At 44.8% G+C, this 60948-nt stretch overlaps 3 protein-coding genes across 3 annotated transcripts; 2 read left to right on the top strand and 1 right to left on the bottom strand.

Moving 5' to 3' along the window:
* Positions 1-707: 707 nt before the first annotated feature.
* LOC119174918 (transmembrane protein 14C) lies at positions 708-3340 on the bottom strand. Its single transcript, XM_037426050.2, has 4 exons — positions 2981-3340; positions 2798-2899; positions 1607-1694; positions 708-896 (listed from the first exon to the last, which is right to left on the bottom strand). The coding sequence occupies exons 1-4, from the start codon at positions 3054-3056 to the stop codon at positions 812-814; spliced, it is 351 nt and encodes a 116-aa protein (XP_037281947.1). The 5' UTR covers positions 3057-3340; the 3' UTR covers positions 708-811.
* A 447-nt stretch (positions 3341-3787) lies between these two features.
* LOC119174917 (3-oxoacyl-[acyl-carrier-protein] synthase, mitochondrial) lies at positions 3788-6078 on the top strand. The gene is made up of 2 exons (XM_037426049.2): positions 3788-3954; positions 4613-6078. Exons 1-2 carry the CDS (start codon positions 3937-3939, stop codon positions 5957-5959), a joined length of 1365 nt encoding a protein of 454 aa, XP_037281946.2. The 5' UTR covers positions 3788-3936; the 3' UTR covers positions 5960-6078.
* A 2540-nt stretch (positions 6079-8618) lies between these two features.
* Positions 8619-32202, top strand: eIF2Bdelta (eukaryotic translation initiation factor 2B subunit delta). Its single transcript, XM_037426055.2, has 14 exons — positions 8619-8727; positions 9230-9288; positions 9983-11095; positions 11437-11479; positions 13253-13471; positions 15299-15419; positions 17143-17257; positions 19814-19890; positions 23215-23317; positions 26975-27102; positions 29592-29683; positions 29808-29893; positions 30554-30734; positions 31802-32202. The coding sequence occupies exons 2-14, from the start codon at positions 9277-9279 to the stop codon at positions 32002-32004; spliced, it is 2493 nt and encodes an 830-aa protein (XP_037281952.2). The 5' UTR covers positions 8619-8727; positions 9230-9276; the 3' UTR covers positions 32005-32202.
* Positions 32203-60948: the final 28746 nt, after the last annotated feature.

The following is a 60948-nucleotide window of genomic DNA, read 5'->3' as shown; positions in this document are numbered from 1 at the left end:
GTATACAGGACACGTGTGTTTGTAAAGCATGAAAGCTACTTTTGCTGCATTTCCAAGAAAAAGAAGTTATTTTCACCGTATTTACGAGCAGACGCATGGCAGTATGGTAGAATACCAGCTTACCATTCAAGGTTTGATTCCCACTCAGACTCAGAATTTATTATTTATTTATCTGCATCTTTCTTGATTTCTCACTCACAACCAAGGACGCCGACGCCAGAATTTCTGCAAAACGAGCTCTTTAACACTATTGCATTAAAAATGTAAGTGTTAGCAGCTTCCCAACGGCAAGAATTGAAATTTTCGCTCTTGCAGTAATCTGCTCTGCCAGGTACTGTCGGTCAAGTCTTGAGGCCAGTTGCTTGGGCTCGTTAGGTACTTTTGCAGAAGGGGCAAACGTTTAATGGATGCTAAAGGAAACAGACGACCACTTTTGCTGTTTCTTTTTCTAAAGTAAGCATGTGTTACTGATGAAGAGTAACTAAGTTAAATTATGTAGTCTTCGCTTACCAAGGCCTGTGCAATATAAGGTCTCATTTTACAAGTGTTCGTTGTTGGTGACTGACTGATCCCATAACTCAGGTGCAATGCCACTCTGACGAAGCATGACTATATCACTACTATGACCTTTCATGGATGAGAGCCAGAGGGTCAGTAGAGGCAAAACGTATGCAATGCTTTGATTTGTTCAGTGTGATGAACAAGTGTTTCAGAAAGTGTCTGTTTATTTCATACAAAATGCCGGTTATTTCGAAACCCTTAGATTCAATCAACTTTTCATTTAGAGAAAAAAGAAAGTGGGAGAGGGGCATCACTGTTTGGCAGCTGGCATGGGTTGACCGGGTGGACCAGGTGGCGAAAAAGCCCTGCACAGTATTCTGCAGCACATGGCAATGCTGCAACGAAAAGCGCGGAGTGCATGAGTTGCAATGCAAGAGTTTGTGAGTCTCTGCAAACATTCGCCACACTCTCAAAACTGGCTGTTTAATGTGATTAAGAAGAAAGTACAGTATGATCACATGAACATGGTGGATCTGCAGTCTATTCTACCTAGTTTATTTGCAGCAGGCAAACTGCTACACACTATTTGGTAATGACATAACACACTGTTAATGCAAACATGGCACCACCTTGGTTACAATGCATGTACAATTGCTCTCTAGACTGAAACAGTAATGCAGGCATGTTGATCTGTTGCACTGAGATCACAAACCGCAGACTACACTCATAAGATACAATGTTCAAGAGGAAGCTTTATAGCAGAACACTGAAAAAGTTATATTCTTTAAGAGTAGGAGATCAGGCCCATCCCATTGTTAAAGGCTGTGTAAACCTCAACGTTAAAGTGCATTTTAAGTGAACCTACATCTGCCTGTTTCATACAACAAGAAGTGTGCCGAGATCAGTACACACTCACGGGTTGACTCTACAGCAACTCCTTAACAGCAATAGTGAAGTTGACAACACTACCTTCAACTAGTTCTAGAGATAAAAAAAAAGGTATGTAGTTTATACCATTGCATACAAACTTAAGTGCTACAGTTTGACACCTTTATAAGTTTGGCATCCTCTTGTTCACAGATCTGTACGACACCAAGCTACTGACCTCAGAACTGCAATCAGTCCCGCTGGCATAATCTTTGATGTGTGCGCGAACCTGTAGCCCATCAAGCCGGCCAACACTCCGGACACCGCTGTAAAAAGAGTAAAAGATATATTTATATCCATGTTCGAAACGCAGGCTGTAAGCGACTTAAATGTTTTCACTATCAGAAAGATAGTGTAGTCTATTATATAATATGCATTATCATGCAGACTTAATGGCGAAATCTAGTGCTCAAGCCTAGGAGAACCAAAAGTAATCATTGCACACTTGAATTGTAGTTGCAACAGCCTTCGATACACGTGGTGCATAAAAATGCATGCTTCGTGGGAGCTTGGAAGTCTCTCATGACAGGTAGTTTGCGATTTAGTAGAATGCCGTATTGCGTGCAATGAACAGGTATATGCTAGACGAAATTATTGATGCTGTTATGTAGCTTCTTTTTGTTGTAGCATGGTTATACACAGATGTAGCCATTGGAATCGTTTTCTTCGTATTATAATGCGATACTTCAGCACGCAAGTAAAGCCCATACATGCTCCCTCCCCCCAACACACACACCTGCCATTCTTTTCATTTGGTTAATGTTGCGACTTAAAACTTCAGTCCAAAAGCTTTTATTCTCAGACACACAAAGATGCCCTTATAAGAGACGTATCGCTGCACGATTAGCATGTTTCACTTTGCATGTGCAGTATTCAATACACCAAACCATAACTTCGTCAAACAGCTTTACGAATTGAAAAAAAAGGCGATAATCAGGTTAAAAAGTTCAATGCCAATCGTGTCATTCTTTATATAAGAGAACATGCACATAATATAGCACGTTCAACTTCCTACAAAATAAAAGCTGCCGATGTTCACAGCCAGTCGCCATAGGCAGCTCATGTAATGCATTCAAATTGGGTACATAATAGCGCAAACTTGGAAAACCCTGATCAGTGAAAAAAAGGAGAGAGCAGAAAGGTCCGGCGCTAATGTAATGCACGTCTAGCCGCCCTAACGCTGTATACAGCTAGTACAAGCCAAATTTTTGTCGCAATGCAATCACTGCACGTCTGATACAAAGGCTATTCGGTTACCTACCCATATCTTGCGCATCTCAGAGAATAAAAAGCTACGTTTTATTTGTGCGATCGCTAAGATATGCGGTTACCATTGCAAGCTCGCTATCGCGAATACGAAAACACTCACCGAGAGATAAGTAGTAGTTGTGGGGGTCTTGCGATGTCTGGTAAGCGCCAATCAAGGCGAGGCCGCCGAACACCAAGCCCGCCATCAATGATGGTATGCTACCTGCGAAGCAATTGCGATCAAATCAAGCATAAACAAACCAACGTATTTTCCGAAGAGACGCAATTTCCTTGACGGACTCACCAGCTTTCACGTAGCCTATGACACCTCCCAATGCCACGGTGAAGGCGTATCCGAAAGCCCATAAGTCGGTATCCATCGCCGTTCCTTTTGCGATAAACGGCGCGCAAGAATGACTTCTCTACTAATTTTCAAAAGGACCCTAGTCGCGCCGAGACTCGACGCACGCTACGCCCACTCCGCAGGTGTCCCTGCGCGAAAACAGCACTTGGATTGTCTCGGTCAACGTCCCGACTTCCTGTGACTGCATAGACACAAATTAAAGAAAAAAAAACGAAAGCGAGTTTTTGTTTTGCGATTGGTTTGAGAAACGCTCTGCTGTGTCTTTTTTTTTTCTTGTTCACTTCAAGTTTTTCACAGTGTCTGCCATAAGCGTGGATTTAGCACGAGCCTTGTCCTTACAATAAAAGTGTAACTTCTACATAATCTTCTAACACGCAAAAAAAAGGAAAAAAAAAGCGTAAACACGCCACTCGCTTTGCAGTTATCTTATCTGTCGTCAGAAACTGCTATGTTTTGTGATAATTTAACGAGAATTTCGCAGTGGTTACCCAATTGCATAAATTTTTTTGGTTTCAGCATTTGCTGACCATCTAAAAATTTTTGCTGTGAGAAATGCGAATTCGCTGTCCCAAACATTTCTTATGAGGACGTTATGTAGCGCAAAACTACTGGCGTCTACATTACTTGTAAATATGCTCTTTAGTCTAAACCGGGACTCACTCAGAGAGCATACAGTAAACTTACTTTATGTCAGAAAGCATGCGAACTTCAGTGCATGCGAACTTCAGTTTCGGTTTCGATTGTACACTCTGGCAACCTAAAATTTACATTCAGCTCGGCTAGCTCGGCCGGTGGGTTTTCGCGCTGCTCCACACAGCTGTTGATTGCGTCCGGCGAAGGAACTTCCATGCTTTAACAACTTATAGCGCCTTTATCTCGCCACAGAAGCAACCACAATGCCACTGCAAACTACGGCAAGTGATTGGCACCTTATATGCTTTAGAAATATGAGCGCAATGCCTTGGTAGATGATGTAGTTGGTACTCGCTTGCAGTTATACTGTTTTGCCTGAGAGCTAAAATTCAGTGGAGGAAGACTGCTAATTTGGTGCAGCGTTAAAGTGATATGATTTACGTGTGAACTTGATTATTATCATGGGCTTCCAATTGATGGACGCCTGTTATATGCAGTCTTTTGATACCTAGATTCACCGTAGACTTGTGTCGCTCGCTTTCCGGTAAATGTAAACAACGGAATATCACCTCGCACAGGCGCATATCTAACCTTTTTAAAAAAATGACTGGTGTGTCTATTCATTGAGGTAATCCGACGTTCTATTCGTAGAATGAAAGGCGTTGCTGATCACCGTGAGCAATTTATAAAATGCTCAAGATAGCCCAGATATATATTTTGTACCTGAAAACTACATCGTTGGTTGATTGACAAGTTTGCGGCGTAAGCCGCTGTTATTGCACCGTATATAGAGAAGCCTTTGTATGACTTTTTTTATGCTTCGTAAACCTTGCGACAAATACTCCCGAAAAAAAAAAGGGGGGGGGGGGAGGATTGAACGTGCAGTTGGTTGCGATGCGTGCCGTTTGAACACGTGATCTATCGTGCGCGCTGTTCCAGGTATGGCGACAGCTGGGCCGGCCTGTCAGTGACCTGATCGGAAGAAGAGGCACCAGCAGCAGCCGCGACAAACCGAAAAGAGTCGTCGTCACGGGTCTGGGCATGGTCACTCCCCTGGGAGCCGACGCCAAGACATCGTGGAGCCGGCTTACGCAGTCCCACAGCGGCATAGTTCGACTGGGAAAAGAGTACGACGGCATTCCTTCCAGGATTGCGGGCCGCGTTCCGACCAATGCCTCTCAGAGCCCGTCTCCGTTTGACGTTCATAAGTTCGTCTCCAAGTCGGATCTTCGGAGTACCTCGCTGGCAACTGCGTTCGCCCTCTCCGCAACTAAAGAAGCTCTAGACGATGCCCAGTGGCACCCCGATTCGGAAGTTGACTGCAGGGCAACGGGGGTAGCGATCGGCAACTGCATGTGCGACCTGGAATACGTCGTCGACTGCGGAATAGCATTTAGAGAGAAAGGCTACAGTAAAATTAGCCCGTTTTTCATTCCGAGGATCCTCACGAACATGCCGTCCGGGATAGTCAGCATTCAGCACAAGTTGAAAGGGCCCAATCACTCGGTTGCGACGGCATGCACTACAGGTGTACACGCGATTGGCGACGCGTTTAGCTTTATACAGCGGGGCTACGCGGATGTCATGGTCTGCGGCGGCGCGGAGGCTAGCGTAAATCCCATTGGCGTCGCAGCCTTTGCGCGGATGCGAGCTCTAAGCACAGCCGAGGACCCTGCTAAAGCGTCCAGACCTTTCGACAAGAGCAGAGACGGCTTCGTAGTAGCCGAAGGATCTAGCATTCTCGTTTTGGAAAGTCTGGAACACGCGATTGCTCGTGGAGCGAACATCCACGCCGAGATTCTAGGTTACGGACTCTCTGGCGATGCTTTCCACATCACGACAGCCTCCACTGACGGCGAGGGTGCACTCGCCTGCATGGAGTCTGCGCTGCAAAACGCCTGCGTTGGCGTCCAAGATGTTGGTTACGTGAACGCTCATGCCACGTCGACGCCGGTCGGGGATGCCGCTGAAGCTGCAGCGATTCGACGAATATTAGGCGACTATTGTAGCAAAGTTGCTGTGTCGGCGACCAAAGGATCGACGGGGCACCTCTTGGGAGCTGCTGGTGCCACGGAAAGCGCTTTCACGGTACTCGCTGTTCGCGATGGAGTCATTCCACCGACGCTAAACCTTGACTGTCCGGATGTTGGCGCCGATCTCAACTTCGTGGCCCATCAGTCAAGGCCGTGGACTACTGAGAACGCGGCTAGAAGAGTTGCAATCAAGAACTCGTTTGGGTTCGGGGGCACGAATGGTTCGCTTGTTATAGCAGAGTACAGAAAATAGAACTCGTTTTTTTTTTCTTTATATTGAAATTTTACTGCACCAAATGTTCGCAAGATTGCTGCTATCGCAGTGTGTTTTGTGAAGTACACCGAATCATTAAAAACACCTGCGCTGGCAAAGTTGTAGGTGATGTTGAATGACGCCATTCTTGCTGCGACATGGTCAAGATCGTGATGCATACAAGACTGTTTCATTCTTTATTCGTGGGTACCGCATTTACGGAGATAATTAATCAGTTACGTGTATTTTACGTGACTCTGACTTCGCATGCAAGCATCCGTGCAGTACAAAATGACGACGGTAAACAGCCCAATATGGCAACACTTCAAAGCGTTCGTGAAATGTTTCGTACGCCGTCGCCGTGCTTTCACAGTTCATCAACACGAATGTGGTTGTGTCGTCGTTATATGTCGTCGCACTTGACGCCAGAAGCATTTGGTAAAAATGATTTTTGGGTTTTGTGACGGAGGCGAAAATGTGGGCGGGTACACTTGCGTGGTGTTTGATGCGTAGCAGTTACTTGGGGAGCCCGTCCGAAAATTTCGTCGTGCCAAAGTATTTCTTCCCCCTTCCCCAATAGCAAAAAAAAAAAAGATCACGCAGTCCCCGAGATAGAGCAGCGCAATGTCTGCCAACAATGACTTCATAACACATCTATCATGTTATTTGATCTAGGGGGTTTCTGCTTACTCCTTTGCAATAACGCAAACACAAAGTAAAATTAAGGAACTCGCAACGACAAGCACAAGCGGCACTTTTATGTTTTTTATTTATTTAAATGTACTGCAGCCCTAATGCAAGGCTATAGCAGAAGTGTATGAGTTATACAAAACTAATACAAACAGAGCAACAACAATAAAACTGAAATACATTACAGCAGTACATAAGAAAACATCACTGTGGTATTGCAAACACGATCTTTACCTATTTTCTAAATGCACAATAGCGGCATCAATGCAGTTTTGTAATGATAGTGAACGAATACTGCCGGGTAGGGAATTCCAGAGGTCTATAGTACGTAAAAAAACAACAACTAAATTTGAATGTGTTAGTACGAGCAGACGAAGGCTTTATGTTCAAGATGTGGGAGCTGCGGGTGCAAGATTCTTCCATAAATGCGATGTAGTTGCCACCAGAGATGCCAGGAGAGGAGTTGATGACTGTATAAAACAGTTTTAAAGATTCGATGCAATAACGAGAATGTAATGGTACAATGTTCAGTGATTGCAGAGCGTGTGTTGGTGAGAAGTTGTGGCTGTATTTACGGCAGATGAAGCGGATGGCCTTACGTTGAACGTTATCGGGGATTTTTAGGTCACCTTGTTTGTGAGGGTACCAAACGACAGATGCGTATCCTATAATAGGGCGAATCAACGTTTTATACAGAAGTGATTTGGTATCACGGGGGGATTTAGCCAAAGTGCGGCGCAAATAACCTATCTTTATTAGAGCTTTCGCGCTAATATGTTCAATGTGGTTGGTCCAGGAAAGATTTTTTGTCAGAATCACACCCAAATATTTACATTGCGAGACTCTTTTAAGTTGTATGCCATCCAAGTAATAATCAAACGAAAACGGATTCTGTGCATTAATGCACAGAATCCGTTTTGCAACTGCAAGTCATTTATCAATTGATAAATGACTTGACGACTGTGTTAATGCAATTGACATTCATCTGCCATGTTTCACACCAAGAGCTGAAAGAAATGAGCGATTGTGAAAGATGATGATGATCTTCCGCAGAATTAATGAGTTCGTATAGTACGCAACCGGCATAAAGTCTTATTTTAGACTTCCAAGAAAGTGGCATGTGCACGGTGCCTGTCGTTGTGTGTTCCTTTACTTTGTGTGTTGTGTTATTTGCGGCCAAAGCATGTCATTAAGCAAGTACCAACTAGGCCAACAATTGTCATCGTACGCGCTTATTCTATGCCACGGAGGAAGGAAAGGTTCCTCCGTGTTCTATGCCTATCAAAGCAATGCGTGATGCAGCGGATGCCATGACGACATCTATCTCGCACATCACGAAGGAATCTCTTCGCGTCATATATGACGTAAGCGTAACCTGTGTTTCGAATGACATACTGCCATTCTGGTGGTTTTGTGACCTGTCAATCTTGTTGGGCTTGCGCTCATGTGGCTTATGTCATGCTAACAGCGGCTGAACCAAGCGTACGGAACGATGCACCAATACAAAGACGGCAAGATAAGCGCGTGGACGAATAATTCATCGACAGATTGACATATATGAATGCATAGATGATTGAGTGATAGACAGGTCAATATGTACAGCTTTTCAATCGTACTGTAATCATACAATTGAGCTGCTGTGATAAATATAGATAGATAGCTGGCAGGCGTAGACATGTGATTATCTCTATGTGTGCAATAAAAGTGACTTTGCTTCGCCAAGAAATGGTTGAATGTAATAATAAGCGCGTGCAAGCGGCACATGCTCAATGGACTGCGCACCATCGTAAGGAATAGGTCGGGATGAAGAATGCACGTCTTTAGCAGCATGATCAGTTAGTTCTCGCCACGGTGTAAGAATAGTTCTACTATTCACGGTGTAAGAACCACGGTGTAAGAACTACTCTTACACCGTGGTTCTCGCACTAGTAATGCTAGTTTCGCTTCATCAAGTGGATTTGGCCGACGCGCGAGCCGAAGCTGGCCGAAGCAAGCGTGGTTAATAGCCAATAAAAACGATTCTAAATGGCCGCCGTAGCCGATCGCTGCTGTTGCAAGATACTCAAAGAGTAACGTCAGTGAGTTGCCGTATTTTTCCTGCAAGACTTTAAAAAGCTGTATGTTTGAGTTCATAGATGAGAGTAAAGCTTATTACGTTTGCATTCTTTTACTTAGACGCTGCAGTGCCGTCGTTCAGCGTACTAGTTACAGGACAGCGTGGTTGCACATAAGTTAGAACTTCGCATGTGGCACTCATTTCAGTTGTGTATTATTGGCAGTTCTGACAACGTGTTTGTACGGCGTATTCGAAGTAACTTTGGTGAAGTTATGGCTATCTTTAAGTCCACAAATGGATATTCGCTTGCTCTAGACGTTGCTTTAGCGAACTTAATACAGCATAGGCGAACTCGAAAATGCAGTTGACATATGGTCGCCTTGTGATTTTAGAAACCTGTCTTCGTTTCTAGGCTTCCGCGTTTTGTGACACTTTTTTTTTCATGTAAAGCTGGGTTGCGGTTGCTTTGCGTTGTATTGTCTCGCAGTTTGTGTGTCGTTCATGGCATGGTACTTCTTTGACAGTCCAGCTTCATCATCACAAGTCGGGGTTATCTTTCCCCTCAGCAGTCATGGACACATCGGTAAACTAGCGTTCATACGCTTTCGTGTTTGCCATTTGAATGCTCGGCGCATGAAATCACCCATTTATACTTGCTGCGCTGTGTTTCTGTTTGCACTAACAAACTATGCAACCATATAACTGCGGTTTGCGTGTTGGCATGCCTATTAGATGTCGTAAGAACGAATTTACTATTTTGTGTGATAATGTTTTTTTATGATTTCAGCACTTCATTTTTCAATTTTACTTGATCCACTTGTACAGGCACACCCTCTAGAACTTGCCTAAGTATAATATTCTGGTTGACCTATGCCATTTGTGTTGTTGCGTAATATAAAATTTTCAAGTCAGAGGCGTTGAAAATATAACTGTTCAATGACCAGTTCAATAGCGCTTTTGGCCAACAATTGGCTTTAATAATATCATCAACTGTGAAGTAGGCTATACCCCAAATGACTATACCACAAGAAATCTATCGCAACTATGTGTAAGGTAAATTCTGGCATGTCATTGTCTTGTAACTTCTGCATGGTTCATTGCATGATCACAGGTGCAGGTAGACCAATGCCTGTTACCCCAGTGTCTATGAAATGCCCTAAAGTGTTTCAGGCATTCTCCAAACACAGCCCTTGGTTGTACATTATTATTATTCTTTTTGCACGCTCAAATTTCACATGCTTCTCTGTTTCACACAAAAAATCCACCCTTTGCTGCAGCTTTCTGGAACAAAGCAAAAGAAAAAAAAGAAGCCAGCTCGCAAGGAGTCTCACCCAGAGTCAAAAGATAGCTTGCAAGCCAACAAAAGCCAACCTGGCTTACAGCAGGCCAAAGTGCAGCCGATACAGATTACTGTAACCAAAAAGCAGAGCACGGAAGGAAACGAGAACAGTACACATCCAATTGCTAAAGTGGTGCTCAGCAAAGTGCTGCCGCAGCAACCGGCCCACAATCCACCACAAGAAGTGCAGCTTGCTGAGGGATCAGTAGGTCAAAAAAAGAAGAAGAAGAAGAAAAAGAAGAAGCCAAAGCAGCAGCTCGAGCATCAGGCGGTGGAATCGGTGCCAGACAAGCCCGTCGAAACGCACGAATCTGGCTGTTGTAAGCTCAGAAATCTCAAGGAAATCACTTGTTTCGAGCTGATCTGCCCTCACTCTATCAAGCCAGCAGGCAAACCGCTTTCGTCCGAAGGCCCGAATGCAGAAGCGGCAGCATCACCTTCTCCAAAGCCTTCCCAGCCTGCAACCGCCACCAACGTTCTCACCCAGAATCACCTGGACAGCTTGTCCGACGCCATTGTGAAGAGCCTGGCATCGCTGGACAAGAGCTCCATCAGCATCACCTTAGTGAACCCCAAGGACGAGTCCACCGTCGGCGAGAAAATCGTCCGCGCCCTCCAGGAGCCTTCGCCCAGCCCCAATCGTGAGATAGTGGTCGACATATGCGGTACGAGTGTGATTGACTTTGGAAAGAAGGACAGCGGTGTAAGCTGTAGTGTTGTGTCGCAGAACTCTGGTGACAAAATGCCGTCGGGAGAAGGCGTTGGCTCGAAGAAGTCTGGTAAGAAGAACAAGGACAACATTGTCACGGTGAAAGCTGTGAACAATCACGTTGTGATAAGTAGTGACAAGCATCCCCAGAAAGTAGACGAAAAGGCAGCAAAGGTCATTCAGAAACAAGCAGATGTCAAGCTTGGCGGAGTGCCTTTGGCGCAACCAAAAAAAGAGATCGATAGCGCAGCGCCCAGAAACGCCTTAACGAACGACACAGCACAGGGTGGGGCTGGAGAGAAAACGAAAGCGCAGCTCAAGGCAGAAAGAAAAGCAGCTTTTGTAAGTTTTGTGCCTTCAATATTTTCTTCTGATAGAATGGTATTTGAAAGTTATGTGCACTTTGATTACGTATGTGCTTCTTTTATTTGGGTTATTCAGTTTTCACACCTTAATGAGTGTGCATATAAAAACCACTTACTGTTCTGAATGAAACCTATGGGCAAGTGTCATTCCCACTACTGCAGCTTGTGTACATGTGTAAACATATTAACATTCACCGCTTTTTTTTTTAATGTATTGGACCATGGACATTTTTAACCTGCCAGAGTTTATCATGTGAAGCGTCTATGGTATGGCTGAGATCACCTCATTAATGTTTCTTCTTTTTATGTTGCCCCAAGGAAGCTGAAAATGCTGCCCGGCTCGCTGCTCAAAAAAGTGAAGGTGAGTTTTTTATTTATGCGTCGAAATATAAAAGAAAATGATTAGGAGCTTCTGATTAGCGGGATTGAACAGCCTTAGTCTGGACAATTTTTGTTACTGTGTGCTGTTACTGTCGCTTTTTGCGTTGTGCTTTCCATATTTGCATGAGTTCGTGAAGTTCTCTGTATGCGGGTTTGTGTTTGCATGTGTCTTCATGTGCGGGTGCAGCAACGGTTGTTTAGTAATAAGATAAGCTAAATAACCAATCACAGAACACTGTGTGCAGTTCTGAAGGAAAATGTTCCAGATATTGCACAATGTCGAGCACTTGTGTGAATGGCCACTAGAAAGTGCTAGGTGGATGCATTATATGCAGTATAGTTGGCATAGAAAACAAAATACATTAAGAAAATTTTTAAAGAAAACAGTAGAGGACTGTGGAAGAGAGTGGGAAAGCGCCTTCAATAAGGGTTTTTAGCAGAATGAGGTTACTAAAGATTTTGAATCCTATCTCCATATTAAATTAGCACACTTTCTTTACTTTCACATTACATAACTGTGTGCCTCAAGTGCAGAATATACATTTGAAAGCTTAAGATACAGACCCATCTGAATTTATTAGTGGGGAAGTGTGTATATTCAAAATTGAAAAAAAAAAAATATATTGTGTCTGCTATTTGATTACATTCACTTTGAAATTTTACTATTCAAACTATTCGAGCATCCAATGTTTGCTATTTGATCACATTCACTTTGAAATTTTACTATTCAAACTATTTGAACATCCAAAGACGGAAAAGATACAGATAATGTCCAATCGACAGTGACCCCTTCAGATTTTTAGTATGCTTCACCTTACTACATTTTTGTATTGCAGCAAAGCTTCCTTTCAAGTTCTGTTGTAAGTGTATTGACTTAAGAAAATGCTTGTTTCAGTATGGAGATGATAGATGTGGCAGAAGTGGAAGCTCAATTAATGCTGTTTCTATAACTTGAAATTTGGGCAGGATGTTAAAAAAAATCGGACACTGAAAATTTGGAGCATCAAATATTTCAGATGTTCACTGGCAGATTTTGCACTCCAGGCTTGAAGGGAGCACATCCTTGTCTAACACATCATTTGGTCTTCCACAAAAGCTGAAAGAAAAGAAGATGCTGAGGAAATACCATATTTGCCTTTCCCATGTAAAGTGTTGTTGGCAACGATTAGGTTTCACCAAATTATGTTCATAAATGCAATTAGTCCTCTGCATAGCTTAATTTTTGATCAGATGACTATGAAACATCACCCAGCCAGCACTTCATCAGTGTAGCAAAAACAAAACAAAAATATACTTTCAAGGTTTCATGTTGCAAGAATATGCTTCAGAATCGTCTCGAACTTTCGTTCTGCAATTTTGATTTGAAGTATTTAAAATATATCCTAGAAATGTTTGAGAAATATTTGAAACAAATATTTGATTTGAAATCAGACTTCAATATTGTAATTTACTTAACACCCAAAATTTTGCTATTTGCACAGCTCTACTTATAAGGCGTAAAAATTGTTGGGAACAAACAAAATGATGTTGGAGTGATGCTTGATTTGTATGATGGCTGCATTTTCAAAAACAGCAACTGTAACTTATGAGCTGTGCATATGACTTGCATGGTTGATTTACGTAACATCCTTCTTGTTTGAATAAGAGATTACCATTTCAAAAGATGAGTTGCTTGCCACAGGTAGTTTTCTGCGGGTCCCAGAAACATTTCTCTGCAGCGTTTCTCTCATGCGAATGACGTGCGTTCCTTCAGGAAATGCCGTTGGTGAGAAAAGCAAGGCGGAGCTCAAAGCGCAGAGGCGAGCATTGCAAGAAGCCCAGCGGGCAGCAAAGGCGGCCGAAAAACCCAGCAAGGCAGCAGAGCAGGCACCCACGACTGCCAAGCAGGTTGCAGCTGAGGGTGCTTCGCACCACCCAGTTTCCAAGAAAGCAGATGGCGAAGGCAAACAGGAACCAGCACCTCACTCACAGGGTAATTTCTCTTCTCTTGTAGCTCAAATGCCTCAGATGCCTGATCGAATGTAAAAATTGACCCTCAGCATCGGCATCAACATGAGTGATGCAAGAAATTGTCACGTGAGGACGTGAACATATGAGGTCACAGATAACCAATATTTGTACAGCCATTGTGTCACTTTGATGTCGTATAAAAGGACGTCAAATAATAGTGTCATTACATGACTTTGTCAGTCTGACGACGAAGGCAGTGCGAAGCCATATTAGGTGTGGAAAGCTTTTAGAGGAGGGTGGGAGAGGCTAAGATAAGAAGATGGCTATATCGACTGCGAAAAAAAGATGGCTCTTGCCTTCAAGGCGTCTTCGGTAAATGTATAAGCAACATGGGAGTTTTATGGCGGCGATGGTCATGAAATGGCCTAGTCCCTCTGCAGATTTCGGTTTACGAGTATAAATAGATGAATGAATGCTAACCATTCCTTTTGTTACGGGGTTGTGATCTGTGAGCCATCAAGCTCGATTTTTAATTCAGCCTAATGCCTCAATGCTGGAAGCTGTCTGGTGCCATCTAGACAGCATTTTTTTAATATAAATTTTTCCAGTGAGTTTGTTATTGGAGGAGTTAGATGAAATTGAGCTGTCCCACTAACCATCTGCCTAGGAGAGAAACACGCCTGTTTACACAGACGTCCTCTCTGTTTGGCTCAGTTAGCATCAGCTAGGTGGGTACCTTCGCTATATTCCTTCTGGTGCCTAAGCTAAGAGGGCATGTCAATCCTGTGATTAGTCTTGCCTCTTTCCTATTGTAGTTGGGTCTGCAGAGAAGCCCTTTGAACTGCAGCCGTTGGATAGTGAGCTGACCGTATAAAAGTACGGACATAATCCAATGGGGCCGACTGCAGTTTAGCATTTCACATATTAGAATACTTGCATGGGTCTTCATCGGAATAAGTGAGTTGTATTCTTGGCTTGGCTTTCACAAGAGAATGAGAGAGTTAAATAGAGAGGAAAGGCACGGAGGTTAATCAAGCTTGGCTCGGTTGGCTTTCACAAAATTTTCTCTGTGCTCTGTACTGTGATAAAGGTGACAGAGCAGCTTGAAGATCTCTTAGTTATACGATGCTCACGTGGACTGAGGGGGAAACAGAGCAAGAACGGAACGAAGAAAGAACGACCACACAATGTGAGCGCTGACGAACTACTGTGTGCCAGTCATTCTGAAAAATACACCGAAAAATATATAGCTGAAAAAAGAAACAAGACTAAAACCATCACATGCACATAAAGATGAAATGCAAGATGAATCTGCCACAAGCCGAAATGGTCCTAGTGAACAGCTCGAAAACATAATCTCTTTTTCGAGGATGGTGAGGGGGGGCTCACTGACACACATGATTTCTTTCTTCTTAATTTCTTAATGTAGAAGGCTTCGATGCTTTCACGCTCGATCTTGTGACGGTATCGTGAAAGCACCTCGCAATTATGAAAGATGGGGACGCAGCTGAACAAGGAACAATGGGCTCCTAAGATAGAAGTCGGTCTGTCCTATAAAAAGTGCATCTGTATGGCAACAAAATGTCGCAAACAACATTGTTGACGCACTGCACGTACTGCGTCCTGTGCTTTTTGATACATGCATGCTCATTGGGGTTTTCAGCATTTACTTGTTTGCATAGGCGGCCGAGCCTATGGGGAAACGAGAAAACAAGCCTTACGCCTGCTTTGCTCTTTTTGAGCTTATGCTCCAGAGTGTGTGGGCCATAACTAAGCAGGCTTAGTCGACTTTTTACCATTTTATGGTGTCAAAGTATAATGACCCTGCAAAACATATTTCATTTTTCAGAGGCTCCCGCAAAGAAAGCCGTTCGAAAGCCAGCAACCGAAGGCAAGCAGCATGAAGTTTTGCGGCTGTTCTCTCATCTGCATCAAAACCCTGGAACAGTGGACCACCTGAAGCCTTATGGGTATGCTGCCCCTCCTCTCTTATGTAATGTGTTATGTAATGTGTCTTAGCGGTTAAAGAAAACTAGCTGTTACACGATAAAGCTTTCAATTTAGCATTGATGCGACTCTCAAGCATCGAAATGCAGACTATTCAGAATAACTATTCACTTCCACGAAAACGGTTTTGCCTCTCTCTGCACTTTCCTTCGGACTGTTGTGTAAAACAGTGAAGCCTGTCCACCTTTCAGTAGCTTCAGAGCGTACTTTTCTGAAAATACGCTCAAAACCTTATTATGATGAAGTTGCACCTTACGTGAAAATAAGTATATTACAGTTGAACCTCTGTATAACGAATTCCTCTATATATTAAAGTTTTTCTATTTCCCTCCGTTACTCCATAAAAGCGCATGGGTTTGCGTCCTCTATGTAACAAAGTAACAGCTGGATACATTCTTGATAAAGCGAATGTTTGCTTAGATAATCTAGAAAAGTTGCCCCGGTTTTCATCATCAAAGTTTACGGTTGCTACTCGATCGACACACCCCCCCCCCCCCCCCCGCGCGTTTTTTGTGCTCGTTCAAGACAAGTGGTTTTCCTTCTATTTGAGCATTTGGCAGCAGTTACAAAGATCTAACACGAGTGGGGGTATCATATGCACCCTCTAGGCGATAAAGATGAGCCGGCTCATTTGATCGTTGCTTCAACAGCGCTCGCGCGCTTGTACCCGCTTGTAAAATTTATGATGCGTGGGAGTATGTTATCAATTTGGACTTGTTATGGAACATGGTGGCGACGGCAGAAATTTGCCGAGAGTGTCCATATAACTGCTGTTTCAATAACAACTGTTTTTTACCACTAATCAAGTGTTTTGAGTTAGCTCCGCCTTCAGTTCCTTCGCTTTTTGTTTAATTTGTGCATTTATTTTTTGAATTTTCGTACCAAACATGCACATAACGAGCAACTCTTTATGAAGAATTTTTCTGGGACTATGTCAACTTAGTTATATATATAGGTTTTACTGTATATCAGGAAAATTGTTGTAAAGGTATATTTCTGACAATTTATCTATTGCAAGGCTATACTTCATTTACTTTGTTATAACTGATATTTCATTGTTCATGAAATAGAAGTTTTAGTGTAGTTAAGTGATAATTACTGCATTACTTCATGTTTGCTAAACTGGTTGTACTCGATAGTACATCCTGTTCAAGCAATATTTCCAGTAGTGCAAAGATGTTAATGGTCTTAAGTTATCAATAACAGTCTTTAAATAATACTTGAGCAGTTGGCATAGGTGGCTGGTTTTTTGTAGTGCTACAGTAGAATACTTTTAAACAATACCTCGAGGAACAGGGAAACTAGGTTCTATTTAACAATAGTTTGATTAACTGAGAGTGGTGTATAGAAGAGCAGCAAATCACATAAAGCCTCACATAAACTTGGTTGCAATCACATAAACTTGGTTGCAGTTTATACGTTCAGTGAGATACTACTGTCGTAGGTTTTCATGGCTTCACTGCAAAAATTTTTTGTAGCATGGTTAAGCACATGCAGTATATTTGGGTTAAGTTAACGGTTAATTAGTGCTAGGGGTACAAATGTGCTATTGTTTACTGTACTTTAGTAGTGCTTCCAAAACATTGGGGTGCAATGACGGAGCCCCAAGCTGCGGGTTAGAGATGCCGTGGCCGGAGTGTCCCGGGAAGGCATCCTCATATGGCTGCACTTTTCTGTGTTTTTCAGTTTATCCGGTTCTTCCATTCATCCAGCCGTCTTTCGAAGCGGGCTCCAGATTGCGGAGGGCGTTGTCATCGGCTCGAACGCTCGCTGTGTTGCCATGCTGGCAGCATTCAGATCGGTAACTCAACAATCTTTGCCTTGAACTACACATTATGCCATATTGTTTCAAGGAAAACAGAAAGACAGATGAATGTTATGATTGTTTAGTTGCGTCTTTGTCTTATACAGAAAGGCAAGTGAGATGTCAACAGAGGTTGACCAGAAGATTTATGCTTTACTGTAATAGGAGGCAGAGAAAGGTGTAAAAGCAAAGGGCAAGGAGAAAGAGAGGTTAAACACAGAATGAATGCGTGGTTGCTTGGAAAAGAAGAAGGCACTATTTTCTGCAACTTTTGCAGGAGCACGGCTCGGCGCTTTGTAGGGGATGGAAGGAGGGGGATATAAAAGAATATAGGAAATATATAGTTAGATCAAGAAATCAGACAGGAAAGCAACAGAAGAAGGAGATAGGAAAGTTGGGAGCCGATTGGAGAAGTCTGAGGACGGGGAACCACATGACGAGAGCTTCACGGCGCCAGAAGGTCGCCGCGGGCGAACCAGTCGGCAAGAGCTACGCTGGCGTCGGAGATCGCGGGCGGCACTACTGGTCAGCTTGGAATACTCCTGCCCACATGCATATACACCGAAAGAAAGAGACTAACAAAAAGAGGCAAAAGGTGGTGGTTGTAGAAATATAACAGCCTCGTTGTTTCATGTGAAAAAGGTTGCGTCTTGCAGCACTCAAGGATGCAAATTGATAGCAGCTAGCTGAAAATTTGCTGTTTTGACTGTGTTACAAGTGGGGCACAAGTAATTCAAAACGAACTGTGTTGGCGTGCAGGAAAAAAAAAAAAAAAACATAACGTACCTTTAGCTCGCAGAGAAAGAGGAGGCGTTATGTTTAATTTAATTTCTCTCTCTGGCAGTGGAATAAAAATAAAGGCTCGTGAATTCATCAGTAAGCAAGCCTAATCAAAGCTAAAGTGTTGAAGTACATAAGTCCAGTGAAATGGTGTTCAGTGTGTTTCAGTTTATTCAAAAAACAAGTGAAAGACCGTTTATCTCACTGACACTAAAACAGCCTTCTGGCGCCCTGTTTCAGATTGGTATATACTAATGCGATTAAAGTTCTGCCGTCTTCGATAGAACAGCTTTTTAGATGCGAAGCATCTTATACTCGCGCCTTGTAGTGCGCCGTCCGCACCGCTTCTCAAACATTCGACAGCTGACGCGCGCGCATGCGCCGTCGCCCACTCTTCCACCATCTGTGCATCCCTTCCTCCTCTACACACCGCGCGCGCTTCACTCCTCCACCATCTGTGCACCCTTCCTCCTCTACACACCGCGTTCGACATCTACAATTCTCCTGATTCTCCAGTGGACGCGCATGTGGCGTCGCGCTTCGAGAACATTCAACAGCTGACAGTGCATGCGCCGTCGAGCTGTATATATACTCAAGGTCGGCGCTCGCTCGCTCAGTTGCCGCTCGTCGGTTGGTTTGTACGGCGCGTCGACGTCCAAGGTCGCGGTGAAATGAATTCCAACGAATCCACAAACACAATGATCGACGTCCCTTCGACCAGCGCCGCCCTTTCGCATGCGTGTGTACGTGTTCACTCATTTAACACCCCCTCCTACAACCACGTTAACCAATTTAGCCATCGACCCAAGTAAGTCGCAATTTAACACCCCATTTCACAACCACGTTAACCAATTTAGCCATCGACCCAAGTAAGTCGCACTTTAACACCCCGTTAACCAATTATATGCTCCGCATCCTCCTCAGTGTTCCCCCGAGGGAAGCTGCGGGCAATTTTTTGGTCAGAAAGACAGATTTGACTCAACATGCATGTGTGAAACAGCACGAAGCACATTAGTTTAATAACAACATTTCATCCCTAAGGACAGGCTTTCAGAATAAAAATGTTTCATCACATTGATTCTATTTTTAGCATTTAAATGTTTTATTGAAACAAATTATGTTGAGTAGCTCAAGCCTGGCACTTCAAAGCATTGGTAGCTTATCTTTTTTTTTTTTAATTCTGCACTAGTACTGCACAATGACCTGCTTGAGGAGGTATCCTTTGCGCAGTAGACTGCAATAGAAGCTTCCTAATGTTTTTTCTGTAGAATTACATTATTGGGACCATACAGTTTTCTATAAATACACTAGAGGGAACTCTGGTGTTATTGTGAACACACGATGCTTAAGCGAGCACAGATTCGTCTAATCTTAGTACTTGTGGCTCCGTGTGTGTTCGTGTAGCTTGGAGCTGTTTTCTCGCGAAACAAAAATCGGCAAATGTTCAGCGGTTGCGCTTAACCACCTTAACCTTTTAGGCTTACCATTTCAAATCGGGTCACAAAGTCCAAAAGGGTTCATTCTTTCCTTCAAGACAAAACCGAAAGGCAGGAATAAATAAAGCCACAAGTGTGACTCGCTGCTTGCAAGTGCGAAGACAAGGCAAATCCATGTACTGCCCATCATTCCCATGGTCACTGGACAATTGCAGTGCCAGAGTGCTCTCTAGCTTATCTTTATTTTAGGAAACTTTATAATTATCAGCTTTATTAGATGGTGTGATTTAACAAATTTAAAATTGCAGTTTATGTTTTCATTTTCTTTTTATCGCAGCTGATAGAGGACTACACTTGTGATGCCAGCAAAAGGGTGTCCCAGGACCTCAGGGAGAGACTGGACAAAAATATCGAGTAAATAGAAAATTTTCTATTGTCACCAGTTCCTATCTGTGCATGCAACGAGAACTTTGTACACCATAGTTGCTCGGGCCTCTTTTCATGCACTACACGGCACCTGCGATGAAAAGAACAGGTTATGACTGATGGTGCAGTCTAGGGTACGTACCCAAAAGCAGTCAATGTTTAATTCTTTGAACTTGTTATTGACCATTAAAAAAGAAAAATATTGCTAGTTTCAAACTGATGCATGCGTTTCTTACAGCTGATCTCAAGGGCTCAGATTGCAACAGCATCTCAGATAGCCCTGACAGCCTGGTGGTAGGTAGGCTTGTCAGGTACTCGTTTCTCTAGTCGCAGCACAAGCACCTCGGTGCACAAGCACCTCAGTGAATATTCGAGCGCTCGGAATGTTCGAATGAGTATTAACATGTTTGAATTCGCTTCAATTCAAATTTAAGTTATTGGGAATATGTCAAATATTTAAAGGGAACTAATAGGTGGACATTAGTCCACATGTAACCTCCTGGTAAAGATGGTTGCACTGCAGTGGAGGTGTGATATATCACAAATACACCTTTCCAGACAACAGCTCGCACTGTCGCAAAGCTTTACTTCAAAGTGAAATGAACATATTAACCTGACATTGATTCATCATCTTTTTTTCTCAAGTGTAAAAGCTTGTTATACCGACTTATATGCTACAGGTATAATAAATTTCAAGGCTCAACGTATATTACCAATTAACCGCTAGCGTTCTACTGAAATTCAAATACTGCTACTACTCAAAGTTGCTTACATATTGTGCAGGTTAGTTTGGTCAAGACGAGTATGCTCATTTTTTTTATAATATGTGACATAAAGCTTTCCAGTTTGATCCAAAATATTTGAACCAAATCGCTATTTGCATTAAATCAAAAATTTACTATTCGCACAAGCCTAATAACCAGAAACTCGTACTGCGTCTCATAATAGTGACTCCTTGCTGTTCTTAGTGTGCTTCACTGCACTGCGTTGTGCTTGACAGCGCAGCGTCGTTGCTTTTTGGTGAAGCCGACTTTTGGTAGGTATACAGAAGGGAACTGTCGGTGTTCCTATATTTGCAATGCCTGCAAGTGAATCAGCACGCAAGTGTGCTTTCGCAGCTCACTCTTAAGATTAGTCAATGTGGCAATAGTGTCATTTTTTCTATATGTCAAAGCTCCATGAGGCTCTGCGAAGCCCCGCTCTTTACGACCAAACCTGGGCGACCCAGCACGCCCGTGAGGCGGTGTCGAGGCAAGTCCATGACGTCCCCTCATGGGAGGCTTAGGCCCGGCTCCCTAAACCTGCTGGTTTTTCATAATAAAGTTTATTCCTCCTCCTCCTCCTATATGTAGGGTATGTGCCATCTTGGTGGCACATACCCTAAAGAAAACAGCCTGCCCCTTCAGCGAACTTGTTCAGGTAATTTAAAGTGCACTTAACGAGTTAAGCTGGCTGAATTCTACGTGGCCTTCGCATTCAGCTCCTGCAATGCCCTGTTGTGCTGCTGATCCAGATCACAGAGGCCATTTAGAGGCATGTGTTTGAGACTCGCTCCACTAGATGCCGCAATGATCCCAGCTGTTCACAAGAAAACCATGAGCTTTTTACGGCAAAAGCTGTTATGAGATGACAACAAGGGCCATTTTTGACGTCATAGTTGTCTGCCACCACCGGTGGCAGACAACTATGATCCAAAAATGGTGGTAGTCTGCGTGCTGTGGTTGTTTATGTAGTGGTAGTTGTCTGCCACCGGTGGTTGTCTACGTAGTGGTCTGCGGTGGTGGCAGACAACTACTACTACATAGACAACCACAGCACGCAGACAACCACCACCACGTAACCGCTATTGTGCGAGATAAAGAAAATTGCCGAGCCTGCACGAAAAACGCAGCACAGTCACAGCAAAAGCTAGACGAGTGCCATTTGAACCCGTTGCAAACTCTCTTGGGGTTACTAATACAAGTACGCTTGCAAGGTACCCACTACACTCTTAATCGATTTGGTGGCTGATGCTGATGGAGTATTATGCCTAAGCTATTTGTAATGGATTAGAAACTTTCAACGATCCACTCGTTGCGCAATTCATACTATGTGATGCCTGGTTAGACAATTTGCATTCTGTGTCACCTGGTTGTTGTTCTACATTTCTACCTCGCTATATTATGTATGTTAATGCAATTCCTTGCCGACATAATGCTTGTATAGGGTTTATGTAATCTTCAGTTTTGAGCACCGGCATGGCTCTGTGGTAAAATACTGGGCTTTAGGCAAGGACCTAGGTTCGAGCCCCATTCTGTCATGGACATTTCTTTCCCTTTTCATTTTTTTTCCTTATTTTGTGTGGTAATGATTACAGACACTGGCTGCGGTAGTGGACAACTACAGCGCCCTTGTTGTGATCTCATAACAACTTTCATTGTAAAAAACGATAAGAGAAAAACAGAATGGAACGGGGTTTTAACCTGAGACAACCGTGCGGTAGCCCAGTATTCTACCTCAGAGCCATGTCGGTGCTCGAAACTCCTTCGCAAAAAGATGCTGCAGAGGCCTCATACGGGGAAGGAACCATGTGAAAATATGTAATATTGGATGGTGGAAAAGTTAAGTAACAACGAGGTGTCTCATGGTGCAAATTGCAGAACGAGCAGGTCGTTGAATGCTTCCAGCTCATTACTGAGTGTTCATCGGAGTGTTCTCTTTATCGTCATCAGCCACTGCATCAACAACGTGCACCTAATGCCTTGCAAATCATAGCGGATACCTCGCTTTTCCACAGAATGATGAATAATAGCGTAGTAGATGCTTCCCTACTCGACAAAAGTGATGATTTATGGCGTAGGGGCTGCCTTGCAGGCGTACTTGTATTAGTAACCCCAAGAGAGTTTACGTGGGGTTCCACTAATGCCGCTCTTCCAGCTGTTGCTGTAACTGGGCTGCACCTTCCGCACAGGCCTGACTTTTTTCATGAACTCATTTTATTAATTTTCATTAATTGGCTGACAGTTCATCGGCCTCTACCAATTCATGCAAGTAAATTCATGCTTAGATATTGAATGTCTCTACAACTCTTTACTTCAACCATTACCTTATTTTTATATGAGTTTTTATTTATTATCAGGTTTGGGAAAATTAAGTGTGCTCCTTCAAAAACACAATCTCACTGGTTGCTCGCACAAAAAAAAAAGTACACCTCGAACAAGATAGGAAGTGTGCTCGGTAAACCACAATTTGTCCGGAGTGGCAAGCCCAGTGTTGCTATTTCCTTTTTGCACTGTGTTATACGTGTACTCTAAACAAAGTTATTTTACGCAGGTTTCTAAATAAAGCCAGGCCTCTGAGCATGAGCATGCAGAACGCAATGACGTTTCTGAAGGCGCAAATCTCTGAAATTCAAGATGCAGAGCCAGTGGAAAAGGTAAGAAGGTCGGCATTCCTACCACGGTCTTGAAAAATTACAGGATTGTGCTGTTGTAACAGAACATGTCCAGCAAAATCTATATGTATCGTATTTATTCAATTCTAGGCCGACAGTTCTTTTCAAATTTTTTTGCATCAAACTGCAGGGTCGGCTTAGATTCGAGGATTTTGAAAAACTCGCTATTTTTTATGAAGAAAAGTGGTGCACAAGCGCCATCTAGTCGGTATTATAGATGTGATTGCCGTTGGTAGCCTTGTCAACACCTGGTCGCCGCTTTGATCTTTGTGGAGAGTGTAGAGGCGAGCTGTTTGTCATTTCGAGTCTTGCTGCGAGTGGTCTGTGTGTGGCGTAGCTCAATGGCACCAAGCAGGCAATGCCGCTTATAAAAGGAAAGTTGTCTTAGCCGTGGAGTCATCGTCCAACGTTCAAGCCTGGCGGGACATTGGAGTGGATAAAAAAAATATGCGCCACTGGAGCGGCTGCAGCACGGGACAGCCTTGAAATTTTGATTGTGTGCTCTTTTAAGAAGTGCGGCATATTAAACCCGCTTTCGATGGCGATGGCACCTAGGATTACGCACTGTTTGAAGACGGTGACAAAAAAGTCAGCAACAAAAGAAGCAGGGACGACGACTTGCAATGAACACGGCAGGGGACTAGAAGCAGCACGAAAAAAACAACGTGAAAGAAACGCACTCTACAGGACTAGAGGCTGCATGTTTCTCGAGTTATTTGCAACAGGAACCAACTGCTTTGTTTCATCTTCAGGTTTAATAAATGTCTTCTCTTTGTGCTGTCTTCGATGTTTCTCTCAGCCTACATTCGAGATAAGTTTCGGGGGGGGAGGGGGGGGGGGGGCTTCTCAGCCTACATTCGAGATAAGTTTCGGGGGGGGAGGGGGGGGGGGGGGGCTTCAGACTTTTGAGGGTCGACTCAGAATTGGTGTTGGCGTAGATTTGAGGAAATACAATAGTTTGTGTGTTAAATATTCCTAAAATCTTCTTATAGTCTCATATTTGGCCGTAAAACCACAGCAAAACATGCTTTTAATTTGAAATAATTTCAGTTGAAAATCGGTGCAGTGTGTGTGTGTGCGCAAGCATGCGTTCTTCTCTATCTACGTTCAGTCATGCCATTCTAACTTAGTATGGCGAACCAACTAGCCTGCCAACGCACTTTGCCCAGTTGTATTTGAATCTTGTATTGCCTTGCAGGTGCCATTGTTATTGTAGGTGTGACCGCATAGGTCAGGGGCCACAAGTGTAAATAGATGTGACCCCGAAAATGTGCTGTTAACATGCATATTTGTATGCGTCGTTTTCTAATAGCTGATGTTCTCTCGATCGTGGGCTCTTCAGCAATCAGCTGTTTCTGATATGGGAATCTGATCTTTTGCCAATATTATCGAGGGGACTTGTCATTTCGTTCTGCCACGTTCAATGTTGCCCTGATATAAATGCCCGACTGTTGTTATTGCTTGTAGCAATTGAAGTGTTGGACTGCCAAGCATGTGGATGACGGTCCCATTTCTGGCATGGAGGAAGGAAACGATTGTCAGATGCACACACACACACACGTGTGAAGCTTTGCTTGACTCCTTTTTCTTCAATAGGGCACGGGCTCCAGATTTTTTTTTTCCATATAGGTGTACAAGCTTTCGCAGCCTTGTTGACTTTTGCATTATTGACACATGCCAAATTTTAATGTGATATGAACTTGGAACTTGCAGTGTGCAAATAGTAAAGCTTTAAAATATTTTTCCAACAGTGCTCACTATTTGATTTGATTTTCATCAGAATTTTACTGTGCGGACTATTTGAATTTCCGTGATATAACGGTTTAAAGTAACGGGAAATTGCCATGCAGTGTGCTTGGTCATGCGGATTGGGGCGCTGACGTGCAAAGCTGCCCCCACCTCCCCTGCTTTCACTGGTGCTCGGAGTGGTCGACCTTTGTTGGAGGTGCACCATTGCCACTGCATAAAATGCCCATACATTGTACCTAGAATCCAGGGACTGATGCGATTCGTTGCCTGCGATGAGCCACATTGCAGCTTCTTCGCTTTTGTACGTCCCTTAGCACAATGTCCTTGTTTGCGATGTCCTGATTTCTCTCGTAGAACAGCACCGTGAGCAGAATTAGGCCTAGCCATGGCGCCGAGCAGTCTGTTCAGTTGCATTGTCCATGGCCACGGTGCCTGATGTCTCAAAGTATGCCTAGCTCGATTGCAATGAGCCATCTCGCTATGATCTTCATCACGAGGTCCGAAGCACCCTAAGCGGAACTCTCACTTCGAAGACGTGCATCAGTGATGTTCGCGATGAGTGGGGTACGCTAGCGAAATCTGGTCATTGAGGACCTACATGCAGATGCCAAAGTAAAGTGTAATTATACAAGTGATTGTAAAGCTGTGTGCACTTAACGAGTGCGAACACGTTACTAACAGACACTCGTGACCTCACGACGTGCAAGAAGCGTATGATGCTCTCCAACATCGAGGATTAGACCAATGGTGACGCAGGCTGGAGCAATGAGGATGTGGCCAATCGGAGACCTCAAATCGAACTTCATACATTTGCTTTTTGTACGCTTGTTTCTGAATGGAGGACCAAGATGAAGGGGGAAATTCGTAGGCGGAGAAATGCTCCTTCTGTGATGACGTTTATTCGAGCAGAGATAAGCTCAATGTGGCGGCGCCCGAGTGCGCTCTTGCGAAACTTTCTTTTTAGAATATAATTTAGGATATGCTTAAAGGTTCGCTGCTACTCTTTTCTGTAATTTCACTTCACTACAGTAGAGAAATATTAGGAAAATATTCACCTCGATTCACATTCAAACTTTATTATTTGAATTCATTTCACATCCAAATCTTGTTATTTGGACAGTTCTACTGAGAAATATGTGTCAAGCCTTCTGTGTTGCAAATTTAAGGGTACATGCATCAGTCTTCTGTGATTAGTATTCATAATGTAAGTGCGAGGATTTCATTGTCATTTTCTTGGAGATTGAGAATGCAATAGTATTTTTCACACTGCAGTTAAGGTAAAAACTGTGTTTCTGGCATTGAATATTTGTGATTACCCCTTGTGGTATGTGCTACATGCACTGACAAATGGCTTTTGCAGCATCAGTGCATACTGCCACCAATATGTCTTCTTACTGAACTCTCTGCTTGGGCATTGTTCACCCGAGTAATATTTTTGTGAAGATGCTCAGCTTTTACAGAAGAGTCTTACACAAGGCATTTCGTGGTTCGCTCTTGTACTTAGGAACCAGCTGTGCTGTTAGTAGCATTATAATGAATTGAATTGTAAATTGAGTGTACCAATTTGGATACCATACGACATGTAAACAGGGCCAATCTTGAATTTTTATTGCTGGCCTGGATTTTCAGTGTTGAAAAATGTTTTTGCCTTCTTGAGAGTCTCTTTTTTAATTTGACTTCAAACGAAAAAGTAGTCAGTGAAGATAAAAATGTTTTATGAATGTAGCACCGAAAATATGCAGCGTCTTTTTGTTTATGTGCCCCGAATCAGCTTTTGAAGTGATGGCTGGATTAACAAAGAACGTGAAACGATAACATCTACATGCTGACATGGTAATCTGTTTTCTTTCAGTCTATTCGATAACCTCTCTCTGTCTTATTGTTTTTCAGGTAAAAGACAGTCTAGTGGAATGGATTAAGAAATTTGTGTACGAAGAAATTTGTCTGGCGAAGCGTCAGATTACAGTAGAGGCCCAGCAAAAAATCATGAATGAAGACGTTATTTTGACTTATTGCTGGTAAGACTATCTTCTTGCCTTGAAATTTATGAAACATCGGTTTTGTTATTTCTTTTTCAAACTATTGACACAGAAATGCCATTCTTTTGTCAATCGATAATTCATATGGTTTTTTATATAACAGCCAGTAAATAGTTCTATGTGGTGCACTGTTAATTAAGTGGGGTGATGAACTTGGATGCTGCACGTACCTTGCGAGAGCTTCCCAGTGGAAAAGCCAACTGCTGTTCAGTATTTAGTAAATTTGATTATCATCCTATATTGTTGATTACCTGATTCTAATGTTTCCCCAAATCTAATGCACATCTACTTTTTATAAATTTGAAGTAGTGAGCCCATGTGCGATCAAATGCATCGAACATGTAAGATTTGTGTGCCTGCCTTTCGTTTTTGTGAGTATGAAAAAAAAAACGCACAAACTGAGCTTACATTTGTAAATTGTAGGTTTATTTGCACTTATTGTCGATCATCATTTCTTTCACGTGTCTCCGTTGCAGTTCATAGGCCACAATCGGTCATCCATTTCACACTTGAATAATATCAATAATATTGTATTCATAATTTCTGGAATGATCTCACAACACTTGCGAATGAGAGGGTGGTTCAAATTTAGACTAGCCACTTTGTTCTGCATTGCGTGAGGTCACTGGAATTGCTTAAAGTGCACGATGGTCACTCTTGCCATTAGCTTAGCGTCTAGAATAACTTTTGAATGAGCTCTTGCGAAGAAAATGCGTCCACCAGTGTCCCCGAAATGTTTGAGCACTCATTTCGTCTCCCTCTTGTGTTGACAATGGTGAGAGTGTCGGTTCGGCAGGTTCGCTGTAGCCAACATCTTGATGGCCATATTGCATGTGGTCTTAACAAGTTGGTAATTGTCAGATTTATTTTTTTTTAATAGATAACAGAGCCCTATATGATGGGGTAAAAGAATACTATATATCTTTCTGTTCCCAAGAAACTGGTAAAAACTAGTTCAGAATGGCCCTCACATGTTACACTATGACTAATTTTTCGTAGGCATAATAATATTTCCTGGCTTCATTGTAAAGCACAACATTTTCAGGAATATAAATAAAACCACGACTACAAAGTGAGGCAAAAGTTTGCTTTTGATAACTAAGTAATGACATAATTATAATGAGCCCTATATGAATAACTGGGCGGTTCAAACATTAAGTGAATGCTTGAATTTGCTTTGATGCAACTTTCTGATATTTTGCAGTATTCGAAATTAACAAGAGGTACTTTATCGCAAGAGACCCACTTGAGAAGGTAGTGTCATTGCAGCTTGGGTCGTTATGGCACAAGACCACCTTTTCAGGGGAAATTCGCGCTGCTGCGAAACCACACTAGAATGGGCGCACTGCTTACACAACTCAAGTTAATTCTTTTGTAAAATCTGAAAACATTTCATGCAGCTTACATAGCTCATACAGGCCGAGTATGGTGTACTTGAAAACGTAATGTAATTTACAGCCTATACATTGCATTCTACTGCTGTTCAAATCATGCTACTGGTTAAATTTGTTCCCAAAATATTCTATACTAATTGCCATTATGTTTGACTTGATCTTGTATGAGAAAAAAGTATTTGTGCAAGCCTAATGAAAACATAATCTTAGGACTTACAGTATAGGCTGTGTTTATATACACAAATATTTCTCTGTTGGGCAGTGGGAAATTATTGATGATGATGTGTGTATGTTTTTCAGACTATCGCACATGGTAGAATTGCTGAGCGCTGAAACATTTTAAAACTGACGAGCACTGTTTCAAGGAGCTAAATGTGCGTCATCAGCATGGTTGATGGCGTGCTGACACTCCATCGGCAAGCATCCCTGTAGTGTAATAATAAATAAATAAATAAATAAATAAATAAATAAATCACATCTAGGAGCCCACCATCAATGTCGTTGATGTTGGACTCTGCGATGTAGTTGAGCCCATTTGATACTTCCTGTCTTTTTATACTGCTTGAAGTGCTAACTTGGGGGCAAGCATCCCTGTAGTGTATTAATAAATAAATAAATAAATAAATAAATAAATAAATAAATAAATAAATAAATAAATAAATAAAATCGAGACGCCCACCATCGAAATCGTCGATGTTGGACTCTGCAATGTAGTTGGGCCCATTGTATACTTGGGGAACTCTCGCCATTTTAGAGATTGGCTTTTCCACAAAGCTTGGTAGCCTGATGGTTGAGACTGACACATTTTGACGTGCGAGACCTGAATAAATGTGAATAAATGTGGAATATATTCTTGGTACGCTTACAATACTTTCATGCACTTTCTCAAGCTTGTGTTGCCATAGTGTAGTTGCAGTAATGTTTGTTGGTTATATTGTGGGGTAATCTCTTGCTTTTCTGATTTTCGCTAGTCTGTTCCTCGCTGCTGACTATGCTGTGAGCTATTGGGAACATGCTCATCACTGCTTTCACTTTTATCTTTGTGATCATCTGTGATCTCATTTTTAAATGCAGCTCATCATTGGTCAAGAGTGTGCTCAAGGTGGCGCACGAGTCTGGGAAGAACTTCAGAGTCATTGTTGTCGACAGCCGGCCACAATTTCGAGGTCGGTACCGACATTATCTTTAACCCCTGCAAAGTTTATTCATTGCTCGGGTTTCCCTATTTTCTTGTTTTCGAAGTCGTGATCCAGACAGTGCAGTGCCTAAGTACACTTTTCTTTGCTGCAGGTCGAGAAATGTTGGAGTACTTGTCCAGTATTGGAATCAACTGTACTTATGTCCTTATAACTGCTGTATCTTATATAATGAAGGAGGTAAGTTTTACATTTATTGGTTTATTGCTAGCAAAAATATATTGATACTATCGGCAGCTTTAAGAACACGCCTGGTGAAAAGGTTTAAGGACTTCCCTGATTTTTTCTTTCGTAGGCTTAATGTACATTTTTTTCTAAAAATAAACTACCAAGTTTAGTGTGGAGTACTAATCTAGCTTGACCATTTTTTCCGATAAAATGTTTAGAATGCTTGTGGAAGGATTCACACTGATGTCTCAAACTGTCACACTATCTATTTATGTTCAAGAAAGCCACTAATCAATGACCACCACCTCGGGCATATTGCATGACGTAGTTCTTCCTTCATCTGTTCGATGAAAGGCATAGCTGTTGGAATTATCATTTGCTGCCTTGCTTTGGAATCAAAATTGAAGCTGGTATTTCTATCCACTGTGCTTGTTGTGCTTTTTTCTTGTGGCTGTTATATTACTATAGCTTATTACTTCTCACTGACTGGTATCCAGCTGTTACCTTCTGACTTTTTGGTGACTAAGCACTAATAAGGCTTCTGACTTGTGCCTACGGCATGTTTCAGTACCTTACCAATGGCAATAAGGCATACGTGGCCTTCAGCTGAACTGGCAATATGAGGTGTGGTCTTTGTTTATTTTAATCATGTGCTTTTTTGCGTTCTTCCAGGTGACAAAAGTAGTGCTCGGAGCCAGTACTCTTTTGGCCAACGGTTATGTGATGGGTCACATCGGCACCTCCCAAATAGCTTTGGTTGCCAAGTCAAGAAATGTACCTGTGTTAGTGTGCTGCGAAACGTACAAGTTTTCTGACAGGGTCATCACCGATTCTTTTGCGCTCAATGAACTGGGTGAGGAAGAATTTACCCCTACTATATTATCTCAGTTTATGCTGGGTTGCTTGATGAAGCATTGGTGTTGACTGCTTCAGAGACATGAAAGCATTCACTTTGCTATTGGGGCTGTAAAACGACATACCCTGTTTTGACAAACTTGACTCACTTGGTGCTCAGAGCTCATCTGTGTGAAAATGCAATTACAGTGGACTCTCAGTAAACGAAAATCTGTTAAACGGAACTGCTGCTTAAATGGAACAACTGCCCTTTGATATGATTAGTTTCATACTTGAATGCCACGAACCAGTTCAGCTCTCAGTAAATGGAACTCGCGTTAAATGGAACACATTTTCCCGGTCCCTTCATGTTCTGTTTGATGAGAGAGTACTGTATTCTGTTAGCTCAAGAGAAAGCTGGTGCTTGGAAGATTTGGTTGCACTTTTTATGGAGCATTCTTTCTCCGGAAGGATCAGCACTTTTTGGTGAATGCTACATGTATATGAAATATTTAGAATTTAAGGTCCTGAGTGTTATTGGGTCCAGAGATGTGTTCACAGTTCATATGAAGCATACTAATGATTTTGGGTATTTGTGTAGCTACATGATATGAAATATTTAGAATTTAAGGTCCTGAATGTTATTGGGTCTAGAGATGTGTTCACAGTGCGTATGAAGCGTGCTAATGATTTTGGGTATTTGTGTAGGTAGTGATTCTTTAGATGTGGTAAAAACATGCCTCCACTTTTGTAGAGGCATGTTTCGTTTTCATGTTATGAACCATTCTTATGCAAGAGGAATCAACAATCATTTTTTATTCCGGAGGCGCCTGTTGACTTACGAGTCACCAGACAGCCTCACAGTAATTGGGATCACCAAACAAGCTTGGCAGTCTGGTCTGTGGTTGTCATTGTCATGTCCACAGTCATTGTTATCCTCTTCAGTAATTTTTATCAGAAGTTTATTGCTGGTCATATAGCATCAAAAGGTTTACAAAGCGTAGAAAAAAATCCATAACTGTTTACGCTGTGGGGAATTGAGTACCACTTAACTGTGTGTGAGATTTCTTTTTTGTTTCATTGCAGGGCCAACTTCACAGCTTGTGTCAAGTCTGCCTGCTAGCGTCAAGACCGACGGCCTAAAAGACTTGCCATCTCTCAGCTTTCTTAACCTCATGTATGACGTTACAGCACCCCAGTTTGTCGACATGGTAATCACAGAGAAAGGCATACTTCCTTGCACCTCAGTGCCTGTCGTGTTGCGGATGCGGAACGCAGTGTACCAGTAGAGCTCCTTTAGGATTATTCTCGTTTTGAGATATCGCAGTGTTCAAAATGTACGACAGGCTCGTGGAATTCGCTAGCATTAACTCGGGAGCTTTCCATCAGCCTGAGTGTTGAGGTGGGAGGACTTCGTAATTGTGCCGTACGAAGTGACCTTGATTTCTTCCTTTCTTTTGTAATAAAAGATAGTAAATGACAGCAAATAGGATTTGTGTGCCTTGTTAATTTTTCATTTACTTGACTTGAGAGAGAGAGAGAGAAAGAATTAGATAAACAGTAAAACGCAGGGAGAAGTACTTGGTAGAAGTAACCAGTTTTCTACCCGGTTACTTCTACTGGTAACTGGTTCTTAACGTGAGTACCTTTCAGAGGGATGGTGCTGTTTGTGAAGACTGCTTAGAGTGTTGTGTTGCAGCACTCTTCTGTTAGTTGAGAGATATGAGGTTGTGGTAAAAAACATCTGGGATAACTTCTGTCCCCAAGCAATTGTAAAGCATGTTATAGTTGAAAGTAGGCATTCACTATTATGGAGTCAGGGCCTCGTTGACTCTTTGCATTACTACAACCTATTCAAGTATCATTCCTCAGAAAGAAAGGAAAGACTCATTCATATGAAGTATACAGTCGAACCCCTTTATAAGAGACAAATGGGTATAAGACACACCAGTGGGCCTACAGTAAAATACGGGCTGATAAGAAAATGCATATGAGGTACCCCGCTTATAAGAGACCTCTCGCATAAACGACGGAAAGGGTGTACTAACTGTATGGAGAGTAGTTGAATATAGCAGATGCACACCTTTCGACATAAGCTAACAATATCAGGGCTTCACTGCTAAAGTGCGTTTTGGCTCTGTTAATACATGACGCATCCAATATAGTATGCAGCTGTGTAGGTGACAATAGCCACTACAGCGTGGAACATTCACTTCAAGGCTGTGTTTTCATACAAAGTGGGCATATAGTTGTCGCAAAAATTTTGCTACCTATGATCTTTGACTGGGGGTGTGCCTAGTGACTTGCGAGAAAATACGATGTGCCAGTTCATATAGGATGAGTGACAGCAACTATGATTATGCACTATTTATCTTTACTGAAGAGTGAGCACTGACTATGGGGACGAAGAGAGGAACACGACAATAGTGCTCGCGAAACACTCTAGCGCTTGTGTCACATCACACACGTCACACTGTGCTTGTATAAAATATAATGTTTAACCACCTAATATCACATGAAAACTTTTTCATATTCAATCTTTTTTTTCGTGCATTGATGTTAACTTTTTTTTAGTTTCTATGTTTCCTTGGAATTTCATCTACTTGCGTTTGCAGTAATGGAAGTGCTGCTCCAATTGCTACAAACTGCTTCAAAAGAGAAATGCTGCTGCAAAGTGCAATATTTGCTGCTCCAAACCTGCTCCAAAATGGTGTTGGCAAATTAAAAAGAATAAGGTTGAACCATGGGACCATCCCGTGAGCATAAGCGAAACCAAAAGCAAGCTGTATACGCTAACATCCTAGTATGCTACTCAATGGCGTAAATCCATAAATATCTCAAGCGGTGACTCATACCAGGCCACTGTGTCCAATTCGCATTTTTAATACGGGTTGTATTTTTATTTATATAGGAATTAAATCATGCTTTCAAATAAAATCTTTAAAAAATGAGCATGGGGTCCGAGCTCAAGCAATTGCATTGTTCTATTCAAACTCTTTGTTTCACCTGTTTTTGATTTCCATAGTTCTCACAGCTGAGGGGCATTTAACACAGGTACGCAGTAAAGGATAAAAAGCCTTTTAAAAAGTTGATTGCACTATACGTAACTGTTAACTTAATTATATCATGTGCTAATGCTAAATCTCAAAGGGGACACTTGCAAGAGCTGTGCTCCCCAGCCTGAACACAAGAAAAGTTCAGACTACTTCTACCCCCCTATGATATTTGCCAATAATACTACTATACTGCTTGTATAGTAGTAGCCGCATACTTGCATATGACATCTTTAATAATGAATATAAATATTTATTAGATGTTTAAGTGATGTTTTAGATTTCAAGAGTATTAGGAACATGCATCTGCTCCGAAAACACCCTTAGCAACCCTAAGCTATAGCATTTTTTTCTGCTCCGAAGACACTCACGGCTGCTCCAAAGCACCATTTTTTCTGCTCCAGAATCTGCTCCAAAAAGCAAAATGTCGCTTTCATCACTGCATTTGATTCCTGATAACAATATAATTGTTGGAATTTGACATCCCAAAACTGATGCATGATTATAAATGAAGGGAAGAAGTGTACATTTAAGGGCTTGTTTAATTTGTTCGACACAATATCAATAAGTTTCAACAGACAATCATGCTAAGTATAGGGGATGTTGTATGAGGTAATTGTAATGTAACTGTAAACTAATCTTTGTAACAACGCTCCTACAGGACGGATCCCCAAATTTTTTGCGGTGGTAAATTCAGTAAGCAATAAGCTCCTTTAGGGAATGCATTCCATGGCTACTTGATTAAAGTTTTGCAGGGCCCCTTTGAGGTGTTTCCCATTGCCCGATGTTTAACATGTGTAGTGTTCCGACAGTTCTTTTTTTTCGATGTAGCTGTAAAGTTTTCATGCGCCGACATTGCGATGATTGAAAATAGTTCGAGGTGAAGGATAAATCGGTTAACCTGGGTTAAATATAGTTGGGTTCGCCTGTACTAGCGGAGTCACCATGCAGTTAAATGCACTTCCCTGTTCTGTATCATGTCGAAGTTTCAATATTTGCTATAAAAGAAAGGGGGAAATCTGTTGAGGGGGTCGTTCATTTTAAACTGCCATCTCAAGGCAGATAGGTAGCTTCAACAGTTCGGGCATGGGCATTGGCAGAGAGGTACAAAAGGGGCGATTGCCCCCCTGGAAGCCACAGCAGCACTCCCCGCTCTCTCCAAGTAAGACCATCACTGCCGCCTCCCAACCCCGCACCACGCCCCATTAACGTAAGTCCCGATACAAATACAACACAGGTTTGCACCCTCTAGGCAAAATACTGCCGACGCCAACGAGTTCGGACTCACGTGAGTGAGTGAGTGAATGAACTTTATTTGGTCCCGCAAAACGCGGCAAAACGGGCACCTGGCTAATCCCTCGACGGAACCGACAGGTCTAGCCTGCCGTCTCGATCACGACGGGCACGCTGGACGGCCAGGATTTGATCTTCGAAGACGGAACTTCGCAGGATCGTGTCCCACTTTTCCTTGTTGAACGTCGGACCCAGCGACCCGCACTGCCAGAGCTCGTGTGGCAAGGTACAGCAACCTCGCCACCAGCCGCGCAAGAACTATTTGTGTAAGTGTACACGTGACTTGAAGCAGAAACATCATGACGTCATGTCGTCGCCGTAGAATTCGAGTGAAAGGGAAGTTTATGTCTGTCGTTGCATTAGTTTGCTAATCCGGTTGGCCCGTGTCGCCAAGGGGGAGGAGGGGTCGCACGTGCGTATGCCGTGTCGCTGCGCTACTACTGCTGCTGCTACAGAATGGGCAGCGAAGTCGTATGAGACCTGCGTGTCGAGCCATCTCTCGCACGTTACGAGTCATGCGATATTCGAAAGCCATGCAGTCACTGTCCGTGCTTCGTGCTAGAACCGTGAATTTTGTTTAAATCTGCGGTCCTTTTCTCGTCTTCCCTACCTTTCTTAAAGGTATCTCCTCCTCGCCACCTATTTATTATACCCGGTGTTACACGGGTATTTTTAGTCGCGATCAGTGGCGCTACGGATGAACCACGATTCGGATTAGGTGCTGCTGCACGGTCACCTTTCATCGCGATCAAACATGACCACGGTGGGCATGACTAGGATCAAGACTTATCGCCATGCGACGATTTTGCTGTTGTCAGCGCCCCCTGGCCAAGCTTCTTCAAAGCACAAAAAGTTGAGTGTAGTTAAATAAAGACGCATTAAAGCAGCTATATATTTATATAAAGCAAATTTTAAACTGTTATAAATTGGGAAAAATATCTCAAGTATTGCATATTTTAGGATTTGTGTTGACCTCGTGTAGTTACGGGAGAAGCAGACGACAAGTTCAAATCTCGCGCCGTCGGTGCAGTTGGAGCACCTCAAAGCAAATGTATTATGAGTGTCGCCAGCTTTTCGACCACATACGTCGCAGCGTACCTGTGGTTCGAGGTCAAACAAACAGACCTCCACAGTAATATACCGCTGTCAAGAGCTACTGGGATACCTGTGGAGCCAGAAGTGAAACTCGGACGTGTACAACGAAATTGCCGCTTCGCTGTGAGTTGAAGGCTTCGAGCAGATGCCATCAAACATAAAAGTGGAGATAATCTCACGTACCAATACAGGTAAGGGCAGGGAAAACTCCATCGTATGATATAGTAATGAAATTGCTTTTGTATCATCATCATCATCATCAGCGTGACTACGTCCACTGCAGGACAAAGGCCTCTCCCATGTTCCGCCAGTTAACCCGGTCCTGTGCCTGCTGCTGCCAATTTATACCCGCAAACTGCTTTTGTATAGCGACACGCAAAGTTTTGATGTTCGACCGGTTCTTGCACCAATAACATGGCTGATAAAGGGCTCTATAAAAATATCGTACTCTGAGTTTTTGTCAATGACATGTGGATGGATGGATGCTATGAGCGTCCCCTTTATAACGGGGCGGTGACGTGTGTGTCACCAGGCTCGTAAGAAAAACAAAATGAAAAGAAAACCTCCTTTTTATGTTGGCCTATAGTGCCTTATCTACTTCGATAAAATGGATCTTATTATAACAAAGGAAAGTGTGAATTTATGTTCCATATCTCTGCCTCTTCAGGCAGAATGACCTCATTTTCCCACTATTTCTCTAATTTAATTATCTCTACTTCTCTGCCACTAATACTCTAACCGTCTTTTACTTGCTTCTATCGCGGACGTGTTCAGCTTTGCATGTTTTTTTCCTAAAGCCCGAAGCCTCACGTAGGCTTTTACGCACACGTACACCTGCAGGTGGATATCGCCGCATTCAATCAAAACAATGTTCCAACGTTTCCTTAGCTCCCCCACAGCATGCACACTGTTCCTTTTTTTTTTTAAATTGAATTTCGCTTTGTGGCTACGCGTTCTAAGGCAACCCGATATCGACAGTAAAGCGCTTACCCTTGAATTATCATGAAACCTCTCCCGCCTTATTTCGTTCTTGCCCTTTTGGTAGTTACTGAGAGCCCGTTTCTTTTCTATCGCTGTCATCCAATAAATCCTCGCCCCCCTCTCTGACTTTTTGCTCCTTGTTATCATCTCACCCATATGAACCTCCTTGTTCTTTTTCTCCAATTTGTGTCCACGCTCTTCCTACACGAATACCTGAACACTTCCCCTACCCATTTACTGTCCTTAATTTTCCTAAGCATCTCTTCAAATCTCTTTTTGCTCTGAGCTTCCCTTACTTCTAAGCCTGTCCATTCCATATCTCCCTTTACAGTCTCGTTCGTCGTCCTCCCGGGAGCACCCAAGGCGAGGCGTCCCTCAGTCCTCTGATTTACATCCATTCGTGATTGCACCTCTAACTTCATTCACACCACTTAGTTCCCAAATGTAAGCCCCGAAACCATTACGCCTTTCCACAGACGTCTAAGTACTTCGTACCTAATGTATCGCCATAACGCCCTGAGCTTGATTATTGCAGCGTTCCTCTTTTTCTTTGCTGCCGATGTTTTTTCCTGTACCTCCATGTATCTATCTCCCTCATTTACCCATACTCCTATAGGTACTTGTACTCACTTACCCTGGGTATTTCTTGGTCCTGTATTGAGACCGCCTGGTATTTGTGAGCAATGAATACCATCAATGCACATTTCGTTGCTCTAAATTCTAGTCCTAGAGCCTCGCCTTCCCTTTCGCATATATCTACCAGCCGCTGTATATCGTCTTGACTGTTCGCAAATAGGACAGTATCGTCTGCATAAAATAGACCTGGAAGCTTCTGCTCAACCATCGCGCGAGCCTGTTTGTGCGACTGATATTGCAACCTTACAATGTACAGCATGAATAACAGCGGGGACAAAGGACATCCCTGTCTTAGCCTCTTGTTAGTTTGAACGCTGTCATTGCTATTTATTATCAGTAGGAATGCTTTAGGGCACGGAAGCGCCACCTGGTGCATTTTATCCGCTCGAACCGCATTAGCTTGAGGCGTCTTGCAGTAGCCATAAAGTTGATCCCGACCAAGAAAACCGATCCGGATCACCCTGATCGCGATTTAAGTGCCCGTGTGACGCCTGTATTAGTAAAATACGTGGTCACCGGTAAGCGATGAGCCTGTCCGGATTTCGCACATTCGGGCTACCCCATGGAGGAAGGAATACGCTGAGGAGAGGCCGTTACGTCACATTTTGCGAAGCTGGGCGCATGCGCAACTGGCGCCAGCGAATCGGAGGCGAACCGATTTCGGACGCGTCAGGCGGCACCGCCGTCTGATAGATTAGCTGGAAAAGAGAAACTTTTGTGCCTATTATCAGCAAACGTGCTGTGATACTCGCTCGTGGAGTGGCTGTGTGCCATTCGCAGTCTCATTGCGACTCAGATTGGGAATCTACAATAACCCTGCAGCTTTGAACTTCGCGCTTAATCCGCTGAATGACAGAGGGCAACGGCGCGAATCGGCCGGGTAATCGCCACGACAGACTGTTTTCTCCTGCAGATACGGTAAGTTAACAGTGAAATGTTATTTAATTTGTCTTGCTATTTAGCCAGATAAAGCACTTCCGAATCATTCTTTGCCATGTGTGTCACGATACGAGCATTTCCGATGGAGGCGGAAATGTCGTAGGCCCGCGTACTCAGATTTGGGTGCACGTTAAAGAACCCCAGGTGGTCGAAATTTCCGGAGCCCTCTACTAGGGCGTCTCTCATAATCATATGGTGGTTTTGGGACGTTAAACCCCACAAATCAATCATGTCACGATACGAGTGCAGGAGTATATCGTTCGCAGCAGTGTTCGGGTCAGCCGACTGCGACCACAGCGAAAAAAAAAAAAAAAAAACCTTGGCTAGAGATGAGGTTACCGCGTGCAAAATCTCAACAGGAGGCGATAATCCAAACAATAAATTACCTTATGTGTCAGGCACGCCTAGTTATTGACTCGGCAAGATCCGGTGATAACAGACATGTGGGCCACGTACTGCTTTCCGATAATTAATTGTGACCGTCGTACACGAGAACGGCTCGCCGCCGCTTCTCGCATTAACAGCCGTGGACGCTGCCATTGTCGGGTTCGAATTATGGGCTTCCTTCGCTGAAGCACGCAAGCCCAGTGCCGAAGGAAAACACCGAAGCTGGGGCGCCATTCATTTTCGAAGAAGTGGTCACGAGCTTCAAAAACGGCCGCTTTCGACTTCAAGCAATATAAAATAAACTCGCAACCGTGAAGACCAACTCTCACTGTAGGCTTCTGACGCATTGCATCATCTTGAAGTGCTACAGCTGCATAAAAATGCGCATTAAGAACTCCAGCCGGCTATCAACAACGTGGTCATACGAGTGATGATGCAGACGACACGAGACGCTGGCGTGCTCGCCTTGTCCCACAACCCCCCTGCAAAAGCACGTGACTTCCGCCGCAGTTTCCGCTCTGCAGCTCGCATTGCGAGAGCGTCTCCCATGGCCTCTCCTCAGCTTCCCTTCCTCCATGAGGCTACCCCTGTGGCTATCCGCTGTTGTGTACGCTTGCGCAGTCCAAACACACGAAACGAATTTAACGGCGCGCATGAGAGTCACGCGAGACAGAGCAGCAGGGGGCTTGCGACGGCGTGGTACAGCAGGATCGAGAGTTTATTCCCTGATGACGTCACGTGACTAGATTGCTGGCGTCACGAATTGTGCCGAAAATGCGGGAAATGCCAGAAGATATGAACGCGCTCGGTCTTTTTGTAGTTTCAGAGGTTGTCGAGGAGGGACCCTCCAACCAAAACGTGTTGTGCTCACGCTGATAAGCATGCCGCTAAAAACAGTAGTGAAAGGGGAGCGGCGTGCGCATTCAGTCCGCCGTGCTCCGAATAACGGTGCAGACACAAAAATACGGCAGACGCAAGCGAAGAACAAAGGGTGGCACTCGACGGCTGCTCCGTGGTTCACTGGGTGAGCAGGCCACTTGTCATGGACGGGACGTTCCGTGAACGAGCGGCTCGTTCGTCATGCACGAACTCTCCTCTCCTGCGGCCGGACGGAGGCGTTAAAACAAGGGTAGGCGACTCTTCTTGCACCCCCTCCCCATCTCGTTCGGCGTTCCTTCTTATTGCGCCTGTTACAGCATTTCCGTGCAGCGCAGCGTAGATTCCGACAGCCACAGAGAAGGACAGTATGAATTACGCCTGACTGAAGCGGTAGAGCGCGCGGCCGTGGACGTTGGTGCCGTCAGCAGCTAATGCCCCGCGATCTAGAAGCGCACGCGTTTATGCTTGGATTAAAGAACCGAAACCAAGCAGCATGTGGCATGACAATGTTTGGTATCGCTACAGCATCGGTCTCTACATATTCTTCAAAAAAAAAAAAGAAAGAAAACGGCGACAGAGTTGGCGGTTGACCAGCAGCTTCTGGACAAGTGTGATCCAGGCTGCACATGCGCTTCGGTACGACTTTATAATTTATTTTAGGCTGGCGGTAATGCAAGAAATGAGCGGCATGGCTGAAGTATCCCGTCAGATTTTCGAGTTTTACGCCGTTTGTTGAAAAAACGACTGTTGTAACGAAATGATCGAACGCATGCAGACACAGACGCAAGATAACTGGTTTGGTTCACCTGTGTGCACGTCTGCACTCCTAACTTCACTGTGACTACCTCCGACTGGCCCTACTTTCTGTCGTTTGAACCGTTGAAATGATCACATTGAAGTGCACTTTAAAGGACACGCCGTGGTTACTACCGCAGATAGGCTTCCATGTGGCCTGGCACGCAGCTTACGTAATAAATGTATAGTTTTCACCTGCAGCATGGCGACTGCGATCACGTCGACGCAGATTATTCACTGTTGCAGCGGGCGTAGGCAAAACTTTTTGGTGGGGGCGGGGGGGGGGGACCTTTTTGAAATTAGTTGAAGGTAGTATATACAGTAAGTTTACTTGAAATGGTTGTTTTTTTGCTTTTGTTTTTGCTCTGTATGTCATGGCGAACAAAAATTGTGTGTGTGTGTAAGGGGGTGGGGTGCATGGGCCCGATGTGCTGCCCCCTCTACACCACGGGTTGAACCTGATTCTGTTAGCAGGTTACGCAAATACTATACACAAATTCGGTGCAGTACTACCGTACCACCGCTCATTTCTAGCTCGCTGTGCCGCTTCCAGTGAAAGTGCGAGCGACAGGTTTCTCGTTTACAGTGCGTAGGCTAAGAGGCAACTTCAGTTAGGCGCCACAACCACATAGTAATTTTTGAAACGCACGCATAAAAGCACACTCACGAACGTGCATTACGTATATGGTTGAATCCTCCTCCCCGTCCCTAAGAAATGTCTTCCTTCGCCTCTCATTTTCTATCGGCGTCAAATGGAACCCGTACAGCGGCAAGTATTCGCAATGGTGTAGTGCACGCCGTCCAGTTATCACTATGGGCTGGCACGCATATACGCAGTGTTGTCAAACCGGATGCGCGCGCACATCAGTGGAGATGACCGGAGGGGGCGCACTACACTATTTCGATAGCTCGCCGCTGTTCGGGTTTCACTTGTCGCCGATGGTACTGATAACATTTGCGTGACGGACCCGGCTTTACTCATCCTGCTCGTGCTACAATCTGGCGGCTCAGTCAGCGACGTCAACGCAAGCATTTTGTTCTGCGTTGTATGTTTTTTGAAAACCTTTTTTTTTGTCAGTCAAAATCCAAGTAATGAAGCCGTTGAACAGGCACAGACATCTTAACTGAACAGACTTAAAACAAAAAAGAAATTAAAGAATGCTAGACACTATATTCGGAGACATGCAACCATAAAATTAGGGGGGGGGGAAGGAAATAGATGTGGAAAATTTAATTCCGAATGTATACTACGGTGAATGAAGGAAGGAAGGAAATTAGGAGGAAAAGAACGGCAGGGAGGTTAACCAGCCTATAGGCAGCCGGTTTGCTACCCTGCGCATGGGAGGGGGATGGGGGAGATGAAAGATAGAGAGCGGACAGGGAAGAGAGATAAACACAGCAAATTCGGCAGCACACGCGCGCACACTCAGTCATAGTCCAGTCTTGTCTTTCGCGGTGTGTGACATTGCAGTTACAGCCGCTTGTTCAAGTCCGTGTCGCGTAGCTATTTCAACAGAGCTTTTGTCGCCTTCTGTTGCAATGTCTTCTCTCGGGCGCTTGACAGACTAGTGCACACAGACATTTGGCTGCTGTCGATGCGCGCAAAAACGGACGCCAGTGACTGTCTCTGGATGTCATACAACGGACAGTCGCACAGGATGTGGTGAGATTCTGGATGTGCACATCGGACTCCAGCCGCTGCTAGCTCACTTATACACAACAGCATCACAGCTACTGTCACGCCACAATTACAGGTTTCCTGACATCGCGCCACGAATCGCATAATCTGGCCTAAATGAAAGTTGGTACGGTCTCGACTTCTATATCCAAAAGTGCATATGCTATTATGCATCGTTTCTGACTTCCAAGCTTGAGATGCTGACACGAACGTCAAGGGATCGAATCCCACCAACGGCGGCTACGTTTTGCTGGACGTTAAATGCTAGACACCCGTGCCCTTAGATTCAAGCCCACGTTTCAAAACAAGGGGTCGAAATTTCCGGAGTCGTCTACAACGGCATTTTTCATAATCATGTCGTGGTTTGGGGACTTAACACTCCAACTATTATGTCGAGCTTGAAATAAAGACTCGGGGATATAATCGTCACGACGTTTTTGTTTGTGTCATCAAAATAATCATAACACGGGTGTTCAGGGACAAATTTTTATCTCGGCTACAGTTGAAAAAGACACGTTGATTTACAGTGTGCTCAAAATCAATTACGTGAACACCAATATCTCATCATACATCGCTTTTATGAATATAAATTGTGGAAAGATGTAGCCGGTTGTAGACATTCGATACGGTTAAAAGGAAAAGTGTCCCCGTTACATTAGACCGTCTGAACCTCTGTAAGACTGCTTTATACATTCGCGCAAAAGTATAGAAAATACGTAAATGTGGACTATATGCAACGGTGAATGTCCCGACAACTCGAAGCACACTGCACGCAACCGAGCAGGCGGGATATATCCGAAGCGGCGCCATGGACCAACTCCCGAACTTCGCCTCTGCTCGGCCGTGTGTACGTGTTCTGTATACGCACCCATATGCACGCATGGGCGCTAAATCATTCCTTCATCCACGTCGAGGCAGCGATGAACGCGATAAGTAACAAAATATAGAGCGGGCGGAAGATGAAGTTTATTTACACGGTGGCGAGTTACTTTCCGCGAACCGCCAGTGGCGAGCGACGTGTCTGGTGGACTGGCACATCGCAGCCATTTGTAATTTTTATTATGTCTTTCATGGGCTTGTCTACCCCCGTTTTGTCAGCGTCTTTGTGCTATCTTATTTCGTGGCCGCGAACTAGCCTGCCCTTGCACGCTGATGATATGAGCCGTTGTTGCGCATTCTCCTTGTTTTGCTGGATGCATTCTTTTTTATTCTTTATTTTCTCTTTCTCGTCTCGTCCTGGAGACAGGGTGATCAATGTTACTTCCTTCGTATACATCGTTCTTATTCAACGGAAGCTACGAGCGTGCTTGTTATTGCTGCATTTGCACGCAACGATCGTATATATATATATAGCATACAGTGTGCCGAGAAGCTGCAGCACTGGCTGGATATTATGTGGCGCGATCGCGATGAGTTACGGGTCGCGCGAACTGTTGAACTCTCGCTGCCATGCTTGCTTCGTTCTTTATGATGTTACAGGCTGCGCCTGCCTGTAATCACTCTCAACATGCTGATACAAAGTTTCGTGGCAGCCTTCACGGTCGCCGATGAGAAAAAATGTGGTGCGAAGGCGCGAGCTGCTGACTGGTGGTTGTACCGGGCTGTGAAAATTGTTTGTGTATATATATGCTGCCCGCAGGAGATGCCTTGACAAGTATTTCTGGAAATCAATGGCGAAAATTTCCTGTTTGACGTGTCGATCTATAGCTATGGCAAGCAAATGGGATGCGTCCAATCCTGCAAAACGCTGAATCCTATCCACTGCTTTTCTAGCATTACTGAAGGCAGTGTATTCTTTGCAGCATAGGCGTGCACAGGGTTTCCCTTTCGGGTAGGGGGTGGGGGGAGTTTGTCGGAGTGCCCCCTTCCCTATTACGTCAGTGTATGGAGCTGAATTTCTTAGTCAGCTTGGGGTGAGGTCAGCTTGGGGTCATTGTATGGAGCTGAATTCTTTAATCAGCTTGGGGTGAAGTGGAGGGTACACCCTGCGAGCTAGACGATAGTGTTGTAGGATGGCGTTGTATGTCGGTGGTACGGTCTCCACTTCTTCTGCAGCGCTGGCTAACCGCGGGTCAAGCGAGGCGCTGAGGAAGGCCCGGTTGACGTGACCGCGGGCCGCGGCGTGAGCCGCTTCATTTCCCTCGAGCCCCGGCACCCATACCACGCAGGTGTAAGGAAGCGGAGTTCGGCTCTTTCTCAGAATTTTGAGAGCTTCGGTGGAGATTGGGCCTCGCGTGTGATTGCGGACAGTGAATTGGGAATCTGAAAACTACAACCGCGTCCTTACCAGTCGTAGTGGCAAGGGTGATCGCTGCTTTCTCGGCAGACTCGGAGCTCCGCACCCGGACGGTGGTGGATGCCAGCTCTTGTCCGTCGAGCACACTTAAAGTAGAGTGCACTAGAACAAGCTTGTTCTAGCATACTCTACTTAAAGCGTACGCGTTTTTGCCTTGGTATTTAGCCGCGCCGACGTAGCGAGCGTCTGAATCGTGCTGGTGTCTTCTGCGGATGGTGTCGACTCGAGCGATTAGTCTTTTGGTACTCGGGATGCATGTTACGTGGTACTTGGGGTGATGCTGTATGATTCTATCAGGTATGGCGGCATCTTCTCTTTGCGGTCTGCCTCGCAGATGTAGCTCTCGCTGTAGCCCAAGCGCTCAAGGACCAATCTGCCCGTCGAGCTCTTGCAAGGTGTTTTGTATACCCATTCTTAAGAGTCTGGTGGTCGACGCCATTGGAGGTAGCCATATGGCGAGCTTGGTAGCTTTCACGGACTCTAAGGCAGCACTACAGTGTTTGATATTCGCCTTACGCCGGGGACCTCATGAACAACTATAGTGCTAGAAATTAGAGAGCTGCTTCACCACCTCTTCGACGAAGGACACAGAATCACGTTTCAGTGGCTTCCAAGTCACTGCGGCATATTGGGCAACGAACATGCCGATGCAGCTGCTCGATTAGCACACGAAGATGGTGAAGAAGAATGTATACCATTTTCAAGGACTGGTGCTGCAATGACAATCCGAAAAATCGCTAATGCAGAATTAAAATCCCTGTGGAACGCCGAGTGCGTATACGGCACACACGACTGCATAGACTGGGCACGTCTCGTCGACTCCGGCCTCCGTCTGGACTCTCTCGACTCGAGACAACGGTGCATTGCCGACTATGGCTTCACGCCGCGTTCACCAAAGCTTTCGCCTTCCGAATCGGCATGGAAGACAGTGCTGCTTGCGGTCATTGCGGCAGCGATGAAACTATAGAGCACGTTCTCAGTCACTGCCCTCGTTACAGCGTGCAAAGACGGCAACTAGCTGCTGCGTTAGCTCGCCTTGACGACAGACATTTGTCTGAATAACCAGTGCTGAAAAGGCGACATGATTTGTGTGCTCACAGAAAATCAGTGAAGGCCTTACTGAACTTTTTGCGTGGCAGCGGCCTATTGTATAGACTGTAGCACCCCAGCTCTCCCCCCCCCCCCTTTTTTTGCGCGCGTCTATTTCCCTCTTCGCTTTCTGTCCCATCTTTCTTCCCCATTCCCCCTTCCCCCAGTGCAGGGTAGCAAACCGGATGCTCCATTTTCTGGTTAACCTGCCTGCCTTTCCCTCATTTTATTCTCTCTCTCTCTCTCTCTTGCGGATGAGCACAAACAGTGAACCCTAGTAATAAGGTCAGATTAACGCAACTGGAAACAAATACAATTAGTTGAAGCCCCGCCGCGGTGGTCCAGTGGCGAAGGTACTCGGATGCTGACCCGCAGGTCTTGGGATCGAATCCCGGCTGCGGCGGCTGCAATGTCGATGGAGGCAGAAATGCTGTAGGCCCGTGTGCTCAGATTTGAGTGCACGTTAAAGAACCCCAGGTGGTAAAAATTTCCGGAGCCCTCCACTACGGCGTCTCTCATAATTATATCGTGGTTTTGGGACGTTAACCACCACATGTCAATCAATGACAATTAGTTAAAACCAGCGTCTCCTTGCATGAGGTTGCGGCCTTTCTTTCAGTGGTTATTGAAAGTGACTGAGCGGATGTAGTTGACCATATGCTAAATGGAGTGTTAAATTTCAAGATGCTTGATATAGACATTTCGACTCAGCACTTTCATTCTGCATGACATCTAATCTACACGTTGCTCCATGGTCGCCACTATACCCGAATGCATATGCGTGCCTCACTATGGCGAGCCGTCCCGCCTTTTTGACCTTGCGCGACGTTGGCCACCAGCCCGAACGTGTTTACTTCCCTTTAGCAGCTCCGCATTCATCACCGCCGAGCTCATTCCATCAACTCCGTATCGGGGCGCACCTGTTCCGACGCGCGTATACGGCACTGCGGCAGCGGGGATTTTTCCCACATGGGTAACAAACAGGTGCTCGCGTGCATTTGTGTACGTATGTGTATACATCACTCCTTCCTTTTGAGGTAATAACAAGGTGCATTTTATCTTTCACTGTCTGGACTCGCTGGAAGGTCACAGACAACGGGCCACCAAATAGGCGCCTTGTCGGTTGCGAGCTTCGGAGTAAGCTAGTAAGGGAAGGAGGGAAAACATACAAGAATAGTATTAGAAAAATAGGCAGGAAGCGAAAGGACACGCCCAGCTCGTACTTTGCGCTGGCGCGCCGGTTCAACCTACTCGGAAGCAGCGTGGGTAATGGACACAACTGGAAATGAACGCGCTGCTTTATCCCCAGGCTTTGCTTTCACGGACTTGTTTATGTGCTGAACACATTCACGGATTAATTTGAGGCTGTCACTTGCAGGTCGATGTATAGCAGTTAAAGACCGAAGCTAAGGAAAGTTATTTGTCATTCACCTGACGTGTGATGTTGAATTGGTGATATTAGCCGACTTCTAGTGAGCATCAGCAAACATTATCCAACATTAAAAATGCCAACGATGCATGTGGTATAAATCATGTGATGATAGTGTACGAACAAATGCGGTCAGCCAGAACATCCGTCGCCGTCCATCGATTTTTTTAAAATCGAAGTGCAAGGGGTCCACTAAGATATGCTCTCGCACGTGGTATAGTTACTTGTTTTGGCAACTGTAACTTGATGACAAGTTTGGTCTCCAATCGTAGAGTTGATCAATGAACAGTTTTGGACAAGCGTACATAATTTTCCCAGCATTTAACTACGGCAACCAAGAACAGCCTTTTCATAATATATAATACACACACACATACATACTCATTAGGCGTATACTTATCTTTCAGTTTCATTTGGCAAGCATATATGTTTGCCTTCGCGCACTAGAAAAGTTGTTTATAACAATGTCTTGCCTCATGTAGAATTGCTCACACTTAGCTAAATCCAACAATGTGACAGCGCATCGCACCACAGGCACTTCGTGCTCTAGAGCAGGCGCTTCTATAAGGTTCAAAAGTGCAGGTTGCGTGTACGCTACGCATTCGTACCGCTTTTCCGCTGAATCGGAACGTTTTACATAGAATCGTTCTCCTTCACATGTAACCTGTAGATGTTTCTCTTGTATACCTATATTGCAAGCATCACTACACAACTCATATATATATATATATATATATATATATATATATATATATATATATATATATATATATATATATATATATATATATATATATATATATATATATATATATATATATATATTGATTGATTGATCTTAAAGGGACACTAAAGTCAAATAAGAATTGATGTCAGAGTGAAAGAATAATGTATGACAACGTCTAAAACGACAATATTGTCAACAGCAGTGCATAGTTACTGAGAAAATAATGTAAATGCACGAGAACACATGCGCCACAAGTAGGACATTTGCAAAATGCTCCCAATGACGCCAGAATTACCGCATACAAATAACTATTGTAATTTACTAGCTGCACCAAATAAAAAAAATTCCGTGCATCAAAATTTATGCTGCTTGTTCGTTTCGGCTTTTGATTCGTGGAAAAAAAGAACCGCTGGACGCTACTATGGGGAACGGCACGAACAGTTCAAAAGTTCAATTTTCGCCTGGTTAAACTTGACAGGTAGCGCCATCTAGCAGGGCCCAGTTGAACCTTGCACGCCTGCTATCTCGGAGGCCATAACAGGAAATCGTTCACTGGCCGTCGCTGCTGCTGCGGCTCCCGCTACTTTCGCCCTGCATGCTGCCATCGGCGGCCGCGCAGTATAGCCGGACGATGTTGTGCACGGCAAAAATGACGTGAAAGTTTCCACTTGAGGTGGGTGACGTGAAGTGTGCTAACGTGATGCGGATCACTAAAACGTGATTTTATTTCTAGATAAGCACAGAAGTAGCACTACAAGGTTTCTTGATTGCTATTTCCACAATCAACGTCGACTTAATATTTACCTTTAGTGTTCCTTTAACAACTTAACTATAGATCGTAACATGGCGTACACTGCGACACCACCTAATAATACCTCGTTTCTGGACTGGTATACGCTTCTTGTTTTAATCAAAAAGTCACAGCTTTGCCGGAAAGGCGAAGCAATGAACGCGATAGCAACCAATTGAAAGGTCACGCGCAGAATTGAAAGCAGATGGAAACTACCCCCACTGTCCTCACGCACAAACCGTACTCAAAGGTACGGGTGCACGCGAATAAGCGTCTCATTTGTTACTTTGCTGTGTACGAAAAGCGTGCGCTTTTCGCAAACGGAGACTGCAATGATTGCAGTGACCATTGTGTACCAGGTAACTACAGCAGAATCGTTCCAGGTAAAGCCCGAGGCCAGCGAAGGCGTACGACCTTCCCCTCCTCGCCACCGCGAGATAAGGCGCTCCCTCACGCGCCCTTATCTCACTGGGCGAAATATGCGTAGGAGATTAGAGCGGGCGCCGCCGCACGATGTTGCGACGCGCGCTCTTTGAGTCATCTTGCTGGTAATGCTGAAAACACGATTCCCTTCAAGATACCCGTGAGCAGCGGTAAAGGGTAGATATAAGCAGCTTGCCGTTTGAATAGCAAAGGATTCCCTCCGGGGCGGCTCAGTGGTTAATGCCTCGCTTTCACGGCGCAGAGGTCTCACGTTCGATTCCGCGTGGCAGAGTGTTTTTTTTTCTAGTTCTTTCTTGCGTTTTCATATATATATAGATACGTTTACATATACGGTGCATGACCATGCAGAGTTATTCAATCATATGAGTTGCGAAACTGCGTTCCGAAACCTAGACATGCCATTGGCCGACCTAGCGGGAGTGAGCCAATCGTCGTGCCATCTGGGAGCGACAATACAAAACACTGCATTGTCACTTGTGCGTGCGCTTTTTTTTTTTAGGCTGCTCAATGCCGCACGTTGTCGCCTCAATAAATGGCCTTAGCTTGCACAGCGCCCGCCGCGCTGCCAGCTGTTTTCACTCTGCAAAGGCGTAATCAAAGCGTCAAGGTTTATTTCGTCGGAGGTGGTGCTTGAAATTTCGTTCTACCAAGGTTTTAACGCTGCGCCCTGATTATTTCTGTTGCTCCTAGTTTGCTCGTTTGAAAATGTGCGCTTGAGATCGATTGCTCACGGGAAGTTTGACGAATAATTTTAACTGTTCCACTATGCGGTTCACGATGTGTTTCACTAACACGACGGGAGTGATGGCCGCACAAACAAGACACAGATACGGTCTATAGAGTGCAAACCAAAAGCACAACAGTGCCGATCAGTACTTACCGCGAATTGGCCGCTTTGTCTTGCACGCAGCGGTCGAATTCCACTAATCGTGAAATAAATGAGACAACGGCTGGGATACCATATATGCATATGAAAGCCCGATGACAAGAAAGTGGGAACATTGAACATTGCTATTTACTTGCAACTAGCACTGCAAGCGTTCTTTTCTCTTCAGGTGCTATGTTCGTGGAGTCTTCCAAACGACACCGGCGTTTTCTGCTCGGGCAACGTCGTCTGCTGCTCGGGCAACGTCGTCTGCTGCCGTCGACAGACTCACAGGTTGGATCCACCCGGATCAACGCGGCATCCCGCTTGCATCACGCGTTGCCGCTCACTATTTTGCCGAAATGTAAACATCGTGGGCTCGCCACATGAATCTGATAAACTACCGACTTCGCTGCACCGTCCATTACGCTGTGCTGGCTGTGTACCACACGAACACGATAGCCACGTTAGTTCTAGCGCAATGCGGAAAACACGAAAAAGGTCACAACATCAAGAGAACAAGCAGCTCCTCTGTCCTTTATCACGTCTGCGCCGCAGCGACAAAGTAACATGTTCAGCACCATTAGGCACCAACTCACCTAAGAACAAATTCTTGGCGCTGCCATGCTGTTTGGCAGAGTGCGGCGGCGCTCACAATCTTGCTAAACTCAAAAACACAAACTGTTGCGTTTTCTAGTTAGTTTTGTTGTTAAGAGATGGCGCTACAATCTACTTCCTCCATTTCAGTCAATGCCGTGTTCGGATTTACATACATGGAGCCTACGGGGAGTTTCGCAACTCGTATGATTGGCTAACTCTGTGCATGACATCGACGCCGACGCCGGCGGCAAAATCCAGCCGAAAGTGACCATATAATTGCTATCGCGATAAAATCAATAGAGCGTGGAAAACGCTGCTACGCTGTCCCTTTCTTTCGCCAAAGCACTAATTTCGTCAAACCTACCGTGCATGGTCACTCGCACCCGTGGACGAAGACGAACAAACAAGAAAATCGGTGAATGGTATTCTGGAGGCGCTGCGTTAGAGTGCCTCGAGCGTGCAGTGGAGGCGAACGAGCGCATCAAGTCACGTCACACGAGCGCTATCTGGCAGTTACTTTGGAAAACGAAGCGCGCGTGGCGTGCGCCCCCGTCTCGGAGGTGATAAGGTGTAGAACGCAAGGCGACTATAGGTGTCACTGTATACCGTGCCGTCTTTGCAAAGCGTTGGACACATTCGCATTTTCGTACAAGCGTTGCATCGTCAGCGCAGCGTGACAAGCACTATACGGTCCCAAGAATTACTTATGTATGCCTTTTCTAGTAAAAAGGCACACATACAGACTATTGACGTGTTGTTATAGTGCCTCAGATATGCGCAATGATTGCTTTTTAATTGACAATCGCACAAGTATGACCGCCGAATCTTGAGCAATATTGGTCGGCGCTGCGGATAGGGTCGGCAGTTTGGGTTATCTTTTGGTGCCGTTAAAACTTTACAATATCGTTAAGGGTGGACAAACAGACAAATTAACAGACAGACAAAATTTTTCCGTCGAAGGTCCCGAAGAGAGGCTATCGTCTTTAAAAGCGATGCGTTTCGCTTTAGTGCATAGAAAGCAAGACGGCGCTCGATGGGTTTGGCTCGGTCCTCTTTCTGCATTACGCACCTTAGGCGACCCGGCTCACCGCTATCTGCAGAACGACGCGGCACATCTTCCCGCGCCGCCGACGCGATCGCTCCGGTAATGCACATCCGATGTTCCAGATAGTTTCGGGGGTCGCCCAGCTTATCGCACCTTCGTCCGACGCATGCCGAGGTGTCACACGTACGGCACCAAAGCACTCGGTCAAACGTGCCTAAATAGATGTGCGCGTCTATGAGGTGGGTATAGACCTCACATACAGTGTTTAGTTCGTAGTTTCTTTCTTTTTGTTTGCTTTGCTCTCTTCGTCATTCTTTTCACTTCGGTTCTTTCCCTCCAAGCGAACGCACGGACATTACTCTCGATCGTGCTTCGGGAAACCACTTTTCACTAATCGTGTGGAGCTTGAATGGCCACGCCGAAGATGTGCCCTCTTGTACGAATTGTGCGCTGAGGTGTCGTTTTTAGCGCGCCCGTGACCGTATCAGATGTCGACCTCATGCTGTACTCTTCAGGGGGCGTATGTAGGATGTAGTTGGGACCTCCGCGGTGGGACATAAGCCGAGAAAGAAACGAGCATTACAGTCGAGTGGTCGGTTTCCTTCGAAGTCGAAATAATGTGAGATATATATCTCTCTTTAGCATCGCTACCGCTCAAAGTTTTGTACCACCGTTTTGCTTTCATATATGCGCGTACAGGACTGATAACAACCGCCGGCCTACAAGTATCCGCGTGGCATTCCGCGCACACGACTGCATCTGCCGGAGTGGTGTTGGTGTGTATACCTGTCTGAACGTTTGTTTCTGAGTCGGCGCGTACGAACCATCGCCTACAGACGCACCTGAGGAATAGAAAAGCAGAGAAGTGGGCACGATGCCTGAAGCGATTGCGTATTAATGCCCGCGCTGCCGTACAGTGAACTACTGATCGAAGAGTACGTAGACATTTGTATGCGAACGCAGTTTGAAATCCCACTGAGCATCTGTCGAGACGAGTGACAAGTGTTTCAAAATTGTCGGCTGATAAAAAAGCCCCGCAGGAAACTATCGACACCACTTCCCGATACAGTGACTATACCCGAGAAACCGTGTGCAGCTTCTTGACAAGGTGATATTCATGTAGAAAGGCTTGTACTTTGAAACTGAAGTTGTTCGGCATTTCTTATACGGGCGGCTCCGGAATTCGTTATAGATAAAGCAGGTGGCGATCGTATCACCGATGTTTTGATTAAAAAAAGCAAGTGAAGCTAAAGCACAACGTATGGCGTATAGCTTCCATCGTTTTGTTTGTTTGTTTTTGTTTTGTTCGTATAACATGTAGGCATACCATTGCTGAACGTCAGTCGCAATCGTTGGTTTCCTTTGCGTCGTGCGCATATCGATCGAACGTGGTATATATACTCGAAACTGACGTCAATAAGTGGCTGTGCCATGAGCGATAGATCTGGTTGGCGTGTGTAGAATATAGCTCAACGCGACGACAGAGGAAAACCTGTGCCGAGAACCTGTATAAGTTGAAATTCATCGCTCGTGTTGTGTCCTTCTTTACTCTGTCCTCGTCTTTTTTGCGCTGTTTACAGCAGCTATATGAATACGAACTTGCCCAGTTTTCAATACTCTGTGTCGTGAGTTCATTCACTGTGTTACTAGAATTAGCTGATAAAAGTGAGTCAGAATTAGTTTGAGAGAACAAAGCGCCACACGTGACTATCTCCCACCGGTCTATATATACTTCACGTATAATGCATAGATCTCAGTCGGGCTTTATCGAACTTACCAAAGTGTACACCAACAAAAAGGCACCGTTGCAGATCAATGATCTCGACAGTGCACCAGATCGTCAAAACTTCCGGAGCCCAACACTACAGCGTCCTGCATAATCATAGAGTGGTTCGGGCGCTGGGAACCACCACAGTTATGTTATTAATTAGGCTTGGCAGTGTTCATAACGCGCGTAAAAGATGGAAGGGACACATGTATTAAGACTGGCGCTGACGCACCAGTCTTGTTCTTGTTCGCCTTCTCTTGTGGCTCATACCAATTGTCGGGGATTGGCCAAGAGTTGAGTGGTCTTATAAAATTTTATGAAATTGTGGAGTAATGGAGGTTACAGAATCAAACTTCCGAATGTGCCCATTTCGTCTTCGTCTTTCGCGCGCTGTGTAAACGCTGTGAACATGAACCAAATCGCCCGAATCAGGCCATTGTTAAAACAAAAGTTTGTGCGTACACCATGGTGCAAGCAAAGCAATGGAGTTTTTTCTTGTACAGAGTGCGTCGTGAAATCGTCTCGGTACGTTGTGTTTGTCCAATAGGCGATAAATATTGTCTGTGCCACTTAACTTAAGCTTGCATCCGGCGGAAAGGGATATTTTCGCAGCGTTGAATATTATATAAGCCTCTACATAAACATACTACAAAAGCTCACCCCATACTACAAACGTTTCCCGGTTAACTTTTTAGGGGCGAAGCTACTTAGGCCATGGGTCGTTCACTCCTCCGTATATATGTAGTATGTAGCCACCTCTAGTTTATGACTTTCTCAATAGATGGCGTTGAGTGTATAATAATGTAACTAGATGGCGTTAGTGGTTTCCATCAGTTTTCACAGCATATCCACGGAGTGAGTGATGATGAGTGGGGCAAAGCGTCCGTGCATCCGTCCTTCTGTCTGTCCGTGCATACTTCCTCCCGTCCGTCCGTGCTTTCGTCCATCCGGACACACGGACGGATGAACACATGGACAGAGGCACGAACGGACGGACGAAAACACAGACGGACGGACGAATGGATGCATGGACGGACGCTTCGCCCCATTCATCATCATTCACTCCGTGAATATGCTGTGGTTTTTTGGCAGTGTAAGAGGGGAGTGTACGAGGTAAAGTGTACTTTGCACGAAAAGTGGAAGGGAAAACACGTAGAGATGTGAGACAAAGTCGAGGCGCGAGCCAATGGGGCCCTGGACTAGGGGCCGCACCCAACGAGGACTATTCTTTAGGTCTGCATAAATAAAAGATCTCCTGTTTCTCTCGCAGTATTTTCACCCCGGTACCAGTTTTTATTCGGGCCGGACATGATGGTCACAACCAGGTAAGCGTTTCCGACGTATACACTGAACGCTTGCACACCGAAGGCGTTCACTTTTACGTGCACATACGGGAGGTCGAGTCCGCCCGTGTGAGGGCCTCACTCTGCGTTTGTGCGATATCCTTCTCTTCGCAAAGCGGACGCGACGCATTCGCCGCACCTACCGAATGCACGAGGAACTGCCCAACACTTAACTCCCCATCAATCAAGCGCGCCTTTGCCATGGGGAGGAGGGGGAGCTCCACGCGAGCGCGCGTCAGGTGCCGGATTTGCATGGTTACTCCTTCCTGCGCGTGAAAACGACTGGTCGCGTCTCTTCGCGATGGCGGTCCACCCCGCCAGCATAGTTTCTTAATATACACTAGAGGGAACTCTGGCGCTAGTGTCTATGGGAGCTCCAACACACGGCGCTTCAGCGAGCATGGGAATGATGGGTAGTGCACACATTTGTCTAAACTTCGTACTTCTGGCCTGCTTCCGGCTCCGTGTGTGTTCGTGTGGCTTGGAGCTGTTTTTTTTTTATGAAAACATAAATTAGCCAATGTTCACCGTTTGCGCTTCACAACCTTATTCTTTAAGGTTTACCATCTCGAATCAAGTCACTAAGTTCAAAAGGGTTCGTTCTTTCTTTCAAAACAAAACCGTAACCAGCAATAAACGAAGCCGCAAGTACGATTCGCTGCCCGCAAGTACGAAGACTGTATAGGCAAATGTGTGTACTACCCATCATTCCCATGGTCGCTGAACGATCGCAGCGCCAGAGCGCCATCTAGTTAATTTCGAGAAACTATATGCCCGCCAGCGTCCGCCGATTCATGGAGTAGGCCGTACCGTAGCTCGGCTTCGAAAGTCCCGGCCATAGAGTTTCATACAATAATACCTAGAGGGGAATCTGGCGCTAGCGTCCACACGGGCTTGACCTTCAGCCATATATAGTTTCTTAATATACACTAGAGGGAACTCTGGCGCTAGTGTCTATAGGAGCTGCAACGCACGGCGCTTCAGCGAGCATGGGAACGATGGGTAGTACACACATTTGTCTAATGTTCGTACATCTGGCCTTCTTTTGACTCCGTGTGTGTTCGTGTGGCTTGGAGCTGTTTTATCACGAAACAAATATTAGAAAACGTGCAGTGGTTGCGCTTCACCACTTTATTCTTTTAGATTTACATTTTCAAATCGGGTTACGAAGTTCAAAAGGGTTGAAATTTTCTTTCAAAACAACAATGTACGACCCCCCCTCCCCCTTATGTAATGCCTTCGGGCCCTTAAGGTTGAATAAATGAAATGAAAATGAAAACCGAAATACAGCAATAAACAAAGCCGCAAGTACAATTCGCCGCCAGCAAGTACGAAGACTAGGCAAGTGTGTGTACTACCCATCATTCCCATGGTCGCTGAACGATGGCAGCGATAGAGTCCTTTCTAGTTAATTTTATTAAACTCTATGCCTTCATCAGCGCTTGTACCCTCATGGGAATTATGGGAGGTACAAGCTTCGGATACGCTTCGAATGGATTACGTTCTTGAGATTCGCTAAGCTTCTTTTAGAGTGTAAAACAAAGTGATGTGAACTTATGCATAATTGAAACTTGCTTCATTTATTTGTACGCGTTTTATTGCAAAACGTTTTCGTGACCATATGGTAAAAATGACACATAGGCAAATTCAACCACCAGGGTATGCATCGCTCTGCCATTTCGTTCTCGATTTGACATCAAGATTTAATGAATTATATTTTTTTACAAAACTCAAAAACAAACATGCTTGTTTTCATCTAGAAAATATGCATTATCTATTGGTTTTGTTGTGAAGTCGAGTCAGTGGAGAGTGACGGTGCGTCCACCTAGCTTCGTCATCATTTTGCAGCTGACTTAAAACGAGTTTAAGCAAGAGGCGCTCGTGAAAAAACATGAACTCGATGCAACATCCTGCACTGGCATGAGACGCGACATCTATGCGCAGCGGTGAGTGGACGACACTTCGTTTAAAGTGTCGAATGCGACTCGCAAAGCTACAACGTCACAGCAAATCAGGAGATCTAGTGGTCGTCAGCCTTTTCGAACAAAGGCACTGCTTCAGCCTTTTTCACCGCACCCCACTACCCGCGCACTGCGTGAAGAACGAAACTGAAAGTGTACAAAAAAAGTCTATAGACATTTCGCTAGCTAACCCTATCCAATCCGAAGCCTGTACTTCCCATAATTCTCCCATGAAGGTACACGACTGCAGCGGCAGATTTCTCTCGAGGTAATATTGCATGAAACTCTAAGGTCCCGGCATATGCGGGCTTCACAAACTGGTTCTGTGTAGTGAGGTGAAGTTACCTTTGCAGTTGCAGAAACGTTCATCGTGGGGTCTGTCCACTGTAGTCTAAGAATTTGCACGCTCTGCCTGCAGAACCGCGGCGCGTCGTCACTCTCCTATGTTAAATAGCCGTGCAATCTGGTTTCATTTCGAGTCATAAGTGCTTTTGCTCTGCTAATGTAAGTACTAGATATATCGAATACTAAAAAATTTGTCGTTCCTACCGAAAATATGACCTTTGAATGTGATTATGAATCTTACTTTTGAATAGTATTCTGATGTCGCCGCTGCGTGGTTACGCCAAAATTTGTGATGAAGTTGGCCAGGACGTTCAGATTTTCAGCTTAGAACCAACAACATGATTTTTTTTTTGTACGGATGCGCCAGCTCTTTGATACGCGTGCTTGACGGCATGGAAAGGAGCGAATGTTTCATTGGAATGTCTATGCGAATTCTCTCTGGGCGGAAAAATTATGGCTGTGGGGGGAGCTTGTGCCTATTCATAAATCGTAAACGACAAAAGTAGGCGTAGTAGCATAAGAACGATATAGGAGTACAGATAGGTCGGATGAGGGAGCCTCGTTCCTGCATTCAAAAGTTTATAGATCACGGGTTCCACTGAAAAGGCTTATTTTTGCTCTGTTAGTGCACGGCGCTTCTATAACCTAACAGGTTGCTGTATAAGACTCGTAAGAGCTACTGCAGGCGGGAAGACTCATTTGAACGCTATGTTTTTTGACGAAACGGAGAGGCGAGCGAGTTGGTACTGAATCGTTATGGCGTAATAAAAAAAAAAAAAACGAGGACAAGAAAGACAAGAAACGTGGACAAGGATAAGCGCTTGCGGTGGTCACTTTCTTGTCCTCGTCTTTTGTTTTGTACTACTTTTACGTTATAATGACGTTTTCAAACAGAGCGGGATAACATATTTCCCGGAAACTTCGCGTTCCGCAAAATTTTGCAAGCGGGGGTACACGGTGCGACTATCAGTAGCGTATTATTTCCTGCCTGCGCTCCAGCGCCTTGGGACTGTAGTGTTTCTCAAACTGTTAAACTAATAAACCGGAATAAATAACGATGCTCTGGAATCGGCCCCATCGCAGCTGTTACGCGACCCGCCGCGGTGGTCTAGTGGCTAAGGCACTCGGCTGCTGACCCGCAGGTCGCGGGATCGAATCCCGGCTATGGCGGCTGCATTTCCGAGGGAGGCGGAAATGTTGTAGGCCCGTGTGCTCAGATTTGGGGGCACGTACAAAAACCCCAGGTGGTCAAAATTTCTTGAGCCCTCCACTACGGTGTTTCTCATAACCATTTGGTGGTTGTGGGACGTTAAACCCCACATATCGATCATCATCAATCAGCCACAACGTTAAAAAAAGAAGAAAACCGGCACAGATATGATGGAGCAAAGAAAGCGACACCCAATAGTCATTTTGGCAACGGACACTGTAACCGCATCAGAGAAAGCGGCAAGGGGAACCAACCGATACGATGGAACGCGCATGCGCACCACAACAGTCGTCTCGTCACTAGATAGCGCGTCAATGCCTTCGGTTACGCGATCCCATGGTCTGCACACTTTTTCTCACGCCTGTACGTATATGCAGAAAAGCCTTTTTTATTCTGGCGGTGCCAAGATGGGGAACTGGGAATAATCCGATACCACTCCTATGCTTTAGACTAGTTTTGGTGCACGTTAAAAAAACCCAGGTGGTCGAAATTTCCGGAGTCCCCCACTACGGCGTCTCTGATAGCCATATATGGTGGTTTAGGGACGTTAAACCCCACATATCAATCAATGCCTTAAACTAGTACCCAATGATTGTCTCAAACATCCGCGTTAAGAGTGAGCTACTCTGCAGCGTACATGGTACGCTGTGTGCATACGGACGATGTTCGCCAGACATATCCGCCGATAGTATCGGTGCTATCACTGTGTTTACGAGTCTAGAAATGTGAAAGCTCGAACGTTCCCTAACCTTTTGGCGTGTCAGACAGCCTCGCACATATGGTTTTGCACTTCCCCCTGGGCGTCAGATTACGTGCCAGATCAGCGTTGGTGCGAGTCGGTTCAGATTTCGTCAGCAGGGCTCGACGTACTCAGTGGGAGTGCAATTCGCGCAGTGCATGCTGCGTGACAGGCCACGCCGTGATCTCTTTTGAGGTCCAGTTAAGGCCACCAGGAACCAATGCGTATGAGCCCACTATACAGCTGAAACGAAGTCCCACTAGGGATGGCTGGACGACATGGTCATGACGCAGCCAGAAGAACGCACACAAACACGCTGACGACACGACATTAATTCGGACTCCCGCGCTTTGGGAATCTGCGCAACGTGACGCTTGCAGCCTTGACGCGAGCATATACGTTATGACAATCATACGACTGCGATGGCATGACTCACGCCCCCGATATTTGGTACGTGAACATTGTGGGGTTCTACACTGATGAGAGGCGTGAGCGTGAGAACAACGAAACGTGATGTCATCTGGGACTTGAATTGTCCTATAGAGCCGCACGTCCCTGGGTGGCCACGTACCGTGTGGTGCCTTGCATTCTTTCATTATCAACTGTGTTGTGGTGTTAAAATATGCTTTACGCGCTAGCTGATCACTTCGTTGGCACAGTTCATTTTGTATTAACGCGTGGCTGTTTGCATAAGATATACTACTTAATTCTAATTAAATATCCCGCGTATGTATGTATGTATGTATGTATGTATGTATGTATGTATGTATGTATGTATGCATGTATGTATGTATGTATGTATGTATGTATGTATGTATGTATGTATGTATGTATGTATGTATGTATTATGTGTGTATATGTATGTGTGTATGTATGTATGTGTGTATGCACGTATGTGTGTATGGACGTATGTATGTATGGACGTATGTATGTATGGACGTATGTATGTATGGACGTATGTATGTATGGACGTATGTATGTATGCACGTATGTATGTACGTATGTAGAGTACCTTGTTTTTGAACAACTGAAGTTCGTGTCAGCAGGTAGATGATGGGGGAAGAAACAGTGCTCTGCGCTGTCATACGCGTGTCCTTCTTATACCGTGCACGTGCCACACACTTCTTGGTCTGTTCGAGCCTGTCCATGCGTCATCGCTCGCGAAGCGCCGGACAGAAGATGTTGCCGTCGAGTGGTCGTGTTCGAAGCTCACCTCTTCGCGTGAGATCGGGCAGTCGCTCGCTTAGTTTTGATTGCGCGCGCGCTGGCGGCGGCAGCGCTCATTTTTATGCGCCGGATACGTGTGATTACTCGCTGCGAGCGAACGCGGCGCCGGCAGCTCCGCCTGCTGGCGTGTGTGCACTATGTGTCTTGCGGCTCCCCCCCCCCCCCTCTCCGCCAGAGGCCGCCGTTGCTTCTATAGTCTGCTAGATCCGGGTTGTGCGGACGGCTAAGACGGAGCGAAGGGCACTTGCTTCTCTCGCAGCTCTCGGTGTGTGCGTGCCGCGTATTGAAGAGCAACCACACTGTTAATGTCGTCGTATGAAAGGCGCACGTCTGGTTTGCTACCCTGAACAGGAGAAGACATTAGAAACATCTTTGGTTTAGGCTGAAATACGTGGCGCAAGGTTGCCAATGAGAAGAACGAGTTGTGATCAAGTTGGCGCTCTTTTTTGTCTCTTCTCGTTCTTCTCAACAACTGTGAGTTGGCGCTCTTCCTGTCTCTTCTCGTTCTTCTCATTGGCAACCTTGCGCCACGTATTTCAGCTTAATATGTACCAACTAGCCCAACGTAACGTACTGTTAATCTTGGGTTTAACTTGCCACAACCACGATATGATTATGA

Source organism: Rhipicephalus microplus, chromosome 5, assembly GCF_043290135.1.
Source record: "Rhipicephalus microplus isolate Deutch F79 chromosome 5, USDA_Rmic, whole genome shotgun sequence".
In the NCBI taxonomy this organism is placed as follows: domain Eukaryota; kingdom Metazoa; phylum Arthropoda; class Arachnida; order Ixodida; family Ixodidae; genus Rhipicephalus; species Rhipicephalus microplus.
Note: the sequence above shows the minus strand (reverse complement) of the source record. Positions and strands in the feature narration are given on the sequence as shown.

Bases quoted from the DNA above. Each gene is read 5' to 3' on its own strand.
- eIF2Bdelta (XM_037426055.2), top strand. The intron at 13,472-15,298 runs GTAATTTCTCTT...TTCATTTTTCAG, and splicing joins ACCAGCACCTCACTCACAGG to AGGCTCCCGCAAAGAAAGCC. The intron at 17,258-19,813 runs GTAACTCAACAA...TTTTTATCGCAG, and splicing joins TGCTGGCAGCATTCAGATCG to CTGATAGAGGACTACACTTG.
- LOC119174918 (XM_037426050.2), bottom strand. From the start codon at position 3,056: ATGGATACCGACTTATGGGCTTTCGGATACGCCTTCACCGTGGCATTG. The intron at 2,900-2,980 runs GTGAGTCCGTCA...ATTGCTTCGCAG, and splicing joins CATAGGCTACGTGAAAGCTG to GTAGCATACCATCATTGATG. The intron at 1,695-2,797 runs GTGAGTGTTTTC...CTCTTTTTACAG, and splicing joins CAACTACTACTTATCTCTCG to CGGTGTCCGGAGTGTTGGCC.